Source organism: Chanos chanos, chromosome 13 (genome assembly GCF_902362185.1).
Source record: "Chanos chanos chromosome 13, fChaCha1.1, whole genome shotgun sequence".
NCBI classification, from domain to species: Eukaryota; Metazoa; Chordata; class Actinopteri; order Gonorynchiformes; family Chanidae; genus Chanos; species Chanos chanos.
The window spans coordinates 9714099-9786187 of NC_044507.1; the positions used below are offsets into that span (position 1 = coordinate 9714099).

General features: G+C 40.9%; 3 protein-coding genes across 3 annotated transcripts in view; 1 reads left to right on the forward strand and 2 right to left on the reverse strand.

Annotated features, from left to right (window-relative positions):
- The window catches only part of nup205 (nucleoporin 205), a 15598-nt gene extending 14278 nt beyond the window's left edge, over positions 1–1320 (forward strand). Inside the window, exons 39-42 of the mRNA XM_030789947.1 lie at positions 1–104; positions 408–512; positions 658–716; positions 979–1320. The exon at positions 1–104 is cut by the window's left edge and continues 26 nt beyond it. Coding sequence (XP_030645807.1) covers positions 1–104; positions 408–512; positions 658–716; positions 979–1131 — 421 coding nt within the window. The 3' untranslated portion in view covers positions 1132–1320. The remainder of the gene's footprint in view (positions 105–407; positions 513–657; positions 717–978) is intronic.
- Positions 1321–4054: 2734 nt separating this feature from the next.
- On the reverse strand, positions 4055–39478 carry fgd4a (FYVE, RhoGEF and PH domain containing 4a). The gene is made up of 18 exons (XM_030790620.1): positions 39408–39478; positions 24808–24894; positions 16946–17080; positions 15496–15664; positions 11811–12234; positions 9424–9519; positions 8798–8943; positions 8402–8558; positions 7916–8054; positions 7615–7673; positions 7346–7492; positions 6953–7125; positions 6822–6852; positions 6629–6709; positions 6200–6325; positions 5879–6025; positions 4536–4676; positions 4055–4312 (listed from the first exon to the last, which is right to left on the reverse strand). The coding sequence occupies exons 1-18, from the start codon at positions 39466–39468 to the stop codon at positions 4055–4057; spliced, it is 2577 nt and encodes an 858-aa protein (XP_030646480.1). The 5' UTR covers positions 39469–39478.
- Positions 39479–49460: 9982 nt separating this feature from the next.
- Positions 49461–72089, reverse strand: part of bicd1a (bicaudal D homolog 1a) — a 29734-nt gene continuing 7105 nt past the window's right edge. The window contains exons 2-8 of the mRNA XM_030790400.1: positions 62395–62607; positions 58042–58194; positions 57215–57688; positions 53647–54753; positions 53177–53328; positions 52522–52732; positions 49461–49508 (exon numbers count right to left, since the gene is read on the reverse strand). Of these exons, the coding sequence (XP_030646260.1) occupies positions 49461–49508; positions 52522–52732; positions 53177–53328; positions 53647–54753; positions 57215–57688; positions 58042–58194; positions 62395–62607 (2358 nt within the window). The remainder of the gene's footprint in view (positions 49509–52521; positions 52733–53176; positions 53329–53646; positions 54754–57214; positions 57689–58041; positions 58195–62394; positions 62608–72089) is intronic.

The window sequence follows — 72089 nt, forward strand, 5'->3', positions numbered from 1 at the left end:
TGGAGGTGTAGAAAAGATCCCATCAGTCCAGAAGAGTGTGTTAGCTAAACGACGTTTGGTCCAGCTCATCAACAACCGTGCCAAGTTGCTCGCTCTTTGCTCCTGTATCCTACTGCTGACAGACAGCATGCTGCAGGGGGATCAGTAAACCAAAGATTAATAGAATAGTGATGCATGAAGGAAATATGCAAGACAGTGGTAAAATATGCATTTGGAAAATATATCTGTATATAAACAACTGCAGGGCTTTGTTACGTGTGTAGTGTATGATAAAACCTCACTTCAGGCTTGTACTTTGTGTGTTTGTATGTTTTGAGAGATCAAGCTATATCGTTTGATTGGATTTCGCTAGTACTGCTCTGCCCTCCGAAAGACGGGAAAGGTTTCCTTGACACTTGGTGCTACAGACATCATCGAGACCAGTCTGTTTGTTCTCTGGCGCCACCTAGAATACTACCTGGTGTATTGCACTCCAAGTGACCCTAAAGATGCCCTTTTGCCAGGATACAGAGGTGAGGGTCAACCAGTCACTAAAGACAGAAGAAAGTCTGATTTAAGTATAATTTGTGTTTGTGAAGTAGTATATTCTTTTACATATATCTGCCCTGCCTTGTAAGCGTGAATCAGTAATTTTACACTTCTTTTCTCTGTCTTTAGATGTCAGTGGTGGGCGTGGTTTGGGACTGTCTAGGGTCAGTCACCAGGATCTGGAACAGGTAACTCCATTTATCATAGTACATCAAACAGGGTGAAGGACTGTGTCTGTTTAGGTACACGCTTTAGAAGAAAAACAGAACTTCGGTAGTTTATTAAAACAGAAACAGTTGTCTGTCATAACTTTTATATACGCTGTAAGAAAACAGCTGCAGAGGTCTTCGTTACTGTATGTGTGTATGTGTTCTTTGCGTGTCATGACTGTGAAGAGTGGTATGGTACATTGAGCACAAATTAATTGTGCAAGTCTTTGTATGTGTTCAGCTGCACAGTGAGGTGACGAGTGGCTTCAACGAACCACTGCAGAGGAAGCTGCTGGAGGTGGAGAGTCTGTACAGTAAAACCCACTCACGTCACACCTTCATCCAGGCCCTCACGCGCAGAATTCGAGGGCTCGTTCGCCAGGCCAAGAGTTAATTGCCTGCATCGTTTATGACTTGCCGGAGGGCTTTCAAGCGCTTATCACGGGATTCATACATAGATAAATGACAGACTTTTCCTCATGATGATGTGAAGGATGAAGCCGCGAGCATGAGGCTGATATTCGGAGGTCTTGTATTTCTCACTCCTATCTGCTCAATTTACTAAGAGTACAAATGGAATTTTACATGATATTAAGATTTCTCCTTTGATAACATTTTGGAATTGTGTCTTTTTGTATTGTCTAAAATAAAATAATTTTCTGATTTACCCCTTGGTCTTTTTAAGATTGAGCCAGAACACAAGGTCTGATTTTGATGTTTTGGCCTGGATGCCAGTTCGCATCAGAAGTTCCCTGAGGGTCGACTAAACCACTGCTATATTGGTGCCATTAAAACATGTCAAACAAAGCAACACAGAACAGTTATATAATACTTTCGGTTTTATTTCTCTCGCAAGGTACACTTTATAGAAGATAGTAAAGTGCGTAGGGTTTTTTTTGTTTTTTGTTTTTTTTTTTCAAAATTTTTGGAGAGGAGGAACTTAAAAAAAACCCTCAGGAAGAATAAGTATAAAGTATGTTTTTTTTTTTTTTAAGTTAGTCTCTGTACTAGTTACAGGGTAGTAATGTTAACTGGTCAAAAATGACATGAGGTTGCAATGTACTGTGCTTTGGGAGGGAGTACATTCAGATCTCAGGCTTGTGCTGTGTTTGCATTAAATCACAGGAGATACAGTAACATAAACACACAAGCACCAAACAGTTTTAGCCAAGGTAGACACATCTATCTGAGATACACAATAGTGTAACACATTTTTTGTTGTTGTATGATACACAGATATGAAATATGACCTGTATGTAATAGGCACCGTATCCTGTTCATTAAAGAAAGAGAAGCCTCCCATAGATAATGCTACAGTGGATGGATTGGAGGGAAAAAATTAGAATGAGATTGGATAAAAAGCCTAAATTGATGGACTTATTGGAGAGCCAACAGACAAGGATCAATACAGTGGCTCCTCTGAACTAGATTTAAAGAAAAAGAAAAACAAAAAAAAAAAAAACAAGGGTGGGATGGGTTACAATAGTTAAGGTTTTGTGCTACTTTAAGGTTTTTGTGCTACTTGTAAATCATGCACATTTTTCTATAAATTATTTTTTTTTTAAATAATGAAATTAATTACAGTATTAAAAAAAAAAAAGAAAAGAAAAATACATTTATCTCCCTGCTTCATTGGGCCTTCTAGTCCTTGATTGTGCAGCCTTGGGGGGGTTTAGTCCCATTTAAGACACAGGAAAAGACCTCTTCAGTAGCCTAATACCCATTCCCACAGTTTTGATCACCGAGCAGAAAAAGACGACCACGGAGATGCAGTACGTCTCGTGATGTCGAACATAAACGTCAAACATGGATGTGGTTAGGCAAACATGGTACAGCAATTACCCACTCTATTAACCAACATTAAACATAATGCAATAAGACAAGGAGGATTTGATAATAAATGTATTTACTGAATCTGGTAAAAAATAGTTTGACTTTCCTCTCAGTGACCACAGAGGCACCAGTGCAGAATCAGCAGATGATGAGCAGTCTCTACGGCCTGCCCACTGCCACGTGGTATACTCACGTTAACTTGTGATTCGCTGATAAAAAAAAATGACTTGATTAGTCAGAGCTATCCAACCTATGCCCTTAAACACAGAGTTATGGCAAGTTCTCGTTTCTGTCACCCATTACTATACCACTGACTCAAGTTCAGACTTGTTTCCCTGATTTAAATCAGTCTTCTGTTAGATGGAGAGGGCTTACTACAGCAGGACTACTTTGATATTAATCTTTGGATGTGAGAAAAACAAAAGCCCATCTTTAGGTGGTCGTTACCTCTGTACTGGTAACTGAGCCACACAATGCGGCATAATCTATTCTGTGAATTGTTGTATTTAGTTTTCTTAGGTGAATACACGGCCATTTCTGAACAGTTCCCATGCATCTGCAAAAGCAAGGTTGTGTTTATTGCATGAAGTGTGTGAACGTGGTTTGCGGTCACTGTGGTAAGAAGCCAGAGCGTTAGGTAATAATATACGGTCTTTCCCTACAAGATGCAGGAAAAGCCTACGTCTTGCTTCAGATTTTAGATTCAGCTAACTCATGCATGACATTATCTCTAAAACAGAGACCATGAGTGTCAATATTACAATTTTGTGTCTTCAACACAAACGTAAGCTATGTCTCTCTCTATACATAAAAATGCCTCTTAATGTTACAAAATATACATTAGGCTGATAGCACATACTGGGAATATCAGCCCATCTGCAACAGTTCATCACTGCAGGATGATGCCCACAAGACATTCACTTTTTCAATCTTGTGAACCATTTAGCACAGGGAGCCCAATGTGAAACCTTCCCCTTTGATCACCTATGCTACTCAGTATGTGTTACTTAGATAGGCACTGTATTACAGTGACTGGTGGGATGGCGACTGACAGACCAAGGTCACATTAGCATCAGTTTGTTCTCCTTAGCCCACCATCAATATGTCATCTTGTGACTCACACTGGACACAAGAATCCAGACCAGTGGATCTTCCTCGTAACATATGACTGTCTTTCGTGTCCAAATCCACTGATGTTTCTCACGCACAGGTTCAAAATAGGAGGGTCACATTGTTCTTTGAGACGTAGAGACAGTCCAAATGTAGGGTTCAACAGATTGGAAGGAAGATAAAGCCACTTAAAACTGACAGCAGGTGGTTCATTTAGTCTTCATGAGTTAGAGCTCACTTTATGTATGTGTGTATTTCTGCGTGGCTTGGGCAACAGTGTCCTCAGCATATCCGAGTTTCCTCTTGTTCAGATAACATATACTAGTGTTGCCGTGACAGAAAGTACTTTGGGAATGTGAGTTTTTAACTCCCCCTCAGATTCCTTCTGAACTGCCGTTTTGGGTGTTTTCTGTAGTGGTTGTTTCACTGGGTTGAGGGCATTCGGGTACCTCGCCTGTCACGGCCACACGGATCACTTTCAACCACCGTTGTTTCAGCTCCTCGCTCTCGGCGGCAAAACTGTGGACGGATTTTGACTGGGACAGTCTGAAGCTGGCAGGAGGGTCAGTGGGTCTAGGCGTGTCTTCGACAGAATATCCTAATAGTGGAATGGTGGACTGGGCCTTCACGTCCTGCATAGTTTCAAGAGAGACAAGGGGGTGTATGTATGTGTGGATATGGTCACACACAATTCAAAATAATATCGTACAGCTCAAATATATTACTCTGAATGCAACTGCTGTAGCAATTTCGAGAGACATTGAGTTAGTTCTGCCAAAAAGGCCAGTGGTTCAACGTGTCAGTATATCAGGGGGGTGTAAGTGTGTAGGTACTATAATCAGTGTACGTTCTCACCTGTGGTGCTCCATACACATAAAGAACCAGAGCCTCTTTCTGAGGGATGACACACCAAACCTTCTGCCACGGCTTATTTTTTTCACAGTACTGTAGGAAACCACACATTATACTACTGCCTGAGAACTGAGCTGCCTCAATCTGAAAAAGGAAGCGAGAGACAGGAAGAGAGATCTGTCATGGCTGGAGAGACACAATGAATGACTGTAATACTAAATCATCAATAGTACATACTATATCTATTACATACATGATTCTACAATGCCAATCACCATTACATGTTTATGATGTTGTTTATCTATTCATATATTCTGCTATTACTTTTTTTGCACGGACATGTTCACAAAATCATCTTGTTAGAACACTAACATAATTGATTTAGTTGTGAGAGAGAAAGAGAGAGAGAACAAAAAGAGACCGAAGTGTTGACAGTCACCCATCTGAAATGTGTCAGAACAAAATTCAACAAAGTTATCTTAGAATATCATTTTAATCATCTTAAAATGTACATTTTGTTAATAAATTTCCGCTGTGACCCAGCGTTGCCAGATGGGTAATGTAAAAGTATCGTACCAGAGGCTTAAGGTGATCGTATTTTGAGGACAGTTATCGTACGCAAGTCATAACCAAGAGAACAAATAGGCGTAAATGCGTAATTTCAGAGAACACATTTATTGAGACAAACGACTTTTTTAAATATGATAATTATCGTACATCTGGCAACGCTGCTGTGACCCCAAATAATTGATGTGCCACCTAAGAGAGGAACGAAAAAGCTATTTGTTAAAAGAAATAAATTCACAATCCCCCGTAATCCCCTAATTTTGAAATAACTCCCATCCCCGAATTTTAGACACCACTCTATTCACCCTCCTGAAGTCCAAGTATATCTGGAAAGACTGGAAAACTTAATATTCAAACCACCAGTTCACCTGTGTTCCCATGATTCAGTTTACTGTCCCTGACTCCTCATGTTGTATATGACGATGCCGTTTTTTCTTCCGCAACTGCATTCAATTCAATATAGTTTACAGAGAACTTTTAGCACACGTTTGCTTGAAAAGGTGCTAATGAGCTTAGATTATACTTGTGCCAGCAAGTTTATCCTTGTTGTGAAGGGATATAAGACCCATATTAAACATGTGTTTATAGAATTGAAGTGCTTTCATTTTTATAAAACCATTTCAAAACTTTAAGCGTGTAGAGAACTTCCAAATAGTGTCAAGTTGGTAAATTGTGTTTTCAAACAGAAAACGTCATACATCTATCCACTTATTTAAAATATTCCATTAAAACTCATTTGCCCCAGGTCATGATAACACTGACGTCATCTGTGTCCTCACCTCCAAAATGCCCTTCTTCTTGCCCTCCTTCTCCTCGCCCTCTGTGCGGCCTGTTAGCACAGAATAGCAGTCCTTACACACTTTATTCATCTTGTTTCCGTCATACTCCAGGGCTACCTTGTTGTCAGAGCATTTCCAACAAACCACCTGAAATGATAAAAAAAATATATATATTGGGGTTATCGATCTCAGTAGTAGAACTACCAGCCACCTTGGTCAACATATAGTACAGATCCTGTAACGAACTGGCCACTGCTGTTTCCTCACTGTTTGGGTACAGGTGGTGTCAAAAATAAAAGAAGATTCCAAAATTTTACTCACATAACCACAAGCTCGACAGTGATGGCGTCTGCGGGTGATGGCATTGAAAGGCTCCTTGCACTTCATACACATTGTCACCTCATTGTCCCGAATCCAGCGAGGTGCCCGTTTCCCAAGGTCTGATAACTTGGAGTGACAAACACAGAGACAACAGATGAGCTCCCTACACAAACCTTCAAAAACAAACTTTAGACAGAATTAAGACAGGACTCAAGGAGATCTGACCTTGAAACTGCAAGCAGATTAAACAGATTTAAAACCCTTAAAAGTTTTGATCTATTACATTGTCTTTCATGATCTCAGAAAAGCATATGTATTTTAGCACTTTGGTCATCCTTATTCTACTCCACATTCAGGAACATTCCATACTTAAAAAGAATGCATGCTGTACAATACAGACATCTGATAAAGATGAAACAAGATACTTACTGATACTTCCTCCACATCTTTAGAAGCTGCCTTAAATGTCTCATTCTTCTGATGAAAAATGTTGATTGTTTCCCGGAAAGCCTGAGAAACACAAAGAGAGCTACTGTAAGACAAAGACAGAAAAATATTATAGTCCAGTACCATTGGCAACCAATAATGAGGGCAACCCCCCCCCCCCCCAATGTTTATTTACCTTAATCCAGCCCTCTTTGTCCTGCTGAGAGCTACAATGAACCATAGAGATAATGTTGCATCATAAATGACAACTAATATGATAATATGAACATGTATACGAGTATTTTATGGTTTGCAAAATCTCCTCACCTGGCCTGCAGCTCCAGTATCCTCTCTTTGCCTGACACCTGGAAGGTGTGCGGATAATCCTCATTGTAGGTCTCCTTTACCTCCATCCCTTCGATCCCAATACGCGTGCGCACTGTGAACTTCTGTCCCACCAAACTGAACTTGGGAACGCAGTACAGCAGCATATTGTTGAACTGTGGACGGTTTTAAAAGAAAACACAAGATGAAGAAAAAAACGGATGTCAATGTTTTTACTGCAATGAATACCACAGAACAATGATCCAAAGAAAAGCAATAACAGGTGAAACTAACATCTGAAAAATTCATCAGGAGAGACTTGGATGGTAAAACTTCTGTGGGAGTCATGATTAGACCAGCGCTACTGACAATAAAAGCTACGTAATCATTACTCACCAGGAAGAGGTATCGCTCCATGGAAGAGGTGTTCCTGGCAGCCAGTTTGAGGATTTGGCCCTCCTTAATAAACTCATTAGAAGGGTTCACAATGTCCACTTCCTCTCCCAGCATCACATAAATCTCCATAAGTTTCTTTAAGTTTTCCTGAGAGATACAGAACATCACAGATGATGGCAATATTAGCGATCAAGATGAAAAGCTTCAACAAATTGTTCCCTCTGTGTGTGTGTGTGTGTATGTGTGAGTGAAAACAGAGAATTACTCACTGATTTGCTGATGGCAGTGTTGGAATGAGTGGCCGCTGTAGCGATAATATCCAAAGACTCTGTAAAACATCGCAATGGTGTTTAGTTTTTGCCAGGTTATAGCTATTTTTCCTTTTTCCATTCAAACCGATATCAGTTTCTACCTCTGCTGCAAAAAACTATATTTTTTACGTTGAATCAAGGTGTTGCACCGTTTTGGTCTATGTCAAGTACATTTACATACTGCGGAACAGCATCATCATATGTATGTAAGTGCAACCTATAATTGTATTCTATAAATGCTGTTTGTCGCTAGACTCACTCTTTGAATCACTGCAGTCCGGGTGGTCCTCTGGTAGCTTCTTAAGATAGTCTTTCAGCAGCATCTCATAGCGGGGAACTCTCTGGACTGGCTCCAGCATGTGATTCTGCAGAGTAAGGTTCCCACAGGCTTCTTGGCTCTATCCAACACAGAGCGAGAGAGAGAGAGAGAGATCTGAAACCATGGCCACATCTCATGCAGGTCATTGCTATGTTTGCAAATCACTTTGGACTAATTAACCTGTCCATTCATTTCTACAGTATAATAAAGAAAGAGTTCCTCGTTTTGTAAATGCAGTTATAATTAGGGAGCTCTCCAAATACCTGTATTAATCTGTAACTAGGGATTAAAATTGTAGCTTTTATTTAACCAAGGAAATATTTTCCTTGTAATAAGTATTCTATGACAACTGTTAAACCTTTGCAGTGGTCATGGCTAGACTTTCACTGGATTTTCTGGCTGGCACCCTTTTTACACCTAGCGTACCTGTATGTCCTGTATAATGGCTTTGAACTGTGGGGAGCGGTCTGTCCACTGCTTTAACAAGTCCATGGCATTGTCAAAGTTCCTAATGTACTCAGCATACATTTTCAGGAAGGGTGTGAGCTTCTGCAGGATGTCACCAATTCGAGGCTTTGAATCCCTAAAAGAGTAATGAGTGAGTAACATAGTTAACCCCCCCCCCCCCCCAAAGAAAACATCAAAGCTCAAGGCCAAATCACATTTGGCTCTATTTCTGTCATTCAAAAATAAAGCTATAGGTTTCACTTCTTGAATTATGCCACAGACTTCTATTTTCAAACTACTAGAAAGCATTACAGTCATTTTTGTTTTAAAGCAGGGGCAGGTGTTCATTAATGGCTTGACTTTAAAGCATCTTACCACTCTCCCATTCGTTTTTCCAGGTCAGGCAGTAGGAATTCACTATGAAAGGCATGGATTGAGGAGATGTTGGAGAAGATATTCTTCACTACCTCCACTGGGAATGTTCCCTTACCAGCCTCTTCCATTAGCTTGGCATTGAATTGCTGAAGCACAAAAGGAATAACGTGTTTTCTCATGTTTTGTGTGCTTTGTATGTATGTTACCCTGTCCTACGCCGCACAGGTATCAGGAATTATTTTGAAAACTAAGCTGCTCTGTTATTATATAAAACATCCAATCCTTTTAGCCTGACCGTCACAAATGAATTAATTCCATAAACTCTAAACTACAGTTGTACCACCTAAAACAGTTAAATCTAAATGGAGTATTAGGATGCTGTTAGATTCTAAACGGAAAATTTGCTGTTTAGAATCATTCAGATTTGCAATTACATCAAAAACTGTCACTCAAACTTTCTCTCAGTCAGTAATAAGAAATTTAAATACAGTCTGCTCTCCTATGAATTATATATTTCCTCCGTAGTACTGAGAATGGTGATAAAACAATAACCACAACAACAACAAAAAACACTTTCTTACAGCACTTTGCAATTAAATGAAGTTACTCTGGATTATCAGACTTACCTTGTCTAAGAGGTCCAATCTTAGGACGTAGGCCCTCTCTGTCTGTAGGAGCTCATTGGCTATATTATAAAGTTTCTGCTCGTTAGTTTCCTTCACCTGAGAACAGAGCCAGTAGAACTGCTTTAAGATCACGTCGACAGAGCCTATTTATGCTAATCAATGGAGTAATGACTAATCTGAAGAAGAACCTCTTGAGACACTTAAATATAGACACAATATTGTCCACCATGAATGAAAACCTCCAGCTACTTCAAAATACTTCAAGTCTTTTTTCGTAGAGAGCTTTTAAGTTAAGGTACTCCTTACTTCTTTGCAAAGAATTTAAATTCTCAAGTACCTTTTTACACAAATTTAGTTTCAATTTGAGCCCGACACAGAATTTAACTTAGCTGTGTGGGATAGCTAAATTGAATTTAACCCAAAACACAAAGGTGACAGTCAAAGCCTTATTTTGTATGCTCCCACACAGACCCTCTGAACAAACACACACACACACACACACACAAGAAAACAGAAAAACAAAAATACGCTGCTGTTCCTATTTAGTGACGGAGGTAGGTATAATCCTGTCTGAATTCTAACACTCACAACACACATACACCACGCCACTGTGAGGCCAGAGGTCTGTCAGGAGAGTTTCCTGTTGTAGACGAGACAAAGCACAGCACTTTATTAACCGTCAGCATTTTAAACTGTCTAATCTCTCCCGATCACAAACCACAGACACAGCCCATATGACCTTTAACAGGCAATGAATCTGTCTCCTGTACATCAGCACACCCATTCAGAGAGCGGTTATTTCTCTAGTTTTTCTACATACAGGTGTCATAACTTTTACTGCATATGGTCTGATGAGTCGGACTGATGTGGCTGTTGTACTCTAACAGAGGTTGGCTGTTGCAAAGTTGCTGGACACTGATATGCATGGAGGTAACATGGTGTAAAGATGGTAGAGAAGACAGGAAATGACAGGGTGGGAAAGCGGAAACCAGTAAAGACAACTTAGGAGGGAATGATGTTGACAGCATAGAGTACAGGGGAAGACAGGTCAGGACGCCATGCTGGCCTCTTGAGTATTCTCAGAGACGTAGTATAACAAAAAAATTGGATGGCAAAGAAAGCAATTACACGGTACAAATGTACAATTTTACAATGATTACACACTTCATTTTTGCCAGTTTGTTGACATTTCAATTGCTTTAGGGAATAATTAAGTCATTGGGACGTATTTATGCTATGCATTTCTTAATTTTTTATATCACTAATCTTAATGTCAAAGGCATTATTAACTGATTATATCATTGACTATATTTGTGGGGGAAGCCATTGATACAATAAATAGCCAAATGTGTTCAAATAAATAACCAAATTCTAGCTTCTGAGACAGAACTTCTCCCATAGGGAAACCCTATTAAAATAGCTTCTACCACACGCACTAAGTGGTTCTGCATTTAAATAACCACAGAATTTATCCTGCATAAACAGAGATAAGCTCCATCTCACACAGGAGACCTTACTGTGCTGGTAAACAATGGTCTGTATGAAATTTGCATTGAACATGGTCTCAAAGAACACATATATTCAACACTTTTACTCTAATTCAACATTATTTCATTAAAGATATCGTTTAAACTAGCCTGATCTGATATGCAGTATAATCAAAAATATATTTAAAGCTTTGGCCCTGATTTTGAGGCAAGATGTAACATTACATATTCTTGCTGCAAGCCATAACTCTGGTCATCAGAGAAGAGGTAGAAAACTGAAGCTCTTGTTCAGTGTGAGCTTTTGGTTACTCACAGCTTACTGTGAGATCCTTTACCTAACAACACTTACATTAATAACTCAAGTGTTTCAACAACGTGGTGTAGCAACTATGTTCTAGACAATCCTTCATGAGAAAGAGAGAGAGAGAGAGAGAGAGAGAGCGAGAGAGGGGAAGGGGGAGAGGGCGGGGGACAAAGGTTTCTCATTTAAAGGCTCTAATGTTAGCAACAGCCTGTGAACCCTTGAGATGAGGCAGCACATGCTGTGGCTTTACTAGACATAAGGTGTCAAATGTCTGACCCCGTCTCTACGAACACACCACAACACACCCACACGCATTCACACAGTATTATTTCCACAAGGCATACATTTGATCCTACACACACACACACACACACACACACACACACACACACACACACACACACTAACACACACATACACATACACATACACATATACACACACACACCCCCATAAACACACACCACAAGACATTGAACTTTGTAATTTAGATAAATGTAAGACACATTGAAGAAAACTATAGTGAACTGCAGTGATCTGTTTTTACTCTTATATCCACCTTCCCCCCCCATGCATACAGACACAGAAATCCTTACCTTCTTCTCCACGTTTGTGTCCTCTGTCCTCTGGTCATGTTGCCAGTCTTCTTGACTCATCTCTTCCTCCTCTTTTTCCTCCACCTGTATTTGTTCATACTCCGGCTCAGTACTGTGTATATGGCTTTGGGAGAGAGCACTCTGAGTGTCCACATAATCCTCCCCGGCATCACCGTTCACCAGGGCCATATCTGTCCTCTGTGTTTCTGTGTCTCCATTTCTGTCTCTGTCCTTATCCATCTGGGCTAAATCCCCATTGGCCGCGGGTTTGTGTGCATCGCCCGCAGCACTCGCGTTCGTGCCCAGAAACTTGCGTCGTTCTTTAGGCTCCGGCGGCCGCGGGCAAATCCTGTGAGAAGGGCTGCAGTTGGGCGATCTACTGTGCTGCTTGAGCGGAGAACCCTCCTTCCTGCTCTCTGTGTGGCTGTATGTGTGAGATAAAAAAAAAAAGAGAGAGAGAGAGAGAGCGAGAGCGACAGTGAGAGAGAGAGAGAGAGAGAGAGAGAAATAGAGAGAGACGGTAAGCGAGAGCACGTCAGCGGAGGACAAGGAGCGCTACCTAAGCCAGTCAAAAAAAGGACTTTGTCCAGCTGACCAGTAAATGACTGCTATCTTTGACTGCTAACTGATTGGAGAGTGTGTGTCTACGTATATGCGTGTGTGTGTCAGAGTTAAAAATACACCAGCCGAGATGTACAAACTTCCTCCGCTTGTGAGACTATATAGCATGTGTTGGCAGTGGAGGTGTGAGCGTGTGCAGGTTAGGGGAGGACTAAAGGAAAAGAGGGGAGGAGGAGGATGGGAGGCACGGGGAGAGGCAGGAGGAAGAGAGGAGAGGTTGAACGCCACTGCACTGAATCCCCAGAGATACCCCTCTGCCCTACTTCTGAATGTGTGCCAACATGCACTCAGTCTCTCACTCTTTCTCTCCCTCTTACACACACGCACACTTACTCACTCTCTCTGTCTCTCTCTCTGCTTAACTCTCAAAGTTTCTGGATGAAAACGCAGATGTTATAGGAGCAAACGTATCAAAATCTGACCCTCACAAAAACTAGTATTTTGGTTGTATGAGAACTGTCAAACACCAGAAGCGCTAGTATGTTATGGTCTTTTGCTGGAGAAGGAAAGGAACGAACTCTACTTCTATGATTAGATTGTGTGTGAGTGCATGTGAATGCACACGTGTTGACAAACACACACAAAACTGCTACTTGCCAAACCATACCTATAGTTAACAGTGGTCATTGACCAAGTCTACCTACATACACTGTGAGCGAGTACTGAGACAAACTGAGCAGACTTTTACAGTCTGCAAACACTAACACACACATATACAGGCGTGCACTTCCGTGCCTCTGTGCATGCATGTGTACACACATACAAACATAAATGCAAACATACACACGCACAAACACACAAACACACACACACGCACACACACAGAGACACAGACAGACAGACAGACTGACAGGCAGACACACACACACACACACAAACACACACACACAGAGAGACACAGACAGACAGACTGACAGACAGACTGAGAGGCAGACTGACAGGCAGACACACACACACACACACACACACACAGAGACACAGACAGACGGACTGACAGGCAGACACACACACACACAGACACACACACACACACACACACACACACACACACACACACACACACACACACACACGCACACACACGCACACACACACACACACACACATCCTCCAGCCCTACAGCTGCTTCCCTGCCTGTGTCCCACCTGCCCTGTGGATCAGACAGTCCTTCCTGCAGGGTGGAGGAGGGAATGGCAAGTTTCAGAATGATATGGTAGAAGTTAATCTTCTAAAGACCAGAACTAGCGAAAAACCAAAGGAACTGAATCACGTAAAATCATTAGGATGTCCCAGGCTGAGAACTGATTGCTGAGTAAGAAAATGAGTACTGCTAACAATATATTGACAACAGAGCAGTGGAAACAGTTTTGAAAATTTGAAAAGGCAAGAGTGAAAAGTTCAGTAGCATATATAAACATATACTGCATTTCGATGAAGTTTTCAAACCAAACCTCACAAGCAACGAGAACAAAGATACCTCCATTGTTACCCTTGTTTGCCTGAAATTCAATATCCAACAGTTGTGTTGTGGTCACGGTTTTTTTTTTACTAAATAGATACAGGCAAATGCAGACAACATAAGCAGCTGTTCTCTGGAGCTCAGCAAGCCTCCCCCCCCCCCCCCCCCCCACGCAGCTCCCCTTTCTATCTGCCACACATTACCGGCAACAGGAACAGCCCTGAATGTTTTGCATACACACACACACACACACACACACACACACACACGACACAGACACACTGAGCTAAATGTCACCCACACAAACAACAGGATGAGTGCATATTATTTATAGAGGAAGAACAGGGCCAGATCTCTCAAGGAAGAGTGTACACTGACTTCTCGTGGTAGGCAGTTGATTTGGGCTACACTGAGTCACTCACTGTAGCTCTGAATAAAGTCACATCTGGCCGAGTGAGTGATAAGAATCCGACCCTGAGTTCTGTAATACATGTTGCTTCATGCAAACTATGTAACGCTTACTTTTACTCTAGCTATATTTAAGTTCTCCTGGCAGCCATCTGAGACTTCTGATCTAGAATCAGCGCTACCATAATCTGATGCATACCTTAGCAATCATCGACAAAAAAACACTAGTCTCTTAGAATGAGATTTTGAGGGTGCCCTCTTCACAACCCTGTCCATAGACAATTAAAGCTTTCTCTAACACATTATTGCTTTCCCCTCTATTGGCCTCTACTTCAGGAACAATTTTACAGCTAACATCTCTACAACAACAACAGTGACTGACGACAGTGTATATAACATAAGACAGTTGTCTTCCACAGAAAAGAAAACAAATCAAATATTGATCCCACAAATACACAATATAAGTAATCAACAGCAAACTGTAACACACAAGCACCCCTTGAAGTGTTGAAGTGTTTAAACTGAATATTTTCAGTTTGTACAATTTCAACAACTCAACTCAATTTAAAAAGATACTTAACCAAACTGCCAGTCTGAACAGCATACAGTATTAGGTAGAGCATTCTACCATATGATAATATCCTACCTCTTGCGTTTCATTAAGCAGCTGTCTGTTCTCAGTCACAGTTGAAAACACTGGTTTTTTGCTTTGATTTAATCTCGTCATCCTTCAGTAACTCGCGTTCTGTGAACCTAATAATTTCTGTCCCTTGTCGAACAAACTTGCTTCTTTAGAAACAAGTAAATGATCTTTCAGGAACTGTTAAAACTTCCTCTTTTTTTTCTTTTTTTTTTTTTGTTGCTTTGACTTAATTATTGCAAAACCTTAAGAAATATAAAAAAAAATAATCAATTCGCTTTGACATTTATACATCTTCATCAAATAAAACTGACATTACAAAATTTTTGTACTTATAAATTGCTTTTATCGTAGCATTCTCGCTAACAAGATGTATTAAACCGCGTTTTGCACCACTAAATACGTTAACAGTTTTAACTCCCACTGGAGAATTCCAGTGATGAAAGAGCGGCAACAAGAATTGCTTCAGCTTAACCATTCATTGCCGTGCGACCAGAATGTCATCACAGCTAAAACCCCCAGGCCCTGACTCATAAGGCCCTGACAAAAATCTATACCTGCTCTCCTCAAAGCGACTGATGAGGTTTGACACTCTCCCCTTCCCTCCTCCCCCTCCTCCTCCCCCTCCTCCACTTTCCTCCATTTTGGGTTGGGGTGGTGGAGTCCTACACAATGGGCTGTGTGGCTTTGTCACTGGACTCTGTAGACTTGCTGGCTTAGGAGGCACTGAAGAGAGAGACAGAGAGAACAGAGATGGAACACTTTGACCTCGAGCAATATGGGCAAACAGAAGTGGATTAAAAGGTAGGGTCTATGGAGCAGGGCTGGACGCATCTCGATGTTCTGCAAATGTCATAACACAAATATGGGTAGTGCAAGCATATTTTAGTGGTGGGGAGATATCACGCACTTCTTACATAACATCGCAATGTTATAGCTTGCAAACCTACCATGTTTTTAACCCTGAACTGAAGCTTTGGAACTTCTTTGAGATAAAAAAAATCCAAAAACAACACATGCCAGACAAAAGTCTCTCTGTTAAAGGCACTGCTGAGAACATTTCAATTGTCCCTGAAGATTTTTAAACATACTTTTACATTATAACATGCACGTTCACTTTGTGTGAATGAACACACGGTGGCAGCACTGCTTTCTGAAACACGGGAACAGGCCCTCACTGAACTCCTGAACCAGGAAATAACTAAGATGCATGAGATGTGCCACTCTCAATCACCAAAGAAAATGGTTTCACAAGTATTTAATCTGTATCTAATTTCATTTCATTTCATTTCTGTGGCCATTCTATCATTTTAAATCCTTTTATTTCAGTGCTTCTGAATGACAGTCCTTCTTACCCCTAAACAGTTGTGATATGGAGGTACACTGACATTCTATCATCAAAGTAATAATGACGGCAGCTGGCTGAGCACACACTTGTGAATAGGCGTTTCTTGAGAATCTGGGCTTCGTTAATGATAGGCTGTCTGTGATCCAAAAGCTGGTCTGAGGCTGAAAGGTCTTCAGCAGAATGAGTGGGTGAACAGTCCTCAACTAATTTGTTCATGTTCCATGGTTGTGTACTAATCCAATCCAACTAACTCTGAAAAGTAGTTTGTGGATCTCCAGATGCCTAAACCCAGAATGACTCTGGTACATTCTCCCCACGTTTCAAATAAAGGAAAACCCTGTTTAGAGCTGGTGTTTGCAGTCAGTTAAGTGAAACCTTAGGTCAGCAGCAGTACTTTAGTACTTTTCAGATATCGCAATCGCATGTGTGTGTGTGTGTGTGTGTGTATGTGTGTGTGTGTGTGTGTGTGTGTGTGTGTATGTGTGTGTGTGTGTGTGTGTGTATGTGCATCCCTGTGTCTGTGTGTCTTGTGGCAATGTGTGGGCCACATGTTTCCATGAGCATAAAAATATCTGACAAGCTGACCTGTGTGTGAGAAAAATAGCGAGCGAGAGAGAGAAAGAGAGAGAGAGAGAGAGAGAGAGCGCGAGCGCACATACCTCGTGGTTTGGGAGGCAATGGTGGGCGAGGACCCAAGCTTTTGCCATTTACTCGCGTGCAGCTATCACTACCTCTGGATCCACGATGAACTCTTTCACTATGGCTGCCACGCTCACCGGGGCTGCTGCCAAGAGCTGAGAGAGAGAGAGGGAGAGAGAGAGAAATGTATAGTTCCATCATACATAAAGGTGCACCTTACCTTAACATTTTGATTTAAAACACAGAGCATTCGTCAAACTCATGACAGCACAGGCTTATCAACAGTACTGCACATACTCCAAGCATACAATGACAGATGGCCCAAGGTTAAATTGAGCCAAACAGCTTTGCCCTACAGGATAGTTAGGACATTTTATAAGAAGTCTCAATGATCAGTGTGTGCATATGTATGTACAGACACACACACACACACACACACACACACACACACACACACACAGGAATGCCTTACAAGCAAATGTGTAAAGTTTCATCTTAAAGCCACACAAGTATTTAAACAGGACTGTATAACTGACCAAACACCTCACTTTTGTCCCTTTATAGTATGAATACATATAGCCACAGTGCACTCATACTATATTCGTGCTGAGGTAAGTCACAGGTTATTTACCCAGAGTGCAGCACAAATGAAGGTGGCCCTTGTGTTTCAGGTCCCATGACATCTACTAATCATTAACATAATATTGACAGTCAGATTACGTGAGTTTTATTACGTGGGTAAATCATCTATTCAGAGTGTTCTCACACAACCGTTTTACTTAAAAGCTGTAAGCTCTGTCTTACCTTGAGGAAGTTTAAACAGAATTCTGTGTTCTGTGCACATACATATTTTTACAAAAATACTGTCTGTATCATAAATGAAATCAACATGCCAATTATGAGGAAGCCGCACTGATAAAGTCCCTTAAAAATCCCTTAAAAGGTTCTGTGACCAACAAAAGGGCACACACTTTTCTTCCTCACACAAATACATCAACCGCTAAGGAAAAAACAAAAACAAAAACAAAACTTGGTCATATCATTAACAAGATCAGAATGCAGCAAATGAGGAATTTTAAGTGGCAGAAGATAGATAACTTACAAACCTGGAAAATTCTTTTAAATTAGCTTGTGCTCAAAACAGAACGTCTTTGCAATACTTTGCAATACTAGCATGATTCAAGGCTTGTATCCTAACAAACTTGGAAAAAAAAAATAGGGAAATACCAGACTATTTATACTACCACAACGACAACACCAGCTCTCACAAGAATTTAAAAAAAAGGAAAAAAAAAAAAAAAAAAGCGGTACAAAAATGTCCCACGGTATGCTGCTAAAACTGGCTTCTGACTTTCACTGTCTTTCTAAGACATTCGTCCGCTTCAAAAAACAAGAAACCTTAAGAGGCATTTCACTGACCTGACAGATTAACTTGGGCTGCAATTATTTCCTGATATGTCAATTTTTGTACATGAGAGGGACAGAGAGAGTCACCTTGGGCTAACTGGTGTAACCATTAAGTATACTGTTGTGTTTTAGTATGTATGTGCTGGAATGTGTGTCTGGGCGTGTGGGTTCACTTGAGTAACCGCACGCTGTTCCTGTGCATGCTTGCCTATATCTAGTAAAAGAGTACAAGCTAAATGAGTAGACCTCTGTGTTAGATCTCAGGACAGCTGTAGAGGGCCCAGTCAGCTGCCTCTCATTAAAACGTCCCGCTCTGGGCCACACTACGGATCTCTGTACCAATCAAGAGCCAGCACTCCGTTAAAGCAAAGCATGTGGACGTTAACTTATTAACCTGCACAAAGATGTCCTCTTTCAAACATATTCTGTATCATTTTGCAGTCTTCTTCTGCCTTATTGTCATTTTAACTCTAAGAGTGAGGAGCTTGTAAATATAAAGCTGAAAGGCAAAATCAGAGAAGAGGTTCTGTCTGACAGCTTTATGTTCAGTAAGTTTATTAAGTCCTCCACAGGGAAGTGCTGCACTCGTCTGGTCAGTAAATGAGACTGGAGCTGGTCCATCACTGAAATATACAGGTACTGAAGCAACTGCTCTGGAAGTGCAGACCAACAGACCAGGCCGAACAAATCTGTCACTGCTCTTCATGATCACAGAGCCAGGGACTCAATCGATCATGCGAAAGAGTACAGAGACCAAATAAGAGCAGAGACAATGTACTATAAAGTAACAAATTATGTAACTGGAGGTAAGGGACAAGATAGCTCATTTAAAACCTACTTTGTCAGCTACTAAAGCTGACCCTCTTGCCCTTAGTGCTGAATAGGAGAGCTGAATTTCCTCCATAGATATGCAGTAAGCACCTTCCTCATGCTGGAATGAGATTCCAGTATTTTCGATCATTTTTCTCTCAAACTTCCCTGAGCACATTTAAAAAAAAAAAAAAAGTTCTGTGCTGTCAGGCATGCAACTTTGTAAGGGTGACTCACAAGAATTTGATGGAAACTGAATAGGGGGGGGGGGGGGGCAGTCAGGGAAATAGCTAATTTCGGGACATGACCTTGCTTCAGAATTCAACATTCTGGTTACCATAGTAACCAACGCTTACCTGCCTCTGCCAGGAACATAATAATCAAAATAAATTCTTTCCTCTGTATAAAATCTGCACGCACATATTCAATCAATTTCATTCTGAGTTATGTTCAGATTAAGGCCCTTCAACTTCTCTCTTCGTTGTGCTGTGATGTTCTAATGTCCTGAAAGATCCTTTAATTAGTCCTCAGAGTTACTCTGGCTGCGATGAATATTAACACCAGCACTGCCTTAGATAAACAGTGCTCTGTATCAGTTAACATAATTTGAAGGACATCCGTCGAAAAACAATGCAATGAATAGTCTGTGGTCAATAAAAGGCAAACATTCCAAATTCCTCATGTCTGAAACATTGTTGAGATGCATCCATTCTTATGATTCATGACTCATCCACCCATTCATATGACTTAAGAGGAAAGGCATGGAACAGAGTGGAATATCTACTCTGTAAGGGAAAAAACAGGGGTTCACTTTGGGTCAGCACGACTGTTCAAAGACTTCAGTGTGTTCTGATGCATGAAATATCTAAAAATAAAATGCTACCCTCTTCCTCTAATAAACTGGCCACAGGAACACATGCTAATCACCTACAGCATGCGTGGAAATGACAAATTATTCTATCAAAGCAACTATTCTGTCAACTCAACAGAGCACTTCTGCAAACACTGTTTACGTCAACAAGAGGTCAACCTACCAATGACACATGGTACTTGGGAAACTTTCTCTTCCCTTTACTGACTGTCAAAGTCCTGACAGCAACAGAGTTTTTACCAGACAAGATAAAGAATACTTCTATCTAATGCACAGTCCTTAACGGACTGGAGAGATGATAACATCTCATTTGTCTCAAAAATGACTTCGAAAAGCACTAAGAGATACAGATAGCACACAGGTTCAAAGTAAAAGAGTTCAATGTTAGAATGACCAGTTTTACGACACAAGGAAAACTGTGTCCGGAAAGTTAAATCACTTTCTGTTTAATGCAAACCTGTTGTGTGTACTAAGCGTTTAGTGTTTGACATGAATCAGGTTCTGAAACTCTGGTACACTTTATAACCAACTGTACAGTGGGTGTAAGCTTGGTACCTGTCTGCACACGTCAGCAGCTGAAATAGTAGTTAGATCAACACCTTTGTTGTTCCACACACTAAGACAACGTCATGAAATTACCACACCATAACACTCAACACATGTTAATGCCTTCCCAAAATCCAAACATTGCTCTTTCATCCAAATATAGATTTTTTTCTGTCATTCTTCTTTACCATATGAGAATATTTCTAACGTTTCATTCATAAACTGCTGCACCAAGCCCTCCCTTCATCTGTCACATTCACTTGGAGGAAGACAAAGGAGCATATACCTGTCTAGCCATCCACACCCCAAATGTTGCAACGACATGTCTTTTCAAAATCTTTCCTGACCGGATTTGAAACAAATACATACTGAACCACTTCACCAACAGGGGAACACATTGTATAAACTAGGATTTACAGGAAAAGAGAAGTAAATTTACCCATAAACAAATCAAATGACACTGACAACAATCTTCATGTCTTTACCTCAACTTACTTCCTACGCCAAAATGTGTACGGTTTAACAGGTTTCCTCCTATTTTATTTTCATTTTCACATGTTTCTAAGAGGAGGTGAGTTTTTTTTTTTCTTTATTTAGCCGGCATGGTTTTAACTGGTACTCTGGGAAATCGGGAAAAAAAAGGTACAAGTTGTCCTACTGGACAATGCGGGATAAATAATCAGTACAGTTACTTCTTAGCATAAATCTGAGCAGTTGTACAAAATTATTGTACAATCACCTGCCCTTGAAAGAAAGGAAAAAAAAAAAGAAACAGTTGACGACAGGTTGCCATACTCACCAGTGTAGATGCTGATTAGAACATAAAAAATAGTAGTAGACAAGTCCAGTAGACACAGACCAAAGCATGACGCTCTTTTAACCCAATCTCCTTGAATACAGTTTAGGTTGCCGACTAAAACTCAACGCTGCACAACAACGGACGGACTCCTCCCTCTGTAAGCTTGTGTTCACTCACACACCTATTTATCCTAATGCTTTTAAAACTTATTCAAAAGTTTGAAATATGACAGGGTGTGACAGCTTTATTTATATATTTACGAAATCTTTGCCACATGAGCCGTAAATAACTTATCAAACACTACAGTTATGAGCGAGAAAAAGAGATATACAAACACATACCACTTTAAGCCAGAGGGGTAGCACATAGAGATCTCCGCAGTAGCTTAGAGAGGCACTGCTGCACTGGGCTCTAAATCCCTCTTCTTTAATCACGCTGTTTTTTTTTCTGAATGTATTGAGAACCGGATAGTTACTAGAACAGACTAAGAGGGCCAAGTGAAATGATGCAATGTTGGGTTGTCAGCGGGCATGAAGGAAAAAAAAAAAAAAGCACTGTTTAACATTACTGTCACAGACTCAGGAAAGCCATCGTGCCCATGGAGAAGGTCTATTAAACTCAAACCTTTTCAATCGGCACTTTGTCTGAGAAATGCCTCCAAAGCTTCAAGGTCACAGTTTAAAGTCTTAGAGAGGAATTCATCCCTTCATAAATGTACCCATTTTATTAGGCACTGAATCATCAACAGCATCAGACTGAACAAACGAGTACCAATACAATGAAAACAAAACTAAAGAAAAGAACTTGAACCAATTTATGAGCACAGAAAATGCACAAGAAAACTCACTACTAAAACTCACATATTCACACAAACCTTCCTAATTTAAGTCATTAAAATGTTTACCGAATTCCACTCGCTCTTTCTGTTGATCCGATTTTCTTCAATTTAATTAAGATAGAAGGTGGAGACAGACAGAGTGTGGTTTCGTTCTTTTAAAGTCGCTTTCTTTCTTCACATATGCATGACACCTTAGTTTCCTGTGCTGAAACGGTCTTTCTAAATTAAACGCAGCCTTAACACCCACTGTTTACAAAAAAGAACATTGATTCAAAATACCATTTATTCTTAAGCACTTAACATTATGAAAAATAAATCAAAGGAAAGCAATAATGAAAGATCCCTAATGGACCACATGCCACAAACAAAACTTAAAAGCTGTTTCAGTTGCTCAAAACACTTCTGTTACAACACAGATGTTCTATTGCAAAAAAAAAAAAAAATATCCAGAACTCGCTGCTTGAATTCTGTTGCCGATTACGCAATGCTGTGGACATGTGGCTGACAATTGGCTTCTCCTTCAAAAGACCAAAACAAACTCTTCTCTCTACCTTCTCTATTCCGAGACACTGAATAACAAGCACACCCACATGGCCTGTTCATTTGCATGATTACTAATTTTGATTAAAGGTCATTTAAACCAACACATGAAGTGTTCATTTCCGTGGCCTATCCACTGATATACTGCATTGAAAAGTATAACCATTATTAGAAATGTTTCGCTCACATTACACATTATTATCCATGCGATATGCCAGAGTGAGATTCCACAAAATACTAATGAATCATCAGCACAACACAGCATAATATTGCAATACTGAGCATAGTATTTTCCCCTATTGCATTTGCAAAGTGTCATTTCTAAAAATGAAACAAGATTGTCTATTTATCACAGAACTTGTGTTTAATGACGGTGACCAAAAAACCAAATATATATATATGTAATGACATCAGCTCATGCGCAGGAAGCTGCACATTTAAAATAAACTTTAATCAGTTACTGACTGAAAATACAATACAGCTGATATATATTAGCAAATTATGTCACCAGTTAAATAAAAAAAAAAGAAAGAAAATTCAGAGCTTCTGGGTCCACTCAATAATCCTACTTATGAAAAGAGCGCCCTGGTACTATTAACATGGGAACTCCCTTTTTTGATCTTATATGATATTTACATTGACAGAAGTATGTGCAGCATGTTATAGGTTACATTTTGGCGTTATAGTCACCCCATCTAAACCAAAACGTCAATCTACGTCATGCTGACCAATACCCGAATCACCAAATCAAACAATCATTCATTCAAACCACTCAAAATCATGACGAACCAAAGTGTGGCAGTCATGACGTAAGCGCGAGTCACTAGTTTGGTATTGTCGGAATTTTGTGGTTGCCTAACACTACAACAAACCAGTCTGATTGGGAAAATGCATCACTATTGTCCCATCAGGAAGTGAGAGAGTCTTCATGAAAGTGTCAATCCTCCAGATTCTTCAGAGTAAAGAGCCACCAAAGAAATGACAATGATGCTTGTGCAGTGTACATCAAAGCATAGCATCTCTATGCTTTAAGAATGCACAAATGAAAGTTCTCAGCATTACTGAGAATTGTGCTTCACATTGAAGGAGATATCATTTTTGGACAGTCCTCTCAGCCAGCTCTAGAACTAATTTTTCAAGGCTGATTACAACAGGACAGGGAAGAAAAAACTCCATGGTTCGGCGAAATCAAAATGTTTTTGAAATTGAACAGGCTTGACAGTAGATCATGAGAGAGATACTGTTTAACGCTACGTGTAAATGCAGATTTGTCAATGCAGAGTCCACAGGAGTTTAATTGTTAACTATCACAAGGACATGCTATACAGATATAACTATTTTTCAGCATTTGTCTGTGTTTGTGAAGAATTGGTTTGCGTGCTGTCTGTGACCCAGACTGAAATGTGACGTAGGTTAAAAGAGGAGAATCCACGACAACACAGCTGCCAGTAAAGTGTGCACTGCAGTTCTCCAAACATGACACACACAGAGTGGGATCACAATACCACTGCATACCCAAAGACCTTTGCCTCGGTAACCCATCTCATCCACTACTCTGCAGTCAAAGCCTGCACTTAAGTCCCCAATAACTACAAAGAGAGAGATGGAGGAGTGGCAGATTGATGGGGTTGAACAGTGAAACTGACAAAAGGAAAAAGAGACAAAGGACCATTTCAGCATATGCACAGATAACATGTTTGGAGTTACTGGTTAGATTTACATGGGGAACAGGAGGGCGATCAGAGAATATTCATGAGTCACTCAGCAGCACAGAGGATAGTATAGCCATGGGACCACCGAAACCCTTTCAAACCTTTCGCGCTCTCTCTCTCTCTCTCTCTCTCTCTCTCTCTCTCTCTCTCTCTCTCTCTCTCTCTCTCTCTCTCTCTCTCTCTCTTTCACACTTTACAGAAGGTGTGACACACATTCACAGATATAGAGACTTCCAAAAATGACAAAGCGACAAAGCGAGTGATATTGTGAACTGCTCCTGAGACAGAGAGAGAGAGAGAATGAAAGAGGGAGAGAGACAAAGAGAAATTAAGTAGCACGTGTATACGTTCGTGTATACCTTTTGCATGCGCAATCTTCACTCCAATGCACGTCTCCTCCTCATTGGTGCTCTTGGAAGGGAAACAGCTTGGTTTGCCAGCCCTCTCTGAAACAGGGAGATAAAAATATTTACTAAAAGCAAAAACATTCTTCACCCGAAAAATGAATCCACAAACAAAAATAAACTTCTTTTATAGAACACACGTGTTGTTTTCAAACTATGTATGGAGAAAAGAAAATATGTCACTGCCCTTGATCCACTACAACAGAAAAATGAAAGCTATGAAAAGCTATGTTAAGCTTAAGCTCTCTTAAACAAAAGCCCAAAAACAGAATGTCAAATAACCAATGAAAACAAACAATAAAACAAACACACAGCAAACAGCAGATGCAGTGTCCTATGTGAAACTTTGAACAAGTAACAGAGAACTTAATATTTCTGTAACAAGTACAGAAAAAGTGAACAGGAAGACAGAGTTCAGAGTCCATTAAGATGAAGTGCTGAGAGACACATAAAAGTTAAAAGTGACATGAGCAAGACGTCAAGGATTCTGGGTAATGTAGGACAATAAAGTTACATGAAAGTATTGTAAACCACAACAGCGACTTCATTTTGCATTGTGTACGCTCCCCCAGAAGAAGACATACGCTAAAAAAAAGTAAGTCAAACATTTGGTGGAAAATGAAAGAAAAGTTGATCCCATGAGATAATATCCTAATTAATTCAGCTGTGATATCTAGGGCATCCACATTTGGGAGGGCTCATTAACCATCATACAATTTCATATGCACATAAAAGATTAAAGAAAAAATAGTAAACAAATACACACATTTGCAAGCACAGACGCATGTAGGCCTGTGCACATACACACATACACACACACACACACACACGCACACACGCACACACACACACACACGCACACACGCACACACACTCTCAGATTTGGTGACAACTTTGACGGGAAAGAAGCGCTCAGACTGTGAAGAACCAGAAATAAATGTGTTACACCATACACAGTGTTTCATACCCAGGGTTTCAGACCCCGTGTTTCATACACAGTGAGTGTGGGAAGGAGAAACAAGATGTTTTGACACGGAGTTAAAGAAGAGAAAATATGAGTGGGCTGTGGAAATGAATAGCAATTAATTGGTTAAAACTTTAGAAAACTACACTAAAGCCCAAAGCTCATTGTAGTGGTTGTGTCTGTGTGTGTATGTGTGTGTGTGTGTGTGTGTGTGTGTGTGTGTGTGTGTATGTACACACATGCTCCCCAGATATGAGATGAAAGCGGGGCTTTCTTGGCTACCATCTGGAGACCCCCTGACAGAACCGCTATGTATGCACACACAAACACACACACACACATACATATGCATAATTACCATACCAAAATCACTGATCTGTGCATGACGACATTCTGAAACAGGAAACCCAAACAAACATTAGCATGGAGAAAACTATTTTCAATGAGGTGTCTGGGTCAGTGACAGACTCATGCCAGCAGCTTAGCCACACAGCATTACAGCTCTGTTGGACATTCAGTCCATATAGCACCACACAAATCCTGACTTATTCCACATACTTCTTTTCAACAGGCCACAGCCACAATACCACAGTAACCATGGGAATAGGTTACCACGGCCACCAGGGCTAGAGTGTTGCCCCCTCACCACGGTGGGTGGGGAGAGAGAGAGAGAGACTATGACCTAACAGTTTAAATAAGTTATTAATATAATGGGTTTCATGCAGTTCTATATATGTACCACAAAATGTTGCTCATGAACTCAAGCATTTCCAGCTGTCAATTCAGTCAGAAACAAATAATTAATCAAGCGTTTATGGAAAGCTTTATAAAAGTCAGTCCATGAATCGTCTTTAAATCTGACCCAGGTCACATTGTTTGTGAACTATGATAAGGTTATGGTAATGGATATCTGAGGCAGTGTTGATGGCGTGCACAAATGGAAAAATCCATGTATAAATAAGGGCTAATTAAGTCACAGACACTTTTCTCCTCAGAGGCTTCTCATACAGGGTCACATCTAAATGGGCCCATTCTATTTAGTATCACAAGAAGTTACATGCAGATAACAGAGATCTTGCGTAGAGGAGTCACGTGTTTAGTTCAAAAACCCACAGCTTCAGCTAACGGGGCCAAATTTGTCGTCTATTTAATATCTGCGCAATGTATATTAGTGATAAGCTATAATACAAATTAGGTGGAACAAACACATGCAGAAGTGCTCAAAGATGAGTGGTAACTGTTGACTAACCACATAACACAAGCAGAAAACCACGGACTGCAGCTTTAACACTCAGTTTGTGTGTGTCAATGACACACACAAACAAAATGAAACAATGAATTTTCGGTTACACTCTGCAAATGATTGGAGCACAGTTAATCAGATAAGATTAATTAAAAAAATCAAATAAATATAAAATTAAAAGCAATCTGCTTAAGATAAAAGTAGAAACGTGTACACATTTACAACACATTGAACACAACGCAAACGTTACACATTCCAAAATTGGCTCTCAAAATTCGCTTTAGACCACACACAAGCCATGAAATTCTCTCTGAAGCTCGGTTTGCCGCATCTTATCACTGATCCTTAACAGCATTTCAAAGTCAACCACAGCTTTAAGTCAGAGATGACAACCGTGAGTGTGAATCCATTCTCCTTGTTACAGATGTGACGCTAAGAGCTTGAAATAAAGAAGGCTATCAGCCGTAAAACAACAAGTACCTCCGCTGGGCCGTGTCCGCTGTGGCCTGGTTTCTACATACATGTCACCTTTCGTGTCCATCTCTGCGTTGAACATCTAAAGAGTCTCCTCTCGTACAAGGAAGTGGTAATTGAAAGCCCTGCTGAACAAGTTACACCCACCAGACTCAGATGCATTTTTGTTGCTGTCAGAATGTGAGAGTGTGCTTGTTTACCCTTCGCCCCATCCCCCGTCACAAACTGGTTTTTCGGGACTCACGTGTCACCCAGTGAAGCAGATCAAGTTTTATAGACAGCCGGTATCTAGAAGCTATTGATACCACCAGACAATACTAACTAATCCTAATGAATATCAAACACACTGCGCACTCTCAATACACTTAGTACATCAGTTCCACTCCTAAATGCTAGATTATTGAAGTCATCAAAAAAAAAATGAAAAAATAGTACACATCACAATAAGTGCTACAAACATCAACAGAAAAGTAAATCTTGTATTGTACAATCAAGATTATAAAGATGGTTTGATTCATTGGTTTACCCGGCCAACAATCTATAATATGCAATATAATACCTAACATATTTCAGACAATACAGTGCTCTACAAATCATTTACTTTCAATAAGAAACCAGAGTAAGCCTACTGTGTTGACACGACGCTGCAAAAGCGCCACCCTGCACAAGCATGCTAAGAACACCAGTAATGTGTTATAACAACAAACAAACGACACAGACAGAGAGATCTAGCTGTACAAACAATGCAGCCTTCAGTAATATTATACTTCTTTATTAAGGTTTACACACATGCTTCATCCAAAGTAATAAAAGCAACAAAATGAATCTGTACTGGATTGGCTAAAAACAAAATTGAGCGGTTCACTTTCATGCATGGTCAGCACGGACATGGCATACAAATGCGAGCGATCTGGATTCAAAACCTGGCATCCCCTAACCAGCCACGGTCAGCTTACCTTCACGGTTGAATCTAAATATGACTTGGTTCCAATATCAAATAAAACAAAGGAAACAAAGCAACACCTTGAGGTAGACCTCTCACTTAGCACTGCAATAATATGAACAGTCTGAGGTGTGTCATGACAAATAAAACTGGAAAAAAAAAAAGAATGAAAAATGAAATATTGAACCATTTTGCTGTCAAAATGTTATCACAGATAAAACACTTTGTGTGTGTGTGTGTGTGAGAGAGAGAGATGGTAATTATAGTCTCTGTGTTGACACTCTCTTTGAGTAAATGATGGATGGTAAATTTTACAGCAGATACCATAACCATCCCCCAGTCTCTCTCTCCTCCTCTCTCACTCTCACTTTCACAAATGTCTGACTGTCAGCTTACTGTATCTAAGGAACTGACACGGATATCTGGATACATTATTATGAACGTGTCATAACGAAAGAGAATGATTTCTCTCAACGAATCAAAGAGTCAGTAAATATGACTTAAGCACTGCATTCTACAACTTCTCCATTCTCTATGAGACACCACATGCGCTTTCTATATAAATGGATAGCAGAATCAAAAGTGACTGATAAAAGCTTAAGTGTTCAGAAGGACACAGACACAGACAGTTGATTACGTATCTTATATAGCTGGATAATGGAATTAAACAAGTTGGGACTGTGGCAGACCTGGGCTGGGAGCCGTGACTGGGGGTATGTACAGGCACCCTCAACTCCTCTCCACAAGGCTGATCTTAATCAGGACATAATCACAGATCTGCTGGGTCCTTGTTAATAAGGAGGATAAGAAGATCTGGCAGAGAGCAGAAGGAGAGAGAGAGAGAGCTGCTCTGTGACCTGACTGAGCAAGACGGTAGCTGTGCCGTAAGACTGTAAATCCTGTTTGATCGGTAAGTTTTGTTTTGAAGTAAAGTTGTTTGAGCAGCAGGGAGATGTAGATTAAGAAACCAGTGAAACAAACATTCGCTGTTTTTTTCTCTTGTTTCTTCTTTTTTTTTTGTCCAACTACAGGCAGTTGGAGAGAATCCTGCAAACTTTTGCCCAAGCTGAGGCAGAACCCGAGTTCATTAACCCATTCCCTGTTTTTCTCTCCCCGTATATTTATTTACATATTTTTCAAATTAAATGCATAGACGCTGGCAATATGTCAGCGACAAGTGTTCTGTGAGGGTTCCTATTTTGGATTTGCATTTTGAAATCATCTTCGTAGAATTCTGAGTAATGTCTGCTTGCCTGTGTGTGTGTGCACGCATTGATCTGAAAGAGCTGCTTTGTCAAAGAGAGGCAGGGTTGCTCATAAATATTGTCTACCAAGCCGTACCCTCGCACTAGTTAATAATTGCAGAACTGGCTGACAGAGAACGTGCTAGAAGTGGCAGTGCAAAATCCAGCCTTAAGATTTGTTGATGAGAACAGCAGAGAGAGAGAGAGAGAGAGAGAGAGACAGAGAGAGCGAGAGAGAGAGAGAGAGAGCAAGAGAGAGAGATGGTGATGGTGGTAGGAGGGGTCACTCTTGACACATGTGCTGACTTTCTCAGTAGACTGCGATGTGACCGCTACTCCTTCCCGTTTAAGGCTGTTATACGTCGCTCACTTTTCCTCCGGCAAGTTTACTTCTGCTTTTCACTTCTCGCTCATTTGAAAAACACAGCACGGTTTGAGAACTGTGACCGCTAACATGAGCTGAAGAGGGATGCAGGAAGTATGTGATGAACACAGATATTAGTAACTTCACCTCAACATCTACGTTCAGTGCTTATTAAATGTGGCTGAATGTGAGATCATCTTTAGCCCCTCTGAACAGGCAGACTCTTAACTGGGGCAGTCTCAGCAAGCTTTTTACAACTTGGCCTTCTCTAAAAAAAGAAGTGATGAGTAAAGAGGCAAAAATTGCAAGGAAGATGGAAATATTTAACAATAACGAATGACGAATGACCTTAAGATAGCACACACACACGCACACACAACCCACAGTCCTGCTCACACCCACACATCACACAGCATTACAGCAACCTTGGTACCTGAAGGGTCTTGCATTGCTTTATTTTTGTGAATCTGTGTTAGGTTTGTGTGCCAATGGATGACTGCACACTTCCTATCTATCCTTTTACTGATGCTTGGTATATTTAATTTGCTCTCTGCTTAGTGACAACACACAGTTCATCCTCTATCATACACATACATGCACATACATGCACACACACACACACACACACACATTCTTAACAGAGCGCACCTTGCATGATGACGCAGATCACACTTTCTACAATAAAATCTGTAAGCGGCTGTTTGACACTGTTTATTTACAAATATTTTTGTCTGCAGAATGTGTTGGGAACAATTGCAGCTGTGCAACTCCTCAACCAAACAAAGCCTGAATGCCACTGAAATTGGTCAACACATTAACATATGCACACTCTCTCCCTCTCCCTCTCTGACTGGAACACACACACACACTCATACAGCCATATTCAAATATCCTTACCGCACACACAAACACTATTACCGCACAGTGTGCCGGTGTGGTCTGCAGCTGTCTGAGAGGTGCTCCTCCCTTTGTTAACTGTCAACCTGCATACTTCACCTCTAGAATACACCCTGCAGCTCCTCACTGCCTAATGACACAGCATAGCTCAAATATCCTCAGATCTGTGTAAAAGATTGTATGGAGCCCTAGAGCAGCGTATGTGCCACAGCCTCTCTAACCTGAGATCAGCCGTTGGCTCCGCTCAACGCCTCACATCCGCAACTGTGGGAGAGAAAGCACACCAACCTGATGTCAGTCCTTCTCAGGTCCAGACAGCAGTGGCTGTGAGAGAACGTGTACATAGAGTGAGCTTTTCCTTTGTAGCTTTCTGGAGGATGAGGGCTACGGTGCGTATCCACAGTCAGAAAAGAGAGAACGATCTTCTTAGGACACCTTTCTTTTTCGCTTGCTTCTCTCTTCTCTCTTGCAGGCTCATGCTACGCTGCTGCCCTGCTGGTCTCACTGCATCTTCCTCCCTCCCTCCCTCCCTCCCTCCCTTTCTCTCTCTCTCTCTCTCTCTCTCTCTCTCTCTCTCTCTCTCTCTCTCTCTCTCACGGCCGCGCTTCACCCCTCCTCTTTTCTCTCTCTCTGTTTGTCCGTCTCTTTCTGTTTTCAGTATTTAGCCAGTGAAGATAATCACATTCCAGAGGAGAGAGAGCATATGGCAGGGGAACGCCACTCACCCGCTTCTCCAGTCAATCCCTCTTTCTCTGTGTGCCAATGAGTGTGTGCGCGTGTGTGTGGGTGTTTGTGTGTGTGTGTGTCACATGGACAATCACCTCTATTGTGCTAGGGGAGGGAGGGAGGGGTGGGGGAGGTGGGGGGCAGGGCAGTGAACAGGGAGGAAACCCTAACCTTTCATCTGCTGTCCCTGTAGCCACCAATGCTCGCACTGGTCAAAGCCACTGAGAGAGCGAGAGAAAGGAAGGGTCTAGCTAAATAAGGGGAGGGATAGGAAGACAGTGTAGGAAGCAGCTGGGATTTAGGAGGGAGGGGTGCAGAAAGGCAGGGTGGGGGTAGAGAGGGAGAGAAAGAGGATGTGTGGGAGGGAGAGACTGATGTGACTGTGCGCAGATGTGTGTGGTGCTTTGGGGATTTGGAGTATGTCTATCATTTAAAGGAGAATAAAAAACAAAAAAAACGAGTCATTTCAGTTCTATTGGAGTGCATTCAAAGGTCACGTGACTGATGGGAAGGGGCGGGGGGGGGGGGGGGATAGAGGAAGAATACAGATGAGTCAGTGATTTGTGGGGGAGGGATGAAGAGAGAGAGGGGGAGATAAAGAGAGAGAGAGAGAGACAGAGGAAGGAAGCGAGAGAGGACATTGTAGCCATCTAGAATAGCCACCAACACTGTTCACACGTTTGTGTGGTGAAACTTGAATGCAAAAAAAAAAAAAAAGTTAATGCTCAAGAGTAAACAGGGGCATCAGCGTTATACATGAAAATGCAGTCTCCAACAGAATCACACACAAACCATACTTTTCACAAGCTTGTCGTTTAATGTACACAACACACACCTCCTATAAGCATTACCAGAATTTTCTGTGTCTCAAAGCCACTGTGACAGCCTAAGGTGAGTGTCAGACTCTCCTGCCAAAGCGAGATCGCACCCTTAAAGCTCTTAAAGTGACGGGTCAAAATGCCCTCTCTTAGCCCACGGTGCTGTCTGTCTGATCGTCTCGGAGCTAATTCGAGCAGTCAGGCTTAACAGTTTTGACCCCCTTCCTCCAAACGTTCACCCATCTTGTTTCACACCATGTGTGTACTTCAGTTCATCCTTTCTCTCTTCTGGAATGTACTTGGTTTCTGTTGTAACCTAAAATATGTTCACTTTTACTTCACTCATAAACATTGTTCTTCTTCTCAAACCCTCAAATTATGGTCACTATGATTTGGTTGTTTTTTTTTTTTTTTGTCGTGCCTGATCTTCCTCTTCTTCCTCTTCATCCTGCCCCCCCCCCGCCCCCATATTCCCTTCATCACTCTCAAGTAATTGTAACCATGGGCCCTTTAAGGGCTCCATTGTCCCGTCTACTTGGTTAAAGCCTTGTGATCCGGTGACCTCTCGCTCTTCCGCGCTGATAGGGAGAAGCAAACAACAGAGAGTCCTGTCTCACCACAGCCTCAGGGGCCATGCTGCCAGGCTACAAGCCTCATTAAACATCAGCTCAGCTAAAGCTGCGCTCCAGACCCTAGTAGAGGGCTCTTATCATGTCCGGCCTCCACTTAGATCTCATGAGCTTTCAGACAAAGCTTAGACTGTGTATGCGAGCTTGTGTGTGCACGTGTGTATGTATATGTATATGTGTGTGTGTGTGTATTTATTTATATATATATATATATATATATATATATATATATATATATATATATATATATATATATATATATATATATATATATATGCAGTGGGCTCGGGGATACCAATTGACCCTGCAGAAATTGCAATTTTTAGGACTATCAATTAATAGTAAGAGAGAAGGAGGCCTAAGTGCAACTAAAGCAGCTATACGCTAATTTTAGTGTCTTTGCTGACCACTGAGAATAATACTGAATGGCAGACAGACAGACAAGAAGACACTTGGCATGGTGTGTTTATGAATCAGCTTTATGGTAACGGCAAGAGAGAAACAGAGAGTGAAAGAGAGAAAAAACATAACTAGTGATGTGCTGATGTGTGTAGACTCTGAAGAAGGGGAAGGGGATTGACAGATAGAATGTAGGTTTGCAGAGGAACATGAAACTGAATGAAACTGAAGGAATGTATTAGGAGTGTGAGAGAGCGAACTAGATGAACCAGCATATCTCCTCCTGCCACAGGGGCGTCAGTTTAACAGATCAGGCAGGGGATGGTAGCACAGGCTCCGACGACGAGGTGAGCTCATACTCGGTTGAACAAGAACCAGTCAGCGGTTTGATTTTTCTTTCAGAACGAACAGCACGTGGTGGGCCTGAGGGTATGAATTTGACCTTACAGCATTTACAACAAGCAGCATTTTTAACGAAAGCAGATAAACGGCACGGAACGAGAGGGCCTACTACACTGGAAGTGGGACAGAGAAATTGCTACCCATGACATGATGTATTTACGCAGCGACTCTCTGGAAAGAGCAAGAGAGGGAGACAGAGAGAGAGAGAGAGAGAGAGAGAAAGAAAATGATACTGTCGCACAGACACCGAGTGAAAAAACGAGACACGGGGTCAGACTGACGCGTAAATTTACAGACAAAGAGAATGGAGAGCAGAACACAAACGTAAACCTTTTATCGTCCTAATTCATAGTTCTAGTTCGTTCGGTGGTCTTTGAATATCATTTCATGTGAGAGCCATGTTTGACTTTGAGACCTGGCCTAGGGGAGGGTGCAGGCCAGCCCAGCTGCTCTGTAGAGCTCCCAGTACATCCTAACTGATGTACAAGGTGTAAGAGACATATAAGACACTGATGCATGAGTCAGAGAGACTGTGGTATGCATAAGTGCACAATGCCATAAGCAGTGTCGTACAATGAGGTGGGAGAGACAAGTCTTTTCTTCATGTTACCCCTCCAATGTTACAACTCTATTTACCAACACTCATCTCAGCAGCTGTGTCAGGAGACAATCCGTGACTACATTTCAACCTACTTCAGAAAACAAACAAACAAACAAACAAACATTAAGGTGTCACCACAAACATAGAACTAGAGCAGTTACCCACAAACACATCCAGTAGTTTCTCTAGCTCTCTAACTGAGAAACTGTTGAATTTAATTACAAGTGATTTTCTGGTAAATAAGCGATTCTAACAAACTCACGTACGGGGTCGGCAGATGAGACTGGAGTTCCTGACATTTGAGGCTGCATTATCTGTTAACAAATGAAATCATGCCTCTGGTCACTGCTTTTATTGATTACCTGAAGGACAATGCTGATCTCTACAGTGACATTTAACAGCCATACAGTGCAACTGATATTCAGACAGTGATGGAAAGCATCAGTAGTCTATTCACAACACACACACACACACACACACACAACCAACAACACAGTGTTTGTTGGACTTAACCTGACTGGTGAAAGTGTTGAAAATCGACTGTAAAATTCCCTGTGATGGTAACAGCTCATTGCCATTCCCCCTCAGTGCGAATCAGTCCTGTGTGATTTCCTGACCTATGATCTTATATCATGCATCCTCAACTCTATACTTTGAGGCAAGGATTTCATCCCACCATGGACTCCAACCATGCCGTTTTTATATAGATACACTCTAATCAGCAAATCATTAGGTCCTAAAAAACCAACAGAGAGAACTGTCAAGTTAATGAATGCCTTTATAGAAATGTAAAGAGTGTTTCCAGGAATGGGATTCCTGTTTTATTCTTCTCTGCACCATACTGTGAGGTCTCAGGAGAGTACCCACAATTGCCCGGCCTCTAACTACACACACACACACACACACACACACACAGACACACACACACACAAATACACACACACAAAAACCTCTAAAGAGGAACACACCTCATTAAACTTGAACACATATGGCATACATAGAGAGAAAATGAACGCATATGGTATATGAGTATATGACATATGGTATATGCTGTGCCTTTCAAAAACATGACAACACTTTACTTAAATACATGTTCACACACACACACACACACACACACATCCATATATATAGACATACACATACATACATACATACATACATACATACATGTGTGTGAGTGTGTGTGTGTACACACTTCTTGTATATATACTTCTGCACTTCCTGGCTGATCTCTGATCTCCTTGCATAATGACCAATTAATCTTCATTAGATGCAGGACAGCTTGTGGGTAGATTTGCTCTCTGCACAAGGGCCGACCGATCTGTTACCCTCGCCCATTGTTGGTTTGGCCTGTGTTCTAACTGCAGACCAAGTGGGTAGATGTGCCAGTCTGACAGTATTTAACGGCATGGCATCAGTCACACATCTGCCAGACAGATGATGCCGACTGACTGCTCCAGACACTGGGAAACAGATGAGTGCGTATGAGGGCACCAGAAGCCAACAAGAATGTTCCCTCCATTCAGACGAAATCAATACACAAACTCACTGGAAAAGAATATTGCTGGGGGAAAAAACACCAGCACATTAAAACAGAGCTTTACACAATTGATAGGCAAGTTAAAAACATAGGGTACTTTTGTTTAGCTGTGGTTACATGTGCTTACTCCCCAGACAGAAGACCCTCTTTCTTTCTTTCTTTCTTTCTTTCTTTCTTTCTTTCTTTCTTTCTTTCTTTCTTTCTTTCTTTCTCACACACACCACACACACACACACACACACACACTCTCTCTAAGACAAGCAGACATAAAAAAATGTACTACTCTGTCAACAATTATAAAGCTATGCCCTTGGCCATCAAACATGTAGAGCTATTTCCTGTTATTACCTCTTGTGCAGCTCATCCACAGGTCATACATCATTGAGTCCCAGCACTGGGAGTGTGGGAGTGTAATGGTTATATTACTATGACAGAGAGAGAGCCTAATCAACATCACTTCTGCCCCCTGTAGGTAATTTTCAGTAAAAGTTTGGTTTTGAGGAAAAATCAAAGCAAACTATTGACTGTGGTGACTGAGTGTCAAGGGAGCCATCAACAGAGAAATCAAACCATCCAATCAACACCCAGGCAATGCTTTTTGAAAATCTTTCTGCAGCTTTCTTGGCTTTGGCTTGCATTGTCTTGAAGTTTCAGCTGGCCATAATGTTTGTGGTAAATGGTGGGCGTATGCTCATGTTTCAGTGTGTCCACTCCTTAAGAGATGCAGACACAAAAAAGGAACACTGCCAAACAACACAAAAGACCAACAAAGGCAGACACTGTCAGGAAGATAAAATATGTCGACTTATCAGTAAAAACGAAAAAGTTGAATTTGCATTAGTCACTGATGAAATTTCTATTTTCGCTGCATTTGATCCACTACAGTGCTCTCAGGCACCTCATGGGACCACACAAAGAGATCCCATTAACTCAGAAACAAAGAACTAAATCAAAAAAAAGAGTTTAAAAATGACACTGAGTCACTCTTGCTGAATACAGTCTCTAGCCTGATTGTCATTCTTTTAAATGGTCTCAACCACTTTTTATCAGAACTGTGTGTGTGTCACATTTTCCATTCAGTCCAGCGCATCCAACACACAAACACACAAACACACACACACACACACACACACACACACACACACACACACACACACACACTCTCACTCACTCACACACACATACAAACACACACACTCTCTCACCCACACACACACACAAACACACACATTCTAACAATGCCAAAAGGGCCTGAATGGTGAAGCTGTACAAGACTCTGCCTTTTCCTTCCTGACATTGCAGAAAGAGAGGAGAGGGAGAGAAGCAGGAGTATGTGAATAGACCTTGAATCAGAGAGGCTAGCCCTTTACAAACCTTAACAATGACAACATAACAAACCAGCCCAACACACACCACTGATGTGCCAGGGGACACTTTGCCAAAAGGAGCATTTGGAAGTATAGTAAGGGAACAGTTCCCAGAACTCGGAGCAAAGGACACTGTTTTTCCCAGGCTGGTAACTTTGATTTAAGAGCTCTCTGGAGCCACATGGTTCAGACTGTAGAGTCCAACTAACATCTAAAAAGCCAGTGCCATGTATATACTGTTAAATGTACACTATGTCCATATACAGTTTGAAATTCAAAATGGACAAGTGTCGAGTATGGCTGATCTTGGCCCTCCATTCTGTGGTACACATTCAGTATCTAAGAGCATTCAGCTGTTATTTAAACTCTGATTGAAGCCAACATACATTATGGTCTTTAAAGCACGGGATAATACTAAAAACATTTTTTTCAGATACTGTAAATGTGTGTTGTGCAAGACATTCGCCATGTGGTCTTTAATCCTCCACTTGTATGTAAAGGAGTCCACAGCCACAAGGTTTTTAAGTGTGATTACATTGACTCTTCATCAACTGTTAACAGATGCTCTGCAAATGACAAACATGTCTATGAATGTGTGTCTCAGTATTACAGTTTATATATTTGTTTGAAAACACGGAAAAGTAACTTGCGAGGGAGCATGTTCTTAAGCCTCTTCTAAAAGTCAAATTAAATATGCTCTTTACAAAGACATAGACAATTTATCCTAGTCCGGAGTGGCGTAACATGTCGCCTATAACACGACTGGAAAAAATAAACCGAAACAGCTGACAGATGGGGCCAGAGCCAAAGATAACATTTGGAAAGCGGTCCACAGTCTGTTTGGGAGGCAGGATTAGTTAAGTGAGGTTTAATCTGAGTAAATGGAGGGCGAGATGGGGAGACAAGAGAGGAGAAGGAACCTAGGATTAATCCAGAGACAGCTGCCAGGCACTGTTTGAACAGATAAATACATTTTCAAGTAAACAAGCCACCGGCTTCTGAGCTCAGGTTTCTAAGCGAGTCGTCTGAACATTCAAATGTGCGTTCATTTCTTGTCCTTTTTATCTTTTACGCTACCGCTTTGACTCACTTCTTCTTTATACATGTCTTTGCGATTGTACCCACTTAGATCGTCACACAACCTCCCATGCAGAAGATTTACTTCTAAGTTCTAAAAAGCTAAGCTAAACCTTACTTATATGTCAAGATTCGTTTAAACTTCAGAGCAAATCTTATCTTAAATTCGACCGTGCACCTGCTGTCAGGGCTGGACAGTAGGTATAAATACAGATAGGTGTGTTTTTTTATAGCAATTGTACTTTGCTCAAGACACCCTCTACATTCCTCAGACTGCTACGTAAGAAACATTACTGTCTCAACTTCCCCTGTGACCTTAGCACTGGAGATGAACTTGGTTGGTACTATTACATGTTGTATTCAGACAGACAGCAAATTTAGAGACGAAAAACAAAAAACAATTACTAAGCAGAGAGCATCATCACACTGAGTTCATTTCTGGCACTGAAGATTATTTCCATGTGTTCAAAATATCTTTAAAAAAAAATATCAACATACCTTTGCCTCTTTCAGAGTCACAATGCATTGACTTGGTCTATGTATATGTATAAAACTAATTTTCACTTCACATTTTAACTGTATTACTTTAGCGTATCTAAAAAGCTGCAGTTTAATATTTTTAACTGAGTTTACTTTTTCAAGAACATTATCTTTGACTCAAGTGCCTTATATCCATGTTACTTCTGAAGCAGAGAGGTACACTTCTTTTGTCATACCATAGCCTTAGCCTTGACATTATCCCATGTGCCGAGCGTTACATGGTCCTATGTATCAAACCACAATCTCTCACTTTCATAACAGTTCGACCACAAAAAAAAATGACGGCCCTCCCTTTCAAATAGCAGTACAGAATCAAATCATTACCTTTGCTTCTCCAAAACCAATACTTGCGACGCCTCTTCATTTTTCTCAATCCGCTGCCCATACTTTATGATGAGCTTGTTGTTGTTGTTGTTGTTGTCGTTCTTTTAGATCTAAATTGCGATTTCACCTCAAGACAGATTTGCTGACAAACCTTGGCTGGTCCCTGCCTCTTCTCTTGGATATCCCAACCAACGTCTCCTGTTAACTGTTCTGTTCACGAGCCTTGGCGATAGTCACCACTGAAGTCATATTCAGGTTCATGATTATAGATACAGTCACCTACCCGAAACAGAGAGGCGCAGGCGGGACCTTCTGAGGCTGGAGCCCAGGCAGTCCATTCCTGTCCCATCAGCTGTAGGCCAGCTTACACAGCGAGAGAGGGAGTGCAGGACGGGATGGGGGGGGGACAAAAAGTCAAATAAAAAGAATGAAAAGCATTGAGGGGAGTTGGGGGTGGGGGGGCCAAGCAGGCAAACAGACCAGGTTACAAAACAGCAGCAAGAGGAGAAAGTATCTCTGAAACAACAGGGCAGAAACCACACTTCCTGTAGATGAATAGAGGACAAAAATATCTCGTGTACCTCCACTTCCTTTCTCTACAGCCTACCCCACCTCTGAAGAACCGTCAGATTTCTTTCAATTGACATATGATCCGAGAAAGCTTGAGACTTCCAAGATCGTTCTTATAATCCAGACAGAAAGGGTAAAACGAAAATCTGACATTATCCTAAATTTGGTGGGGTGACATATTCTCTGGCCAGAATAGCCTCTTCAACTGAAACACGTCTTCCTTTAAACCTAAGGTTTCACAGGCACATCCACACGCTGGCTGTCCTCTCTGAGCTCAAAGCCTCTGAAAGGTAGGTACAGTGGACCTACAGTGGACACTCTCTGTACTGGAGTCTGTACTACACTGTCCCGGCCTGTTCAGGAATACCCTGCGCTCCAGCTCCAATAGCCCATGGGGGGAAACGACACAGAAAAGTCAGGAAACATCGCCACAACGGACAGAAAGAAAAACAACTACGCTTTAGCCAGACTCCTCTGGAGGAAGGGGCATTGACACGACACTCCTGCTGCTAGCGAAGGGGATATTTGTTATATTCAGGTTTAACTAAGCATTGAACAAAACTTTGTGATCTGTTGAAAGATACAGGACTACTAAATACCCAGCAGTTTGTTGCAGGAAATGGCTGTAAAATGTTTACATAAGACTATCCTTTCATGACTGCTGAACGGCACTGTCTGCTGTCTGCTGAACAGCACCGATCAGTTAAGGTCCTTAGTTAGGCATCTTCATGTTTGGAAGAAAAAAAAAAAAAAATCAGGATATAGTCCACCTAAAGAATCCACAGCCGAGAACATGACTTGGCCAGTACTGGTTTCAGTTCTGGAAAAAATATTCCCAGACATTTATACCCACACCGTCTTCTACCCCCCCCCCCCCCTTAATTCCCCTCCATCTACCTTGAATATGACTTCTTTTTCTTATCCTTTTTTCCACCCATTACTCTGCCTCTCCAAATTCAGATAGCTCTCTGTACAATCCCTCTTAACTCCTACATACCAAAGAAAGACAAGATTATGTCAATTTCTCACTGTAATGTGTTGCTTACCAATCGTACTGTTATGTATCTAAACAGCTGATAAAATAAAATAAAACCAAACAAACCAATACATCTGTGGACAAAGTCAACAGATTTACCTCAGGTACAATGCAGCATCGCGCCCAAGCTTAAGAAACACGACGGACTTAGTATCAAGTAAAAACAAGTCACCATATTTGTTACTGACACCCACCCAGTACCATAATATAAGTTCAACGAGTGTAGGGGGAGTAGCTAGAGATCAGTCGTTAATTAAGATTCTGCATGTGAGAACACCGGCCATATCACACGTGCATAGTCAGTGCATTGCAGTTCCTGACATAAACATGGAACAAAGGGCTTTTTTTTTTTGTTACATTGGTCTCACTGGACTTCTTTTTAACACAGTGCTTTACCACGTGATTTATCTAATAGTGCCACATAAGGGACCCATTAACAGTGCTGTGACCTGACAGAGAGTAAGTGTAGCAGCTGCATAGTGGAAGTGGACATATGTTGTGCAACTACATAAAGACACAACTGTCTCTTTGCAGAAATAGCAAAAGGGGCACAGAGAAATTTCTTCCTGTGGTCATGTGGCTAAAGCAACAATGACTGCAATGCAATACTACCACCTAATGGTGTTACACAGTATTGTGTTTATGTGCCTACACACTGATCAAACTGGTAAATGAACTTCAAAATATGTGTTTGGGACAGATCTCACCACACAGATTGTTCCTCTCTCTTTTCTTTGCTTCCAGCTTAAAAAGAAACAAAAAAGCGGAGTTTGTTGCTGTGTCACTGTTGGAAACGAGGCAACGTCGTAAAATTAACATAAAGTAATCAGCTAAAAGCCTTCATATCAGATTCATTTCATGAGTTTGCTCAATACACACTCTGAGGAATGTGAATCCAGATTGTTCTCTTCCTGCAGTGGGAGCCTCAAATCCTCTTTGATTACATATTCACAGAACAGCAAAGGAAGGGTGTGTCCCCACAAACCAATGGCAGTCAACTAAATCAACCAATGACTGATTACAAGTACACTAAATAAAGGCAATAAAGCATTTTACTCTGATGGTTTTCTCATTGGCTTTACTGAACTTCCCCTTCTTTTGGATACATTTCAACAATGCTCTTTCATCAGTGCAGTCATAAATCTGTAGAGTCCCAGACTCCCTGATCACACCAAGGAAGGAGCGACTGCTATGGTATACTGTTAAGCTGGTCTCCCATAATGACATTGAGTCAATCATCATTTTTAAATAAGCTGAAACACATTTGCTAACTGTCCTCCACTTCAACATCTGTTTTATGTATAACACTTTTAGCCTTCTTTATAGCTACCATTTTGTCAGTTTTAATTCATTCATTCAAGCTACTTGCGCGTCAACTCGATGTGGATGAACACAAGTACAAAAATGTACAAAAGAAACACATACATTTGTGTTTGTATGTAGTGCTGTTGTTGTTAATACTTTGTTTTTCACATGACTAAAAGTAACTGATTAGGTAGTTGAACTTTCATTTGTAAATTAAATTAGTGTCTTTTTTTTTAATTACCTTAAAATGCATGGAAACTCAAAAGAAATTTTCCCAAATGGAAAGTGTAAGTGGAATAGCTTCAGTAATAAACAGCAAACCCTCCGATTTATGGGGAAAAAAAATCCAACTGCATTCCTTTTAAAATGCAGATTTAAAAAGGTCATATGACTATGCTCAGCTTTTCTTTTTTCCCACACCACGGTCATATGCTCAGAAACGAGGTGTAGTTTTGCTAAAGGGTCAACAACAGTGTACTAAACATAACACAGGTCCCAGGCTACGATCAAGCCCCCTGACAACAATAACAACAACAGTGGAGCCTCAGATCTGCTAATTCATGCTAGCCAGCAATCCCAGAAAGCCTAGCTTTCTTTCCCCCCTGGCTGAAGCAGTACAAATGGCACCATTGTTGAGGCCTTAGTTGAAGGTCTCTAACTAAAGACCACAGTAAAGCTTTCCTCTGGCTGCAGAGGGAACGGAAGGCAGATTACATGATCAGCCAATGCACAGTCAAACAGTTCTTAAACCATTAAATATTATTACCAGAGTGATGTTTGTCTAAGACACAACTCAAACAAGAAGAGCCCGATCAACTAAAATCAATAACAAGTTATCTGAAAGTAATTTAAAACTATGCAAACAACGTTAGCCAATTTGGCCTATGGTCTCTTAACTGCACTGGGGTCATGCGTATGGTCAACACAGGGCTATTGTTATGAGGTATGCAGCATAGTTCTCTTGGGGTATTAGAGGTGCTTTACCCACAATAATGATAAAGTTTTAAAACCACAAGGATCAGCACCTGGCTTAAGCAACCACGGCACAGTCTAACAAAACTGTCTGCTTCCAAATTCACAGCAACTACAGTTCTGAATGAAAGCGCTCCTCAAAGTTTGTCATGCTAAAGTGCATGACCACATATTAAATGGTAGATATTGTCTGTGATATCAACGGATCCAAATAAAAATGTTTTTTTAGCTCTCTTCATATATATTTAATTCCTTCAATCTCCCAACACACACACACACACTCACACACACACACACACACACACACAATATAACACAGACACAGGAGCTACATCAACCGCTGACGTCCTTGATCATTCCCCTTCAATGAATGACATATCTGATGAGCACAAAGGAGAGGAACTGAGAGGGAGATAGAGAAACTTCATTTCCAGACCAAATACCTCATTAGAACCACACAAACATGAGAATGAACTTGGACATTAAAGACTAGACTGTGATCGACAAAGTTCCCAGTCACATGACAATGAATGTTTCATTATGTTTTGAGTGAATGCATCCCCATTCATCCGTACTTAACAGACGAACACACATTCTCACACACACACACACAGACAAAGACATAGACACACAGAGTTTGTTAAGGTGGAAAGGATACAGGATAAGACTTTAGTGACAGCCAACTATGCAAATACACTGATAACATTCAATATTACAGGGCAGTCTAAGAGTCTGGTTAATAATCTCCTTGTTCATTCTTTATGTAATAATACTGATCTCTGTCTTGTGCTGAACGTGCAAACTAACCCATACAAAGCCTCCACCTAACTGCAGCAGCCATAGTGAACACTGTTTACGTTTAACACACTTCCTTTGCTTTGTCAGGAGGGCTTCTCCCCAGCTCTTCTCTCTCTAATTCCTTTTCTTGGCATTTTCAAGATGGTTGATTCTCTCTCTCTCTCTCTCTCTCTCTCTCTCACACACACACACACACACACACACACACACACACACATCACTGTTACTGAAGAAAAAAATTGTTTGTGTTGTACATTTGTGTTCTATGACTATTCTGGGCAGAAGTATTACATCTTAAGGTTACTTGCGAGCTGGTGGGCATAACACACAACACTTCGCATATTACACTATGACCAGTTGAGGCTTGCCTTCCCACATGTCCTTTCCTGTGCGAAGCAGAACATTCCTCCACAGGCAGATAAAGAAGTATTGGAGTGAAATCGGACCCCTCCGAGCATTCTACCGTCTTTCCATACTTTCACAATATCCGTACGATTTCTCTGACAGTTCACCTTTAGCTCATGACTAAAACAAAATCACCTTGAAGCGGTGCAATGATGAATGACAACTCAGAGCTTTGGTACTATTGGTCACAGAAGCGCACTTAATGTGTACACCCTTAATACTGTATGCGTGTCTGTTGTTCGTTTGGTGCATTTACAAGACGTCTGTAAAAATAAATAAATAAATGAACGAATAAATAGTGACTTCAGTACAAGTATAGCAACAGCTTTCATACCCTGCACCCTGGCGAGTTACGGCCCTACTGCATGACGTGCAACTCACCTGGGGATTCCTCAGGTTGTTCGTACGATTCAGTAAAAGTCGTGGGTTTTCTTCGAAAGGCAGTCCTCCTGAACTCGCTCGTGCTATCCACCTTTACTCTCTCCAGCACTGACATTTTAAGAGTCTTTGAGAAAGACAGCTGATTACACAGTGAACCCTCGACGCTCAGTTATTGAAGAGCATAGGCTATATGAGAAAAATCGAGCCCATCGGACAAAATACGAGGACGTGTGTAAACAACCGTATAACGTCGAAACGAACGCGAATCAAGTATCTGTCACCAACTAAATTTCTCTGAACAGGGAAACTTGATTTCAAGGTAAGCGTTACTCAAGTTCGTACTTATTACAACCTTTCTACATAGTGATTTAGTCATCATCCGCTTATCTATTGCAGTCACCTTGAATAGCTCAGAGCCCGCCCATTTACGGTTCACAGCCAATGATTGGTAAACGGGATTCCTTCTTAATCTGGTCCTGAGACCCTACTTGTTAGTGTTTTGATTGTGTATAGTAAAATAAGTAGTGATCAGTTTTTAAAAAAAGAAGTGTGTGTCAAAATTACGTTTGTGCAACATTTAGGGCACATCAAACAGGTACAGAGAGTTTTATAGATTTGTGGTTCAAAAATATGATGATGATGATGATGATGTTGATGATGATGTTGTTGTTGATGATGATGATGATGATGATGATGATGATGATGATGATAGTGAGGACAACAATCATGGTGATGGCGTGATTAAGATATTTGTTGTTCTGGACCATTTTTGTGGTTCATTCTAAGTGCATTCTTAAATATCAACTCCAGGGGGGTAATTCCAGAAAGTGGGTTTAGTGAAAACTTAGAGTTGGTTAACTCAGAGCATGTAGTTAATCTCCTAAAAGAAGAGCCCTATGGTTTTGTTTTACTACACGAAGGAAGCCATAGGGCTCTTCTATTAGTAGGTTTACTACTTGCTCCGAGTTAACTAACTCTGAGTTTTCACTAAACTCGCTTTCTGGAACACCCCCCAGGAGTGCAGCGCAGTGGGATATTTTGACTGGATCAGTAACAGCGTTTTTATTTTGCTTTTCAGAATTAGTCACAATGACTCCCTGCTGAAGGACAGGGCTTTTTTATTGTTCTTTTGAAATAGGGTAATACACTGCTGTAAACAGAGTAAGAAACACATTCAGTAAAATCCAGACCACCATTTTATACACTTGTCTGATGTTATTGATTAATGTGACACACAAAACCATATCTCATTTTCTTATGTGTAATATCTTTCACAGTTTTTCCTCCACAGACAGCAGTTATTTGTGCAGACAACAAGTCGTCCAAAATCGAATGTGTTCCACAGCGTTCCATCATATTTTGGTCATTCATTTCCTTTTCTTATCACCCTTGGATGCAAGGAGTAACATATGTCAGAAATAATTCATGAAAAAGACTAGAAACAAGACAGTATTAACGTATGAGTACGGATCAGTGTACAAAACAGTGTGTCACTCTGCTGTTACAACCATGCTTTCACCAGCCACAAATGAATAAAGAAGCTGATTGTCCTTGTTAGAGTTTCATTTCTCACTTCAAAACATTCATCCAGTCAATATCCATCATATCCAAATGAAACCTGCCAGAATTAGTGTCTCTGAAAAAAAAAAAAATTCCAGTATTTCAAACTCAGTCCAATCCTAGATAAATATAACTTCAGCATCAACACCAAGAGTAAAGAGGGTATTTCTATTGGGGAAGGATCACACATTCACCTCAGCACATCACCACTTTGTTGCTTTTCCAAAATAGCAATCATTATTTTAGGGGCTGAAATGAGAAATGAAACTCTCATTAGAGTTCCAATACCCTTTTAATGAGATGTAGTGTACGTCCAGAACCCGAATATACCACAGAGCTATTTGTCTTCATGTCCTGCTGGTATATGGAATGGGCAGAAAACCTGGTAATAGGAAAGTAATCCTGTGCATGTACTGTAATGCATAGTTCATCTTTTTGTGCTTAGTAAAGGGGATCTAATGAAGAGACGTGTGTGTGTGTGTGTGTGTGTTTGTATGTGTGCGTGAGTGTGTGTGTGCACGTGTGTGTGTTCACTTTTGGGGCCTTGGCTGCTTAGCACCATTACCCCATCTGTATAACTCTGGAACATTTGTGGGCTACTTATCTGGATACGCACCCATTCGATTCCGTCTGTGAAACTTCCCTAAGCATGGCAGATTTCACCAAATTGTTTCCTGTTGAAATGGATTCCTGGTGAAAACATGATGCAAGAGCATAAGGTTTGGCGGACGTCACTTTGAGATGACACTAAGAAGTTAGCTTAGTGTAGTCAGCTCACTCCATTTTTAAGTGCAGTACTTCAGAGGTCACACTCTGGCTTACTGATCTATAGTCCTCCAAACATACAGTCTCAATTAGTCTCAGCCTCGGAACTACAAAACTACCCAATCTCAACAGACCTCACCTACCTGACAGACTACAACACTCCAACTGTACAAGAAAAAACTCAGTTATAAAATATAAATAGCAAAATAAAATAAATAAACAAAATGCTTCTGTGATTTCAGATTGAAATAAGTCAAACTCAACAATATAAGTACTGTTATTATTATTAACGCCATCTCCATATGTCCTTCTGTCAACTTGCTGAAATTCACTGAAACACTGCTGAGTAGAAAATACACAAAACACTGTCATACAACTGGACAATAGAGTAACATAGACTATTTTAAAGTCCAAACTTACATGCCTACCTGTATATCAAGCAGGTTTGATTAACCATACCTAGTGTCAGTGTTTTCATGATGGCCTTACTTGGACTCAGAGAGGTTAAAAAAAGCATTATCAATGCTATTTCTAATGACTGCTACTAATGCACCCACCACTTGGTGGTAAACAACAATGATTTTCTGAACATAACACAAACCAGATGTTCCAAAACATTTTAGAAATCTCTTGACAACAGAATTCAACACAGGGAAAATGGTTAAATTGGAGAAAAGAGGGGGAAAAAAATCAAAACCCTCCACAGCAAAAGCTGTATTTCAGGATTTCAAAATGAAAGTCAACAGCCAGAAGACACCTCACAAGATTAGATAAATAAATAAGCGTAAATAAATAGGTAAATAAATAAACACTGATAAAGTCAGTCCATTAACTATTTATATTGCCTCTCTTTATCCTCAGGGTGGGAATTATTCATGTCCATCCAGTCTGGAAGTCTGGCCCCGCCTCATAAGAAAAATGTGAAGGAAGAACCTTCAAGGAACAAGTCTGATTAGTTGGGGAGGTTTGACTGACAGGTCACACCACCACTGCTAAAGGTACTTTGGGGTTCATGAGCGCTTATGGATCAGGTGGGTGCAGCGGTTGGGCCAGGCAGTTGAAGGGGTCACATGGTAGGATGATGTTGATGTCTTTGCTGTCCCTGGCAACAGCTTTCTGATCCTCTTGAGGAGCTATCACAATGTTAGGACTGTTAGAGAAAAAAAAGGGAGAGAGAAAGTAAGAATAAATCAATCTAAATAAGTTATATCATCTAAAAGATACGATGTGTACCCTGTAAACAATCTGTTAGACTGTACAAGAATGAAACATTGATAACAGACTAACAAATCACACATCAGCTTCACAAGGGAGAAAACCAATGCCCAAGCAGACCTGGGGCAAGAGAGTTAGTGATATAAATGAGTCACATCTGACACAACAGAAAATGGTAAAATAGTTGTCTGTTCTTGACAACACGAGGACAGAGAAGACAGATTTGTCAGCATTTTGTGCCAGGATGAAACTCTAAACTTCATCACACCCTAAAGTGTGTGTATTAAGCCCAATGCACATGGATTAAATGCTTAGATGTCGGATTTGTCTGAGATAGTAACATGAGATGAAAAGTAACTAATGGTTTAGATATACCACAAACTGTAGTGGCACAGTAATCCCTTTGCCAGATATGTCACTATTCATGCAAACACTAAGAATGCTGGTAAACTGCACACTTCAGTGCCATGAAAACTGAATGACAAGGAAATAAAGTTATTCTATCCAAGCAAGCTAATGCATCTTTAGTGTTTTAAAGTGAGAGCATGAAGTACATTAACTTTCTAATAGAAACTACAAAAGACATGAAAAAGGGAGCACTGGGCAAGTTACAGCAGACATGCACTGTGAGCTACTGTGATGGAGAGCTGAAAACAAACGTGTGATGAAAAAATAACAGCCATAACAGCGGAAAGAGCAGTGTGTTTAAGTGTGCACGGGTAACGGCTGATAAAAATACTATTGTGTGAAAGCTTGTGTTTCTGTGAAGTGCACAGGCAACTATTACTTAAATATCCATGAAGGTCCTGTGTGCATATATATATATATATGTTTGTGTCTATGTTTGCATGTATGTGTGCGTGTGCATACACACATGCAAATACATACACACATATATGCCATATATAGTGTGCACTGTGTGTATTCCTCTTTAGTTATCGACACAAAACCTTCTTGTGTATACCCAATATACTAAACAGAGTAGAGAGGAAGTCCTGCCTTGTAAGAGTCACTGTACCTGCGGCCCACAGACGCTCTCCCACGCCTTAGTTGTGGGGAGAGTGGCGGCATTGAGGCAGCAGGCTGCTGACAATCTAGGAGAGACTGATAAATTAGACAGATATACAGAGTGGTGACAGTCAGGGTTAGTTAGACACAGAGACCAAGATGGATTCATCTCTTGTAAAATGCTGAAGAGAACAACATGCATGATACAAAAACAAAAGACAAGGAAAAAGAGTATGATTTTTCTGTTTAGATATTTAAATGAATTACACAGATGGACATTATGGTTTATGGCTATGGTTAACAGTGTTAGGTACAAGAGGTTGCAAAACAGCATGAGACAGAAAGAGAGAGGACACAGGAAGAATCAAAGAAAAAAAGAGGGGGTGTATGATAATAATGTTTTATGATTGTTTAAAGCAGACTCAGCTGTACCTAGTACATCTCCAGTTGACAACACAAATAGTACATGGGTATACAGAGAGACACACAACACACCACACAAAACAGTCATCTTCTGTAAGCACAAAATGCAAACAAAAATACATACAAACATTTCAGAATTTTTTGAACCGGTAGAACTCAAGTTGAATAACTGTGAGTCTCTCGCACCTCCATACTTCAAGGGCATTTTAAAGGTTTTATAGGCAGCTACATTTTGCTTGTAGGTAAGAGACAGGGCCTTGGGCTAAATGGCATTTGACAGATCCGGTGTTGTTAACACAGGAAATAAGACAGACTGCGGTGAAGAAACACTGACACCTGCAGGAAGAAACTGGCATTATAAACACCTGCTAAAAAATTAAACTCTGAGAATTCTCATTGTGTTCCCCTGGAATTGGATAGTTGCCTATAGCACGGTATGTGAAACTACGCTTAAGGACAGAGCACTATCTGTATAAACGAAAATAAACATGTAGAAACAAAGAGTGAAGAACTGCTTCGGAATTCAGAAAATATATGCTATCAGCTATCAGGCTGATAGGATAAAGTTTAAGCATCAGTTTGAGATGGGAAACTTATTAACTGAACTTATTAATTTTCCAAGAGTAATATATGAATATACTTCTCATATATTTCCATTCTTGCAAAACAAGAACACATAGAAGGCTCACATCTTCCTGTATATCTTGAAACCCAAGTGAACCAAGTGAAACACAGAACTATTGATGTTCTTAAAGGGTCAGATAATTAGCACGATTTTGTGATGGGCCTACTAGGTAAGATTCTAAGGAACGTGTCATCAGGAGGCACACAGAAAAGGTCAGACTGGTTTCCATTCTGTTTGCCTTTCCAAAAATGCAACAGGAAGTGGTCATTGGACACAGCAAAGCGCATCATAATTCACACTTAAAAGGCATGAACGCACCACAAGCCCTAATAGTAGCTTGACTCAGCATGCAAAGCCATAGCTATTTAAAATTCAAGACACATACCTGTCTCTAAAAATGTTACCCATCTGAAATTTCGAGCACACAAAGAAACGCGTTTCTTTATAGCACAGCTTGCCTGACCTTCTGCACCACTCTGTCTACCTCTTGCTTTTACAAAACCATTTTAAATTAACCAGAAAGCTCTGACAAACACAAAAAAAAGCTCCTTAAAATCAGTGGGCCAGACAAATCAGGAAAATGCTCTAAACCACTTCACATACATGTACTAAGAGCAGTGTATTGGGTGATTATGTTGCTCAAGTTGAGACATGTGCATGTTTTATGTTCCAACAGCAATGTGAGTTTGTTATGGAGGCATTTCAGCCTCCATCAGAGGAGCTGATACAGGAACTCAGCTGGAGCTCTTGTCAAATGCTCTTTGGCCCAAGGTGTCTTCAGTTCATGCATAAAAATATGCCTTTGAATTTGTGGGGAAAAAAAAGATACATTAACATATGGTACACCCTTAAGTTTTCTTTAACTATCTTTAACAGCACATGCGTAATGTACACTGTACACATAGTACAGACTGGAATTCTGTTTTTTTAAAGATGAAGGCGATCATTTCAGCAAGTGTGGTCATATTTATTCCTATATTAAAATTTTAGTTACTACGAACAAATTGATTATTCTTGAGACCAGGAGCTGGTAATATATAGGTTTGCCTCTAGGTGGAGCCACAGCATTCAAGCATTTCATATTATGCATAAGGTTTCAGTGAACTGATCATTGATCAAGCAATCCATATGTGTGACCATCAAAATCCACAGCATGAACATTAGCTGACATGAGAATTTCAATGGAAAAAGAATCTACACATTTTAAAATAGTGTAATACATTTTGAAATCCTATTATTTCATGGAAGAAAGTTTAAATCTTTAAGTTTCTACATACATTTGCTCAGTGTGGAACCCTGTTTGCACTCTCTTTGACAGTAAAGCAAGACAAACTCCAATAAAAATACCTGCTAGGCATCATTTTTATTCATACAATCCCAAAATCCATTTCTACTCTTTGAGCCTTCTGGTCAATAGCAGAATTGGTTCCGAAAAGATAATAAAGTCACCACAGACATTCGAAGGACCGTTTCAAAGCGCATCCCTGAGAGGAGTTTCACAGTAATGCTTTAGGCACAGGAAACCAGTCTGTCCTCTTCTGCATGCCACAAACTAAGCCTCAGGGTTGGGAATTCTGGGAATAGTAGGCCAGAGAGATACATTGGTTGTGTGCAGTAGGATGCGTGGCTAAAGGGAAAGTTCAGGTCATATCATAATGGGTACGAGTTCTCGGAAAGCCTGGTGATATTTGCTGGGTCCCCAAAACAGGTGACCGATAGGGTGAGGTAGGTGCAGACTTAGGATAACGAGTGCCAGCAGGAAGTGGATGGTGACCTATTTCACCATGAATGTTGTAACAGTACTCTACACTCAATGAGTGTGGGTCTAAAACCAAGGTCTGAGTACCAAGACTCCACTGGCACTGACTTAGGAGGAAAGGCCGGGTAGAGGAGGTCCAGGAAGAGGAAGGGGTTGGGACCTCAAGTGGGGGTGAGATGTCTGTGGCAGATGACCTATTGTCTTGGAACAGGAAAGATGGGGGCTTTGTTGTCGTAACACACCCCGGTGTGGTGGGACTCAGAGGAGCTGTAAGTGGAGCTCGACAACTTACTTTGGGAGGGCTGCTCTTAATCTTGGGCACCTTTCCACCACGGCCACGGTGCGACTGCTCATGGTCAAACTCAAGGTCCTCCAGGCGCTGGGTTAGTGCTAGCTTCTGTTGGATGGCCATGCGCAGCAGGGAGTTCAGAGTCTTCTTTTCATCCTCAGCAGCAGCCAACTGCCTTTGCATCTCATCCAACTGAGTCACATACTCATCACACCTACAGAGAAACAGAGAATGAGGATAAAGAGAAGGAATAAATCCAATGCATAGTCAGTCAAAGCAAACTATTTAGTTCTTGAGCGGTGCTCTGTCTGGCACTACAGGGCCTTATCTTATATCTGGAATACACAGTCGGAATCCCGGCTGCACCGCATTTTCTCTTTGCGGCTGGGAGCCCAAGGGAAAGCAACTGCTTTTGTTCAGTCGGGTTGATGGCAATGTCACTTTGTCCCTAACTTCTCAGTCACTCACAGTATATTGTCATAGGTAGGATTAAGTGAACAATGCTATAAAACACAAAAAATACAGTGATTGTTTGATTTGCTTCTCATTTTTGGAGGATGTGTTAGCCTTGCTTATCTGACAGCTGTATGAGGGGGAGACAGAGGGGATTATGAGTAAATGAACATTCACCAACTAGACCAAGATCAATCCTACTTACCTGGTGGCGAACATGGCTCTCAGAGAAGAGAACGTGGCAGCATCCTCCTTAAGAGCTTTCAGCTCGTTCCTCAGTTTCATCATGGTCTCTGTCACCATGGACTTCTCGTTCTCATATTTACTCTTAAGGTTAGCCAGAGCAACCTCGGCAGTCTGAGGAAAAACAGTAAAACTTTGTTGAAAGATCAAGCAGAGACCTGCTACAGTAAAGTTTTGTATAAGCAACATCCAACTTCAAGGAGATGTGGTCTAATCTCAGTAATTCTGAAGGGATGTCATGTGTTTCATTACGTGTAAATGTCTAGTGCTATTCCAGCGCCATTAACAGGTTTCTGCTTCCTGTAAAATTTTATTGCTCTGCTCTTTCTCCACAATTCAGAGCAAAACCTCTGCTGATCTATTCAATTTATGCATTATTCCATTTGATGGCTAATCACTGAATCATAACAGAAAAGCATCATTAATCAGTACCTGTTTATTAGCTTTCAGGACAAGGCGTAGTGTCGCGATCTGTTCTCTCTTTGTGCTCAAAAGAGACTTGAGCTTTAGGATCTCTTCCATGCAAGCCTCCTTGTCCTTGTCCAAGATGGGTGCTAGTTCCTGTGCTGCAGCCCTCTGTCTAGAGAGCTGGAGTGAGCGGTCCACAGCCTTCTGGAGGTGTTTAATCTGGTCACGGATGATGGCATTTAAGTTGTAGATGTTCATGGGCTCCTTACGAAGGTCTCCTCCTGTATCTGGTACTGGGGAAGAGGATGGTGAGCTGCTAATCACTGGAGAGCCAGAGGGAGTCCGAGTTGGACTTTGTTGGCTCCCTGCCTCACCTTTAACCGCTTCTCCTAGAGGCTCCTTTGAGGGAGAGTCTTGGGGGCTCCTGGAGTTCTCAGATGAGTTGATGGCAGCAAGGCGACGAGCAAGACGTGGTGACAGAAGGGCGCGTGGATCCTCTGGACCTTTGAGGCTGCCACTACGTGTGACACGGCTCTGCCGGTAGTAGTCCAGCATGACGCGGTTTGGTGTCTCATTATTGCACAGGCAAACGTGGTGATAGAGTTGGGCCAGCTCCTCACTGAATGTCACCAGCTCATCTTGAGCTGCGTTTAGCATGCTGTGACTCTCGCTGGCCATGCCAGACACACTCCGCAACTCGGACTCCAGACTGCTGACTCTTTCACGGGCCTCACGGCAGGTGCGCTCCAAACTTGTTACCTGTTCAGTAAGTGCATGAAGCTTTCCCTCACTGTGGCTACGCTCCTCTGACTGACTCTCCACAGACTGATTGTACTTCTCTTTCAGGGCCTTGAGCTCTGCCTTCAGGTCAATGACCTCAGTCACAGCCACCTTATACTTACATTCTAGGATCTCAATCCCATTTATTTCCATCTCAGACAAGGAGTCATTACCCTTCTCCGTCTCCTCTGCATCCAATTCCTTGTCGCTATGGAGGCGCTTCATGGCATTAACACGCTCAGTGAGGCGGTGCACACGCTTGTGCTGCTCAGTCAGTGCACCTTGTGTATGCTGCAGTTGTGTCTGAGATTCCTGCAGGTTAGTTAACAGGGCCGCCTTCTCACGTTCCACCTAGTGGACAGGAGGACACACAGCAGGGTAAGCACTCAGTGTAATGTTAATGTTATTGCTTTGGTTTCACAGTGTGATTTATGTACCCCTCTGAAAATTGAAATGTGTTGTTTTCTTTCAGAATTTCATTGACCTTTTAAATGGCATACCGGGGGAAACTGACTTGGCAAGATCTGACAAATAAATTGATGTGTCAAGTGTATGACCTAAAATGTTACTGCCAGAGGACAATGACGGAACACAGTTGAGCTAATGCACTGATAGTTGACATAAAGACAAGTGATAGTGTGGGATTATATTGCTACAGCTTTCCTCTCACAAATTAAGTTCTGCCTTTTATGCCTTTAATTGAGCTTAAGTGCTGTTGAATTGCTTTTTGTTCAGTCATTGTATTTGAGCAGTCAGCCATCTTAAACGCTTGGCGCTGAGATAGTGAAACCCCATCGATTCTCAACTGGAGGAGGAGGTGGGTGCACAGATGAAAGAAATATGTAACGACATGCACAACCTTCCCAGTGGTCGAAGACTTTTGAGGAAACAATGTGTACCAGTATATATGTGTCTTTGTATGTCTGCATGTCTGAAAGAGAGGGAAAGGAGCTCTTGCCATTGGAATTTTCTAGGTCTGTAGACCAATAAGAAGTGTGTGGGCTGTCACTGTATTCTCATTCTGAATTCCAGTGTGACACATATTGGTTGAGTTTCCCTGCACTAGTCATTATACCAAAGCACACCCTTTCACTACCAAACTCTTTCAAATTGTCTCTCATACAGCAGTTACAGTTAAGCAGCAATAGCAATTACAAGTCATCTCATGGTCGCAACTTCGAAAGATCAGTTTTTAAAACAGAAAACACCTATTCATTTTTTATACCTGTGTTATGCCAGCAGACAATAAGATAGATGGCTGTTATGTGATTATTATGTATTATATATATAGTATATGTTATCATACTATCTGTTAGTGGCAGTTACCTCAAAAGTCACATTGTTAGATTCAGCTGAGGAGATACAGGGAATGAGAGAATGTCAACTGATACATATCATAGTATTGATCTGTTTACAACATGTATATGTGAATAATGTGAGGTTTCTTTGAAGCCATGTCTCACATGCATTGTAAAATAATGCCATGACAAATCTGTGGTCACTGCCACATAACGGGTCTGTAGTCAAAGCTATGTTATTCATTTCAAGACAGATTACATATCAAGAATTTATTTGATATAACTCACACTATCAAATTATGATGGTACAAGATAATATATACCCAATTTCCACAAAAATATAGTCACACTTCTCTGTATCCACATGATTTGGGTGTGTATGTGTCCGGAATATAAATGTCCACTTGGTTGTGGTCACAGCTAACTCAAGTCTTTCTCTCCTAGATTATGATAATACATTAAGAAACCAGTGGTCCATATGATGACATGCCTTTATATGAACTTACAGCATAAAATGCACGGTGACTTTGGCAATTTAATCATATTACTTTCTTTACAATTCCTTGAATGACTGCAACACTGACATGCAGCCTGCTTCTGTCTGAGCTGATGCTCTGTGTGTCTCTGAGTAGTCACAGGCAGAATTTCTATTCCTGTCCCCTGTCTCTCGGTGAAAACGCTTGTGGCATATACACACACACAGACACAGACAATGACTATAAAACACTTACATACATGCAAGCGCACATGCGCATGGATGTACACACACACACACACACACACACAAACAGAAAGAAAGAGAGGGAGTCCTCACTGCCTCTCTGTGTCCTGTTTTTCACTGGAGCTGCTACAACATGCTGGTTAATCTCTCTAATCGTGTTGACAGGCTTCCCGAATGATGAACAATGACCAACATTCGTTCAGCATGTACTAGCATCAACACTGATTCACGGCTAATTGATAATAATCATGATGAATCAATACTGCATGAGGGATAAAATGCTCACAATGTTTATTCTCTGGAAGGTGACTTAGAGTGATCTAATGCTTTGTTGTGAGATTACTAGGACAGACTCCAGTAGCTGTAATGGAAGGAAGCTCTGCTTAGGAACAGGCTCAATTGAGCTCAGTTGTTGACTGGAGGACTAGCATGATATAAGCCTCTGTTTCCAAACAAAGCTCGTTGCTCATTTGGGTCAATAACTGCCTGTTACTCTACTTGGTATGTAAACAGCTAGCTTTCTCTGCCTGAGTACACTTCACACCTCTGATGTATCTTTGAGTAATTGACTCACAAATGAGTAGTAAAACTCAGGAGATTATGACTTCACTTGAAAATATACAGAATACTAAAATAGTAACTACAATCAGGGTATGCACTAATACTGTTAAGTAACTGACCATCATATGACTTGTTTATTGATTCTTATTTGCTCAAAGTCCACTCACAAACATCTGTTCATATAAAAGAGAAAGACTTTTTCAGAGCATGATCTCATGACCCTGTAACTAACCTGTAGCAGTTGCTGTTTCAGTTTCTGGATCTCAGACAGGTTGAGCTCGCTGAATAGGTCAGAGACTGGATGTAGCGCCTCGCCCTTCCTTCCCGGAGGTCGATGATACTCTCCATTCATCTTTGCCCCGTGCATATGTCCATTGCACCGGTTACTGTCCTCATTAATGGGGCTGCTCCCAGAGGTGGCAGTGCCATTGGTGCTGGGCTCCTCTGGGAACTTGAGCCCTTCTACGGCAGAGAGCGTCAGGTGAGTGCTGGCTCCATAGACACTGTCACTTAGGCTGAGGTGATGGGCCAGCTCTTTACGCAAACTGTTCTTTTGCTCGCGTTCACTCTTTAGTGCATCCAGAGCCTCCTCCAACTGGCCTTCTGAGATTTCCTTCAAACGTAATGCGTCTTCTAACTGGCTGTTCAGCAACACTGTCTCTTCTTCTAGCACCTTGATCTCATGTTTCAGACCCTCATACTCCACCTGTAGAATGGGTGCAATTGATAATAAGGGGGGGGGGGGGGGTGTTAAACATCAGGCTGGGTTGTGTTTGACCGCACTCTTTTAATAGTGGGGTCTTGTAAAATGCATCAAGAGGGACTAAGGTTGCAGTTAAGTTTGACAGTGACAAGATGACTTGTGCATAGAAACTGTTACAGAGTACCATTAAGGAAATAGCTCATAGCAATAAGTTTGTGATGTATTTGGTCTTTGTGTTAATACCTTGTACTGAAAGGGTGGTTATCAGTGGCTATAAGACTACTTTCTCCATATTGATGTCTGTGTGTGTATGTGTGTGTGTGTGTGTGTGTGTGTGTGTTTGTGTCTGGGTGTACCTGATTTTGTTTGAGAGTGGACACAAGTTTCTGCAGGGTGATGTTTTCCTCTTCCAGCTCAGTGTAGTCTTGCAACGTTCTGGCTTCTCTGAATTTATACTCCTTTATTTCCTCTCTCATCCTGCTTCTCTGTTGCTCCAAAATTTCATTACTCTGCCAAAGAGAAAATGGTCGGTTATTTAAGTGTGATAATATATTTAGAACAGCAATAATAGAATAATATGATATGATATTTACCCTTTGCATGCATGAGCCAAGTTCTGTCTTATTCAAGAGTGGCATTATGTGGAGCTTCACAACAAAATGCATCTGCGACAATAAACATACTTTCATACTGAAACCCCAGTTGTGTCTTTATATCGCCCATAACGGGATGCAAACAAGCCTGTGTGTGTGTGTGTGTGTGTGTGTGTGTGTGTGTGTGTGTGCGTGTGTGTGTAGTAATAAAACGTATCAAGCAATAATCACAATGTAAAGATGGGATTTTCAGGATTCATTAGGCCACAGCAAATCATTGGCTTGTGGGTTAGTGTGTGTGTGTGTGTGTGTGCGTGTGTGTGTTTGTGTGTATCCTACTAGTGTCCATGCTTCAGTGCACAGAGATTCTGGGCAACAAATTGCTTTTCATGGGAGGAAACTCTGGAGTCAGCAGTCTTTCTCTGCATTGCTCAGTCTTTGAGGAAGACAGAAGAACAAAGAAAGCTCCAAATTCTGAGGAAAAAGTTGCGGTGAAAAAGATAGATGGGCGTGACATAATCTAGCGTTGTCAAGACAGATCATAAATCTGTATAAATGACCATTGAGGAACAAGGCAGAAAGATGAAAATCCTCCCAATTTACTGGATTCATCACTTCAGTACAGAAGAAGAACATTACTTCAGTATACAGATATTGAACTGATACTGATAGGTCCTCTAAAACAGTCTATATAAAATATTCCCAAGAACAGTGGGGGAGGGGACCTGGGGAAGGCAAGTAACTATAAAAGGTCTATGCTTGTAGTCAGCCCTGAATGCCACACGTCCTCGTTGCATTTTCTGAAAGTAATTAATCAAATGAATTAACACATTATACCTAGCCACACCGTTGTTCACTATGCGATGTTATACTATCATTCTTTTCTGCACTTATTTTTTCAGATATTTTGACAATAGGTAGTCAACAGCCAAACTCTCACAGAATCACCTTAGTATTTTCTTTTAGCAGTTTGCTTTAGCTTTGTTCTCTGGTGCACTCTGTGCTGAGTGAAGGTGCTGACTGGCTGCAGGACCTCAGATCTCTGAAAGGGGAACAGTGAGTGTGTACAGCAGCAGAAGTGCTGATACAATCTCCCACCCCAGCCTTGGGAAGGGTATCCAGCCAGTCCCTCTGCAACGAAAGACGTTCATTAGGCTGGGGAAGAGAACCCCCCTCTACACCACTTTATGCTGTATCTCACCTCAGCATCAGCAGGACTGAGGCACTCTACTAAGCTTTAGGCTCCGCAGCCATTTTATGTCTTCCATATGCTTATTCAACGACAAAGGGTTGGTGATCATCTTGGTTCAGATGATTGAGTTGCTGTTAATGCTCGAGTTTACCACAGATCCGATGACACTGAATTTTCCTGTTTTCAATAAGATATGTTTAAGACCACAAACACTTAATAAAATGACTTGCAATTACCTCCTCTTTACACTGGCAAACCTGAAAACGATATAAAGAGATATGGCAGACAACAAAAAGTGTAGACTTGGACTACCTACAAAATATTTGTTTTGGGTTTGAGTCTGGGTATGTCTGGTAAGTGTCTACCTCATAAAAGACAAACTACCGAGTACAAATCTCATCTTTGTCGCAGTAAAACTTGAGTAAAACTTCCATTGTTTTCTCTACCTGAGAAATTGAGTGATGAAGCATTGTGGTCGTGCTCTCAATTCTGGGCTGAACTTTTTGAAAAGTTTGTGGGTTTAAGTGCCACCAGGGCTTTACACAGAGCTTTAGTTTCAAGCAAAAAAAAAGAAAAAAATAATCATAAAAATCCTGTTTAATGGATCCAGATGATTAATGCCCTGAAAGCCACATTGGTATAAGGCAATAAACTATAAATAATGCAGGTCGGCACTTCACCATGGAGTCATTCCACAAGAGCAGGCCCGCAGGTTCTGTGGTTTTGTTGGCCTTAACAAGAGCTGACCTTCTGAGAATATTTTAGGAGTCTAGCAGATTAATCTATTACATTAATGCAGAGAAAAAATGGCACGAGCAATCAATATTGTCAAGCTGATCATGACATTTCTACGTCATTTTACAAAGAAACAGGTTCTAGTATCATGGCTTGTTGGCTTAAGACCCATATGGTAAACAAGTGATCATGTGTCTGAATCCAAAAAGTGTTGCTTTATTGTAGCAAAACATGAAAACAACATATCTGTCCTGTCTCATTTTCTATGTGATAGATAGGGTAATATAGCTCTATATTACCGTATACCATAAAACTACTGTGCAGGCTTTTTCAAAGACTCAGACAAATTAATCACCTTAAAGGTGCAGTTTACAAGGACACACAAAGCCAAAATGGTATCTGGCTAAGGAACCATTTCACATTTCCTATAAGATGAGAGTACAGCAGTCTGTTTTGCTGTACACAGTACCACAGTTCTCCCAGAGGATGTGTTGTCTCATTGCATATTCACTGCACTGCCGGTCAGTATAGATAAGCAAAGCATGAAGTCCAGAGGATTACCAACCAATTATCTCACACTGCAGCTCTATTGTAGTACTGGTAATCAGGGGCTTCAGTCAAACTAGGGTCAGGGGCAGTGCAGCATGTAGTACTGGAACACACCCAATATAGAACAGGGGCCAGTTACTCCAAATACAGCACTACCAAACATACCTCTCTCACTCTGAGAACACCAAGCAACACATCTCAACAGTAGCTTGTCAACTTTACAAAAAGCACTTGTCCCAACACAAGTACATACCGAAACACAAATGAGTGTTTTGATTAATTAGACATTAAGAAATATGCCTTGGTTATGAAAAAATACACTTTGCTACAGGTCTGTAAACCAAGTAAAATAAATGTCCGCTTTTAAATTCTGTGAGTTTCATACAACTACTTACAATCTACTTCTAGTAATGTCCTTTTTTGAAAAAAGCAGCTTTTAAGATCTAGTCTTTAAAAACTAGGAAAATCTAGGCATTTTGTGTGGGAGTATGTCTTACTCGTATGAGCGACATTTGAACTACGATACAGTGAAAACATCAGAAGAATGTCCTTATTATCTTGCTAACTAGCTGCCTTGAAGTAAGATCACATTCAGTTCCATACTATCTGTGGATTAATTGATGTAAAGACTTCAAAAAATATGAAAATTTCATTATGCTCTGTATTTTTGGCCAAAATAAACTGAATAAAAAATGTAATCCTCAAGTGACCATCTCCCACCATCTGAAGAGATATTACTTATTCCTTGTTTTCAGAGCAGAGATCCGCTCAGATAAAATACTATGTGATTTGATGAGAAGCAGTTAGAAGCAAAATGAAATCTCTTGTGCGGCTGAAGCAGCTGTCAGACTAATTAAAATATGTCTCTTCCAGATGAATCACTGCCACATAGACTGAGAAGACTCGCGCATTTTAATAGGCTACAATGCAGTAAAGCACCTGTCACATCACATGAGCGCAAAGGCAGTGGATATATACATATGCCTTAAAAGACCTATGTTGTATAATCTTTGGCACACAGAAATACCGTGTATATATAAATAAATGTCATGTGTTGTTTAAAAAAACTGTTTCCTCAATTTAAATTCCAACCCTCAGACAGGTATGTGACCTGGATCTACAATCTTTGGTGACGTTTTCTGTCTCACAGGGTGTTAATGGCACTGAGCGTGTGCAGTGGTGTCTTTATGCCGACCTCAGGGCATTTCTCTTATTACACAGCTTAGGCCCGGATTTGCCATTCACAATAGGGCCACGGCGACAGACTCTGACACTGGCGCTACCCCCTGCCTCTGATGACTGCTGACACACACACACACACACACACACATGCTCACTCACTCACACACACACACAAACACAAAGACACACACAGACACACACACATACTCCTACATACATACATACAAATAAACCAAGCATTCTAGGAACTAGGAACAATGTAAACCATCAACCCCAGAATTCAATAAATCTTACTATGCACACACTGAATCATTATGCATCGGTTACTAACATATCACAAAGTTTAGTTAAAAAGAACACACTGTAAAGTTTCATTTCAGTTTTAAGAGGTTGTAATAAGAGGTTGTAATATCTGCCGTACAGGTATTAGTGTGAATCCGTTTTTTGAGGTAAATTACCTCTTTGAGCTCCTGCACCAGGGCGCCAAGGCGCTCACTCTCAGCCTGGGCGTTGGAGGCCACGGACCGGCTGAGTTTGAGCTCTGTCTGGAGCTCCAGCAGGCGGCCCATGTAGTAGGCCTCCTTCGAAGCAGACTCCTGCAGCAGCGTCTCCTCATTGGTCTCACCATCCTCTGCTACCTTGCGCTGGTTAGAATATGCCTGCCCAAATGCCTAGGGACGAGAGAGAAGAGAGAGAGAGAGAGAGAGAGCAGGAAAGAGGGGGAGAGAGGTATCAATCTTGAGAACATGGACACTTTGTGATTGGACTGCATGGTCTTGTAAATTGTGAATATATGAAAAAAGTCAAATAAACAGGAAACGTGACACATAACATGAAAAGTTTCCAATTTTACCCACCGCTAACTCTAACCTTAATCATTTTAAAAATCTCTAACAACCTTGTCCATGGCATCCTGTAAAAACATAAAATCATGAGATCCCATTGATTTATTAGAATAAAAATGGCAAAACACAAATTTTCACAGGTTGGGAAAAGTAATCGATAACATGCTTTATCGTGAGCACTATCTTTCCTAGAAGTACCCTCTCTGTTTGTGGAACCACGATTTGATTGTTATATTTTTACACCTGCTAAGGGCTTTATTAAAATCTTCACTAATTTGAAACTTTGCTTTGAAACCTGGACATTTCCAACATCTGACAATGAAGTAGGCAAATACGCACAACGACATACTTTTAAGAGCAATTAGGACTTAAAAAAAAAAAAAAAACATGTCTGAGACACACCAAATTCCTCTCTCCATCAGCTCTGAAGACATCCTGGGCCATTAATGATGCTCCTCAGAGATGGAAAGGTGTCATGTGCATTTCTCATCAGCAGCAAGGCACCGTTTTGCACCTCAAGGTAAATGTGATAATATTTCACCTGCTCGTTCTGATCAATAGAAACAGTGTTCCAATTCTCCTGACACAGGTTTTCACATAGCGCAGTTCCGGCGTGTCATGACAAAAGTGTCCTGCCTTGATTAGAAGATCACAGCACTGATAAACAGGAAGAGGCAGAGTGCCAGGGTACCTGGGACTGGGTGGCTAACTCTGAGGTGCCACATGTGTCCTGTCAAAACAAAGTTTGTGGCTACAAGCAGACAAAAAGAACACGTATGTGTACTCTGTGCGACGCAACTTCAACCTATTGTGATTAGACAGCTTTGATGTTGGTATGGAGCCAGACATTACACGAAGAACTTCGCTAAACAGCTTTTATCAACGTAACAAGTGCACTCATGTGATGTCAAATTAACAGCCCAAATGGGGTACTTTTTAAACCAATAAATCACTAAATGGATCAATTATATCCCACAAAAAGAATCAATACTTAACTGTTGTGCTTGCTTCCAAATGGCAAAGATGACCACAAGAAATCCGTCCCACTAACAGAAGCGTCCAAATAGAGGCTCATTTCTCTGCACATCTTTTCCATGTGCTGTATTTATCCATTCACACACAGAATGGTGCGGTGGCACTTTCAATAACTCAATGAATAATTTACATTAGGGATCATAACCTAATGGTGCAGCGATAAGAATCTGTCAGTGATGCAGGACTTCGGCACATCAGAAGCTATTACGTGCTGTCAAAGGCTAGGATGGGTATCTGGATAAGCTTCCCATCAAAAGGAAAAAAATCAATAAGGACTTAACTCAAAGAAAATTGAGAAAAATATGTCATTAAGATCAGAAGTCATTGTGAGGGGCTTGTATCTGCAAGTATACCAGTAATACGTGGCTTGTCCCAGAATGCTGCCATGAGAGGTTAACAGAGCCTGATCTGAGTACATCCGAATACATACCGTGCTTATGTACAAAATCATGGACCAAGGAGAGGCAGCCAAACACAAATGATGTAATGTATTCCTTTTTAATTCAAACTCACATATATTATCATACCATATATTACTGGCTGGAGTTCTACCTTTTGAATCCAAAGAGATGACTGAATACCAAAAGGAAAGTTCTCATGTTTCTCTAACCTTCATTAGTAATGGACTACCACTCTAGACCCAGAGGAACCCATTAAAGAGATGAGTTTCCTCACACACACTCTCCAAAAAACACTCTAACACAACAATGCATTATTTATAAGGTAAAGAGTGGAATATTATTTGGGATAGCATACCATTGATGAACTGCATTTCTCTCTGCTGTTTTTTTATTAGTTTTAACTACTTGTTTATTTACAACTAAAGGTACAGAATACACAGTGTGCGGCAGGAGTAGGTTAATTAATGGGTAATTTATTGTGGGTAGTGGTTCTACAAACAGTTCAAATCAAATGTGACTACCATCACACTATCCTCCTGCACAAATGAATATCTTGTAGAAATGTTGTGCTAGTTTACTGATCAAAGTTTAAAGTCTGTTTACTTGGATTTTGTTTTATTTCTACATTCTGAGGGAGTGAGAGAGAGAGAAAGCGAGAGAGAGGAGAGAGAGAGAGAGAGAGAGAGAGAGAGAGAAATGTGTGTATACGATGTATCCTTTATGTCATTTGTTTGACAAAAATGATGGAGATAGGGAGGAGATAGAGGGAGACAAACAGACAAACAGAGAGACAGAGAGGTAGAGACCAGGAGGATATACCCGCAAGCAAATAGCCCTTCATGTATTTGCATGATCTGCTTATCTGTGTTTACACAGGTGTGTGAAACAAGTGACACTCCTACAGACAGTGAGGCAGCTGGGCGTCTGGTTAACCTTGATCATCTATTGGTTGGCTTTAGCTGATCATCAGGTTGTTGTAAGGAACGAGGTAATGCATCAGTTCACACACCAATGACATCACGATAGCATCATTTCATACTACTACCTGTATATTAGTCACTGGTCTTGTGTGCTTAAGAGTGAACAGCAGACTTCTGAAGCCTGTTAATTGTTCAATGAGGCATAATCATCACAATATGATGTTCCATGGTCTCAGGGGACTAGTCTGATCTGCCAAAGGGTTTTACACACAACAGGGCAAAAAGATACTCTGATGTCTTATAGTTTCTACAACATATTTCTCACAAATGACATTGACTAAAACCATGTCAAATCAATGTCTGGAGGTTTTAGATCTCTCACACTATATAGCCTACAACTACACTCATGACTAAATATATAGTTCAACAAATGACAGACGAGATATAAGAAAAAGAGATGGTAACCTTTTCTGAGCCACTGAAAACAAGGAACCACACAAAATGAGTAACTGGTTTATTAATTCAGATTTAATGGTGTTAGTCATTTTCCCCTATTCAAGTCTGATTAAATTTAGATACTATTGATTTACAAACCCTATTGTCAAGGCAAAATCATTCAAACAGCCAAGGGACTCCCTGAAAGCAAGGAGTCAAGCCAGACACAAAAACCCATCCCCTGACGCTGACAGATTTCCTTTATTCCTTCTTTTTGGTTTTCGCACCCCAGGAAAACACAGCCTGATTCCGTGGGTGACTTTGGTGAAAGGCAAACACATACAAAAGCGTTGATTAATCCCGTGCCAGCATGAATAAGCCTTCATTGTTAACACGCATGAGAGCTTGTCCATATTCCTGCTGCTAGCAAAGGGCTCTCTGCCTCCCAGCTGGGTCCTGGGTGTCTGTCTCACTGAGACACCCGCTCACATCTCCATAAAGACTGCGTTTGAAGAACGCCGGCCTGTGGAAATGAGGATTTTGGACGCATAATGTGAAGGGCAGATGGTTTTGCAAAGGCAGTATGGGTCCTCAAAACCCACTTTCTCCATCTGGTTCCTGTTATTCAAGGCAGGCATGCCACTGTGACGCATGCACACACATACACAGCACAACATATTTCCATCAGTAGGCATGACTGGGTTTTGTGACACAATTAGAAATGTTGTACTGCTGTGCTTTTAGGATGTGCAAAAGTCATTCAATGAGGACGAAGAAAATGTAGAGAAATAACTGAGGCATTAAAGAGGATCTTTTGAATTCAAGGATCTTTAAACACACATAAACATCAAAATGTCATACAGACCACACTATATGTAACAGGCAAATTATATATCATTAACAACAAATCAATAACAACAAAACAGGCCCTGCGATGGACTGGCAACCTGTCCAGGGTGTTTCAACGCCTTTCACCCAGTGAACACTGGGATAGACTCCAGCACCCTCCACAAGACCTGGATAAATTGTATTTCCTGTAAGAATAATTTCATATTGGGAGCTGGTCTTCATTTCCATATTACAGTTTCTGTCATCTATATACAGTTAGCAAGAGACAAAGAAAGGGATTGCACTGCAGTCATACATTGCAACATCTATAGAAAACAAACATATATAGATGTGATATACACAGGCGGCTGTAACTCAGCCACTATGCATCAGCGCAACTAAGTCACTCATACAATCCAGTATCCAGTATAATTTTATACATTGAAAAACTGATTATTAGCTTTCTAGCCTCGGGCAGACCAGCTATCTGAGGTGTGCATGACACTCAATCAGTCCAGCTATGAATGCCTAGCCTGCAGGCAAGGGAACCCAGACAAGCTGGGACTCAGATAATTCAAGCAAGATTCATCATGATGTACTGTAGATAAGATGCACCTATTCAGTATCTGTCTGTGATCTCTGGAACAGAATAGCGTGATGTCTAGCCTATCCTGTTTGATCGAAAAATGCTAGGTTGTCTGCAACAAACCTTCCGTTTTAATGACATGCTTTGCTTAATTGCAGTTGTTGAACCCGTGTTACTGCATTGTCCCTACTTCTACTGCATTGTCCCTACCACTTGCTATCATTAATAGTAACCTGACAAAAACAGCCAAGATTATAATTTGTCAGTGATGTGAGAACAGCTGCGCTGATGTGAGAGAGTCTAGTGAGGATTCATGGGCAATCTCACATTCATTTTCCAAGCCGAGACTAACAGCAGGTCAGCAGTGACTGTCACACCAAGTGACACAACAACTCATAAAGCCATATACCATTAGGCTTTGATATGTTACTGAAAACGACCCTGGGCATGCACATGAAATCTCTAAACTCATTCTTAGGCTACAGTGACCAAAATGTCCTTAAATTAAGGACAATAAATTAAGGGAAATGCCAGATAGGTAGCAAAAAGGTAAGACAAAAGTCCAGTACAGATTTAGTGATTTTTTTAACAATAAACTAAAGGTTTAGAACAGCTGACCTCTGTAATTATTTTAACCCCATTTCCCTATTTTGGTCATAAATGAAAGAGCACCAGAAAATATTAAACTCTTTAATGACACCCAGAGTGACCCTGATTACATCCCATCATTCATCATGTAATCTTGGTCAGATGGGAACAGTGAATCCACTCTCACTGTAGGTATAATCACTGGTCTCTTTAAATCTCTTTAATGTTCATTACATAATGTAGTATGCAAGTTGGGTGATCTGTGAAACTAAGGTCAGATGGAACCATTCAAGTCGAAGTTTATTCATTCATGTCTAAATAAAACATCTGCAGAAAGGAATTACTTGACTGCGAAATTTGTAAGCAGTATTTGAAAGGCAGAAAAAAATGGTAGTTCCAATACAAAGACTGAAGTTAAATGAAGTGGAGTGATTTTGCCCTCAGTTCAGGGCTGTTGTGATGAAGTGTTTTGTGTATTCTGTGCACATCTTCAGTACCATGGAGAGTGCCAGTCTTCAGAGGAGCTAACAGCCGTGACAGCTGTTGTGTGATTGTATATATATATATGTGTGTGTGTGTGTGTGTGTGTGTGTTTAAGTTTACCTAAAAGTGTCATGAACCAATCACAAGAAAACTTCATAAAAAATGTCACCAATCCAACTGATTTAACTTAACATTAAAATACTTACATACCTTCATTCAGACAAGGCAATGACTTTTCATGGTTTTTAGTAAAAGGTGAGATTTTACTGTCTATTTCTGGTCCTGGACTATGCATAAGCGTAACACCTGCATTTAGCCAACTCACTGTTCAGTCTTCCTCAGTCTGCCCACACTCTGCCTCTCCACATAATTACTATCACCTGTTGTTCACTTATTCTGCTCTGCATCAGTGGGACTCACTTTCACTCACCTCTTTGGGAGGTTTTGAGTGTTGGTGCCATTATCAAGCCTTATTTTAAATAAAACTCTTTGTTTAAATTCTCCGTATGACCTTTCCTTTGTTTCTTGTATTACAACTCCTGGTTGATGTTTCTGACATTACGGTGATTGCCCTGTTTCTGAATCTACAGTTATGAAAGTCCAGCCTGTTTTGGCAGTGTTGGTTATGGTTACCTATTTGGAATTGTCTGACTTAAATGAAAGCCTAAATTGAGCACACTGATCACCACCCCCTTCATTACAATAAGAAACTCTTATCAGTGAGACATGATCTCATATACTAAGCTGCTTACATATAATCAATTTTAAATAAAAATACCAGGAAAAACAACATAAACTGTACTGGTTTTTGTATTCATGGAAGCCAACGTGGACAGAGATTCTTTGTCAAACTGTCATCATGTTGGGTTTATTTCACATATGTCATGTTGCTGCAAACAATACAAAATCCTAAAAATAAACTACAGACTCAGATGGGACGCAGTAACCTCCAGACTGATCCAGACAACCACAACAAGAACAAGTTTTTACAGCCTTTCCTCTCCCTCTCTCTACAAGGGAGAGCATAAAAATAATAGATGTGGTAATGTTATCTATTGTAAATAATCTCTTCTGGGTTTACTTTGTGATGCTGTTCAACTGATATGTGTAGCATATCAGAAAGAGAGAGGGGGGGAGAAAGAGAGAGAGAATTCAGTTATATTCAAGGACATATTGTCCCTGTGTATCACCAGAGGAAGAGAGAGGGGGTAGGGGATAGACAGAGTGAGAGAGTGTAAGAGAGAGAGAGAGAGAGAGAGAGAGAGAAGTGAATTTCTGCACAGGAAAAGTGCATGCATGACTACAATCATTTCTCTAGTGTCAGTCCCTACTGCTGCAGGGGAAAAAAACCCCTCACAGATTCATGTATTACACAATCATATTTTGCTGATTTAAGAACACAGGACCATATGGATACACTGCAGGCATAGGCAGTTCTCTCACAAACCACTGTAACAATGAACATAAAATATTTGTTTCAAACTTCCCAAAGAAGTGGTTAAAATTCATGGTGTCATGTAAGGTACATTCTACCTCACCTCTTAAGGTCAGCTAGGAAAATGACTCCATTTAGCTCATCTTGTCAAAACCACTCAATTTGGCTCTAGTCAGCTCTGTCCCAGCTTTATAGGGAGAGAGACTTGGATCTTTTCCCAGAATGACAATCACTTTTCCTGTCTCATTTCACACACCCCACGTAGCAACATAGTCTGTCACCATGACGCCATCCAAAGTGCTGTAACCTGCTGTGCACAGCAATGATAAATTCCATCATTTTATGTACACAACATAGAAAGACAAGGGGAAAACTGCGAAACTGCTGTTAGTCATTTGGCCATTGAAGTGATAAGCCGATTATTTGTTTAAGTGTTTAAGTTATCATATCTATTTATATAAATGATTGTGTATGAGTGTGTGTGTGTGTAATTCAGAGCCAAAGTGGCAATGGCAGAAGAACAGAGGACATAAGCAATTTTAGAGTGTGCCATCAGAATGTGAAGGACTCTATCTCTGCTGTGTGATGTAACTGCAGAAAAGCAAAGGAATACACACACACACACACACATTCACACACACACACGTACACGCACGCATGCACACACACACACACACACACACACACACACACACACAAACACACAGCAGGCAAATGTGCAAAAAGCCCCGACACTAAAGACAACAGAGCAGAAAGGGAAGGCTGCCACATAAAGCCCAGATGCTGGAGAGGGGTGAGTTTGAAATACATGACAGTAAAGTGAGGTTTAACAGAAAAAGGCCTGACAGGCCCAGACTGCCAGCGCAGTGACTCATCAGAGTGATTCAGTGCCAAGCTGTCAGTGCATTCAGAGGATGTCCACCTAACCCTCAGAGTGAAAGGTTCCCCGACAGAGGACAGTGAACAAATGTGTACAGTTTGTAAAAGTTTGAGCCAAGTCTCCTGTTCTTCAGTAACCAAAAAAAAAAAAAACCCCCAACAAAAAAACCCCCAAATAAATTATACATTAAAGAGACAGAAAAGTCTCTCAGACATATATCTCAGGCACCTACTCCATGTAACACATTACTAAGCCAACAAATCAGCAAATACAGAGTCTACAGCTGCTTAGCTTACTATTGGGGTACACCCATGCATACGGTGATTTCCTGTTATTGTTATTTTATTCTACAGAAGCTCATTTTCAGTGTAATGTTTGGGAGGGGATGGGACAGCATCAAGGCTATAAAGTGTCTCAGGAGGCCAGTGAACGGAAGGTGGGATCGGTCTGAAAAGCTTCGTGCATAAAGGCATAAAGGGCTTCCAAAGAATGAAAGGTTCCAACACAACCTGAGGAAACAGTTCTTTGCTGTAAACAACTGAATCAGTGCTGTAGAGTATTTGTCAAGTCTATATATTTTCTGTTTGTTGTCTGTCTTATTGTTCATGTTTGATAATAATTAAAAGCAAAATGGGATGAAGTATGCTGAAGTTCTGTTTCTACTTCAACCATTTGTTGAGCTCTTCGACAACAAAATAGAATAGGATAGGATACGATATGATAGGATAGGGTAGGATAGGACAGGATAGGGTAGGATAGGATAGGATAGGATAGGGTAGGATAGGGTAGGATAGGATAGGGTACGATAGGATAGGATAATACAGAGCTCATGTTACATACCATGCTACAACCCTCAGAGCATACATCTACATTAATATATTACTAGTACAGACCTGTAATACAGTTTATAGCTCAGTATTGTGTGCTTTCAGAGTGTCAGTAAAGAAGGGGAGTTATATTACTCAGTGTCATCCTTTAGGTGGAGTCAGTCTGGGAATCATGAGCTCAACAGGAGAAAAAGGCTATTTCCATTTCATTACTCAGAAATGGAGCCCATACCTATATGAGACAGAGGTAGAGTAAGGGGTGACGATATGCCAAAACCCAAGCGGATAGTGCAAGATAATGTACAACAGTACAACAATAGTCACTACTACTACTGGTGCCACAACAAGCACTGTGACTAATACAAGCCGTACTACTGATAGTAGTTTTACTTATTGAAAGCTTTTCATATTTTAAAACATCTGGGTGACTGTAATGCTTTTCAATGAAAATTGGATTTATACATGTGAAATACTTTATGTAGAGCTACTACTATTAATCAGGAACATATCAATATTCTTATTGTTATGGGCGTTGATATGATAAATTATTCTAATGGTGATGTTTCTGTTAGTAAATAATGTGACACACACCTTGATTCTTTGAAATTTGGAGGAGTTTTGTAGAGTTAACGACAGTGATGAATACATCCCACATCATGCTAAAAGCCCTTTTACCACTGCAGTGTGTGCGAGCAATTCTCCTTAAGTACTCAATAAAAACCCATATATTACAGTACAAGGTGTGCAATCTCTCTCTCTCTCTCTCTCTTTCTAAGTACTCCCTGACAAAGGTGGGCCGGGCTCGCAGTTTACAGTAAATCAGGGCATGCGAGTGCCTTCCATAGAGAGTGCTGTGGTCCTGCCTCCAGCAACTCATAAACAATGCCATT

Bases quoted from the DNA above. Each gene is read 5' to 3' on its own strand.
- fgd4a (XM_030790620.1), bottom strand. From the start codon at position 39,468: ATGGGCAGCGGATTGAGAAAAATGAAGAGGCGTCGCAAGTATTGGTTT. The intron at 8,944-9,423 runs GTAAGTCTGATA...TTTGTGCTTCAG, and splicing joins GATTGGACCTCTTAGACAAG to CAATTCAATGCCAAGCTAAT. The intron at 6,853-6,952 runs GTGAGGAGATTT...GGTTCATTGTAG, and splicing joins ATACTGGAGCTGCAGGCCAG to CTCTCAGCAGGACAAAGAGG.